Source organism: Marmota monax, unplaced genomic scaffold (genome assembly GCF_021218885.2).
Source record: "Marmota monax isolate L192 unplaced genomic scaffold, Marmota_monax_Labrador192_F-V1.1 WCK01_AAM20220418_F8-fsc00897, whole genome shotgun sequence".
NCBI classification, from domain to species: domain Eukaryota; kingdom Metazoa; phylum Chordata; class Mammalia; order Rodentia; family Sciuridae; genus Marmota; species Marmota monax.
The window spans coordinates 12,474-83,171 of NW_026693297.1; the positions used below are offsets into that span (position 1 = coordinate 12,474).

The 70,698-nt window shown below is 44.6% G+C and overlaps 3 protein-coding genes across 5 annotated transcripts; all 3 read right to left on the minus strand.

The window, feature by feature from the left end:
- Positions 1-8,653: 8,653 nt before the first annotated feature.
- On the minus strand, positions 8,654-22,456 carry Rapgefl1 (Rap guanine nucleotide exchange factor like 1). Of its 2 annotated transcripts, none has more exons than XM_046456563.1 (15): positions 21,574-22,456; positions 18,771-18,849; positions 17,788-17,923; positions 17,474-17,571; positions 15,048-15,160; positions 14,667-14,834; positions 13,723-13,820; positions 13,498-13,620; positions 12,797-12,975; positions 12,610-12,700; positions 12,004-12,054; positions 11,589-11,676; positions 11,288-11,352; positions 10,859-10,913; positions 8,654-10,621 (listed from the first exon to the last, which is right to left on the minus strand). In XM_046456563.1, exons 1-15 carry the CDS (start codon positions 22,091-22,093, stop codon positions 10,497-10,499), a joined length of 1,989 nt encoding a protein of 662 aa, XP_046312519.1. In that variant the 5' UTR covers positions 22,094-22,456; the 3' UTR covers positions 8,654-10,496. The 2 variants fall into 2 exon arrangements, with proteins under 2 accessions (XP_046312519.1, XP_046312518.1); XM_046456562.1 differs by having other exon boundaries at positions 10,859-10,937.
- Positions 22,457-25,595: 3,139 nt separating this feature from the next.
- Casc3 (CASC3 exon junction complex subunit) lies at positions 25,596-51,858 on the minus strand. Its single transcript, XM_046456556.2, has 14 exons — positions 51,586-51,858; positions 51,175-51,202; positions 50,746-50,783; positions 35,690-35,848; positions 35,452-35,603; positions 34,934-35,110; positions 34,081-34,766; positions 30,156-30,220; positions 29,733-29,847; positions 29,403-29,501; positions 28,953-29,167; positions 28,032-28,154; positions 27,822-27,885; positions 25,596-27,269 (listed from the first exon to the last, which is right to left on the minus strand). The coding sequence occupies exons 1-13, from the start codon at positions 51,814-51,816 to the stop codon at positions 27,862-27,864; spliced, it is 2,112 nt and encodes a 703-aa protein (XP_046312512.1). The 5' UTR covers positions 51,817-51,858; the 3' UTR covers positions 25,596-27,269; positions 27,822-27,861.
- Positions 51,859-54,304: 2,446 nt separating this feature from the next.
- Msl1 (MSL complex subunit 1) lies at positions 54,305-68,336 on the minus strand. Of its 2 annotated transcripts, XM_046456557.2 has the most exons (9): positions 67,262-68,336; positions 64,108-64,331; positions 62,050-62,432; positions 60,086-60,133; positions 59,561-59,625; positions 58,126-58,193; positions 57,590-57,714; positions 57,351-57,423; positions 54,305-56,840 (listed from the first exon to the last, which is right to left on the minus strand). In XM_046456557.2, exons 1-9 carry the CDS (start codon positions 68,027-68,029, stop codon positions 56,750-56,752), a joined length of 1,845 nt encoding a protein of 614 aa, XP_046312513.1. In that variant the 5' UTR covers positions 68,030-68,336; the 3' UTR covers positions 54,305-56,749. The 2 variants fall into 2 exon arrangements, with proteins under 2 accessions (XP_046312513.1, XP_046312514.1); XM_046456558.2 differs by lacking the exon at positions 60,086-60,133.
- Between the last annotated feature and the right edge of the window lie 2,362 nt (positions 68,337-70,698).

Genomic DNA, 70,698 nt, shown 5'->3' on the forward strand with positions numbered 1-70,698 from the left:
TGTGGGTGTGTATGTGTGAGGGGAGGAGGGTGTGAGTGTGTGTCTGTGTGGTAGTAGGAATTGAAACTAGGAGTACTCTACCACCATGCTACATCCCCAGCCCTTTTTGTTTTTCTTTTCTTTTTTTGTTTTTTGTTTTGTTTTAAGACAGGGTCTCACTCAGTTGCTTAGGGCCACACTTAAGTTGCTAAGGCTGACCTTGAAGTTGTGATCTTCCTGCCTCAGCCTCCTAAATTGCTAGGATTACAGGCATGTCCCCAATGCCTGGCAAGGTCTGACATTAACACCATGTGCCAGGTACTATTATAACTTCACATATCATAACTCACTTAATCCTCACAATAACTTTCTGAGGTACATAATACCACCCCCATTTTGCAGATGAAGAAACCAAGGAAACCAAGATTCAACAATGTTAACCACCTTTTCTTCTTTATTTTTTTTTTCTTTCTTTTGGTACAGGGATTAAACTCAGATGCACTCAGCCACTGAGCCACCCACCCAGCCTTATTTTGTATTTTATTTAGAGACAGGGTCTCACTGAGTTGCTTAGTGCCTTGCTAAGTTGTTGAGGCTGGCTTTGACTCGCAATCCTCCTGCTTCAGCCTCCTGAGCCGCTGGGATTACAGGTGTGAACAACTGAGGATGTTAACCATCTTTTCTGAGGTGTGTGGGGGTGAGGGATGAAGGGGCATGGGGCGGGGGATTGAACCCAGGGTCTTATACATGCTGAGCACAAGCATTACCACTGACCTACACCCCAATGCCAAAAAGTTAACCATTGTGCTCCAAGTCACATGCCTTCAAAATAGCAGAAATTCTCCAGATTTTGAACTCTAATGATCACATCAGTAAATCTGTCCCCTCCTAGTGTCCTCTTTTTATCTTTTTTTTTTTTTTTTTTTTTTTTGACAGAGTCTCACTATGTTGTTCAGGCTGGTCTCAAACTCATGGAAGTAGCTGGGACTACAGGTACACTGCTACACCTGGCTTCAATGCATCTTTTTAAAAACAAATATTTAACTCTACTACCCTGAAGTGAAATTAACAAGCAATATAAATTACCTGGATACACAATTTAAAAAGCAGATCAATATAATTTTCTAGCTATTAAAGAAAAATAAAGACAAGAAGAAGGCATTTCAATATGCAAATACTTGGGCACTATTCTACACTGGAAGTTAGAGGAAAATAGGAAACTCTACCCCCAGCCCTAGAATCACTAAGAATGTGATAGGGAAAAATACAGACTGACCGAGGAGAGTTGAATTAGGCAGAATTGCCATTGGTCTGACTTTCCAAAATGGTGAACAACTCTTGATAAAGTTCAGAACAATACAAAACAATTTACATAGTGGTTGCATTACTGGAAAAGACAGGTCATATTAAATATGTGCAAAAATATTGCATATTTGTGCTTTCCTTTTCAGGCTAAGAACCTAAAAGACCTAAAAACAACTAAAATCCTGGATAAAATTTTTTTTTTAAATCTTAAACGCTGCTGGGCATGGTGGTGCATGCCTGTAATCCCAGTGGCTTGGGAGGCTGAGGCAAGAGGATCACTAGTTCAAAGCCAGCCTTAGCAATTTAGTAAGGCCCTAAACAACTCAGTGAGACCCTGTCTCTAAATAAGATACAAAAAAAGGGCTGGGGATGTGGCTCAGTGATTAAGCGCCTCTGAATTCAATCCACAGTAGCAAAAAAATCTTAAATGCTGGGGCTCGGGTTGTGGCTCAGTGTAAAATGCTTGCCTGGCATGTGGGAGAGGCCGTGGGTTTGATTTTCAGCACTACATATTAATTAATTAATTAATTAATTAATTAAAGGTCCATGGACAACTAAAATATATTTAAAAAAAAATCTCAGAGGGCTGGGGCTATGGCTCAGCAGTAGCGCACTTGGCTGTCATGTGTGAGGCACTGAGTTTGATTCTCAGCACCACTATAAATAAATAAAATAAAGATCTATCAACAACTAAAAAAATGTTTAAAAAAAAAATCTCAGGCTGGGGTTGTGGCTCAGTGGCAGAGCGCTTGCCTAGCATGTGTGAGACATTGGGTTTGATTTTCAGTGCCACATCAAAAAATAAATAAAATGGGCTGGGGATATGGCTCAAGCGGTAGCGTGCTCGCCTGGCATGCGTGCGGCCCGGGTTCGATCCTCAGCACCACATACAAACAAAGATGTTGTGTCCGCCGAAAACTAAAATAAATAAATAAATATTAAAAAAAAAATAAATAAATAAATAAAATAAAATAAAGGTATTTGTCCATCTGTAACTAAAAATATTTTTTAATATTTATTTAGTTGTAGATTAACACACAGTATCTTTATTTATTTTTATGTGGTGCTGAGGATTGAACCCAGTGCCTCACACATGTGAGGCAAGTACTTTACCACCAAGCTACAGACTCAGCCCCTAAAAATATTTTTTAAATATCTCAAATGCTGGGCTGGGATTGTGGCTCAGCAGTGGAGCGCTTGGCTAGCACGGGCGGGACCCGGGTTCCATCCTCAGCACCACATAAAAATAAAGGCATTGTGTTGTGTCCATCTATACCTAAAAAATAAATATTTTAAAAAATATATCTCAAATGCTGAGCTGGGCATGGTGGTGCACACCTGCAATCCCAGCAGCTAGGGAGGCGGAGGCAGGAGGATTACAAATTCAAAGCCAGCCTCAGCAATTTAGCCAGGTGCTAAGCAACTCAGTGAGACTCTGAGACCCTGTCTCTAACAAAATACAAAATAGGGCTAGGGATGTGGCTCAGTGCTCAACTGTCCCTGAGTTCAATCCCTGGTACCCCCCCACACACACCAAAAAAAATAAAAAATAAAAATCTCAAATGCTTTGATGCACTGCTTAGAAAAATAAGGAATTTCAGGGCAAAACACAGTAAGTGAAGGCGGGGACACAGAGAGATGTAAGTGGAACACTGAAGCAGGCTTTTGTTCTGAAGGTGCTTGCCTAACTAGGTGAATTTGAGATTTTTGTGAATGTCTCATGGGAAAAGGGAACACCCCAGAACAACCTCAATAAGAGGAATTTAGCAGGAGTTTCTCCTTCCATAAAGGTGGGATTCAAAGGACTACATTCTCATGATAAGAGTAATCCAGATATCCAGAAATAAACTTGTCCCCTTCTCCCTTGAGTGTACGGTTAATGAAGATAGATCCTGGGATCAGCTAATTACAAAGACGTTTTTCACATAGTACATCCAGGAGGTCATCCAAAAGTCTTGTGAAACGCAAGAGAATTCTTGGTTATAAGGAATCATCCCTTGAATTGCAACACTCTAGAATTCCTGACCAAATTCCAGTAGCATGTCTTTTTAATTGAGAAAGACAAAAACTCAAATTTCCAAAATGTCCCCATGTAAACCATTGGCCCATTCTATACTGTCAAGTTGACAGGGACCAATTTCTGAAAGACTTTAATAGATTTTACCTCAAGGGCAGGAGGGAAAACATTGAAAACTATAAGCAGAGAAGTGCTATGACCATTTTGTACTCTAAAAAAATCCCTCTGACTGCATGAAGAATGGATTAGATGGAGCCAACATGGAGGAAGGAATGCTGGGTGTGAGGCAGCTGTGGAAGTCCAAAGGAGAGATGACAGTAATCTGTACTGACAAGGGGCACTAGGTTTTAGAGGCAGAGCTGCCTTTCGGCTGAGCTGGAGGAAACTTAGTTCTTTCCACTATTTAGTTTTCTCTTGCTGAGGTGAGACCTTGGGCAAGTTATTCCAATCTCTGCCAGCCTTAGGGTCCTCATCCACAAAATGAAGATAATACTAAACGGAATGTGTCCCAAGTATGTACACACATGGACAGTTTGCAGTTTTCTTAGCCATGATCAAGAGGTTATTAGCAGTAGAGATGGAGAGTTCTAGAGATATTTAAGAAATGGAATGTAGGGACTGAAGAGAGGGAGCTATCAGAGATGATGGCTAAGCTTCTGGCTCGAACTCCTATGTGGTGGTGAGGCTAACAGTTGGCTGGAGAGAACTGAAAGGAAGAGGGTTTGGGGTGGTCAAGGATCCTGAGCAGCCTGTGGGACGCCCAAGAAGAGATGTTTAGTAGACTAGTGGATATTTGGTTCTGTCACTGAAAAGAGCCATAGCAATTTGGGACTCAGAAACTAGTAGGTGGTCTCCAAAGGTGGCTTTCAGGGGCTGGGGTTGTAGCTCAGTGGTAAAGCACTAACCTAGCACATGTGAAGTGCTGGGTTCGATCCTCAGCACCACATAAAAATAAGTAAATAAATAAATAAATAAAGGTATCACTTTTTATTTAAAAAGTGGCTTTCAGTGAAGCAGGATTCCAGGTACTCTTTGACTTTGAGCTGACTAGAGACTCTCTTAAGCCAGTGAGATGGAGCAAAAGCGAGACCATCCTATGTCTGGAACTAAGCCTAAAGAAGACCTGGCAGCTTCCACTGTTGTGCTCTCAGGACCTCTAAGATCCCTTATGAGAAATCTGGAAGAAGAGACCTTGGCATGGAGAAAGAGAAAGGTCCAGCCATCCCAGCAACCCAGCTCTTCCTACCAGGGTGAGAGACATGGGAGCCAGCCATCCTAGACAATCTAGCTCCAGACAGCTTCTAACAGTGCCATGTGAGAGACCTAAAGCAAGACTAGCAGAATCATCCCCTGAGCCAAGTCCCAGGTCTAAGCCAAGACTACAGGTCCCAGCAATTCCAGGAGGCTGAGGCAAGAGGATTGCAAGTTTGAGGCCAGATTCATCAACTGTAGAGAGGCCCTAAGAAAGTTAGTGAGACCTGTCTCAAAATAAAAAATAAAAAGGACTGGGGATATAGCTCAGTTGTAAAGTGCCTCTGGGTTCAATCCCCAGTACAGAGAGAGAGAGAAAAGAACCACTCAGCTAAGCCCTCATGAGAAGTTATAAAATGGTTGTTGTCCGTTAGCCACTCAGTTTGGAATAGTTTGTTATGTATCAAGAGCTCCCCAAACAGAAATATAATAATAAAATCTCGGCTCAGAATTATAGAGAAAAGAGGAGAGGGCTTAAGTGACAACCAAGGAACTATACCTATAAGGAGCAGGCTGAGGCACACATATAACCCCAGCAACTCTGGTGGCTGAGACACGAGGATCATAAGTTTGAGGTCAGCCTCAGCAACTTAGCCAAGACCCTGTTTCAAAATAAAAATTTAAAAAGCTGGGGAAGGGGCTGGGGATGTGGCTCAAGCGGTAGCGCGCTCGCCTGGCATGTGTGCGGCCCGGGTTGGATCCTCAGCACCACACACAAACAAAGATGTTGTGTCCGCCGAAAACTAAAAAAAAAATAAATATTAAAATTCTCTATCTCTCTCTCTCTCTCTAAAAAAAAAAATAAATAAATAAGATCTAAAAAAATAAATAAATAAAAATAAAAAGCTGGGGATGTAGCTGTGTGGTACAGCACCACTGGGCTCAATCCCCAGGACCACCAAAATAAAATAAAATAGAAAATGGTAAAGGGCCCCTAGACTCAATCTCTAGTACCACCAATAAATAAATAAATAAATAAATGACCCCAGGAAATGTAAATTCCCTTTCTCTATGCTGTGGGCTAGTCCCCATCCCCAGGTACCTTGAGAAAGTAATTCTGGTGGTGACACCTAGTGGAAGACTAGGGCACTGCCTAAATTCCTTGCTCTCTTCTCTAAACCCCATCAAGGGTACCTTATTACATTGGTCTTCTGACTACTCCAGATCATTTTCATCCTTTTGTTCATTGCTGACCAGTCTAGGAGGTGCTAGGCTACTATATAAGCTCATATTCCCCCAGCCTCAGCCCACAGAGCCCTTTTGCTGCTACTTCTTGGTCTTGGGTGATTCTCTGAACACAGGTGGTATAAAGAAATGGATAGAAAAAGTTCTCCCCCCCCCCAAAAAAAAAAAAAAAGAAAAGAAAAAGTTCTGCCAGCCACAGCCACCTGCAACAAAGCAGATAATTCTCAACTATTCAGACTCCCAGGATTTATAGAGCGTGAGCTGTATAGGCTGTAAAGTCAGAAATGAATTGGCTTTGAATGCTTGCTAGTTGTGAAATCTGGGGACTTGGCCTCTGCCTATGCTTTAAAAAAAAAATCTCAAGACCTCAATTCTTCATCAGGAAAGTGGAAGTGGAGCGGATAAAACCAACCTCAAAGGTTGTTGGGAATATTAAATAAGAGAATGCACACAAAGCCAAGCACAAAGAATGGCAACTTTTGTTATCGCCTCTGAAAAATAGGTAACAGATGAGTCTGAAGGTGGCTGAGATGGGGTAAGAATAATCCACACCATTTGTCTGCCTTCCTGGGGAAGAGGGGCAACAAGGACTCCATCCTCACCTGCTCAAGGAGTCCGTCAGTGAGATGCCAGCACCCTTTGAGGAGAGCAGAACCTATTCAGCCTCCACACTTCTAGCTCCCCTAATGACCAGTCCTACAGGGCAGAAGTAGCTCTCCATGCTAAAAAGGCCCAGTTCCCAAGTGCTTTCCAGTGCTTCATCCCTAATTTCCCACTTCCATGCTTTCACTACCAAACCCGATCCCTCTTTTGAGGTCTGGGTCATCTCTTCCAAGAAAATGTCTCTTATTCTGTCCTCCCTCCCCATCCCCAGGCCAAGAGTGAACCCTCTTGGCTTAATCCCTAGAGCACTTATCATCTTGTGTCTTGTGCCTATCTTCTGGTTCCCATTTCAACCAATCTCATTATTTACTCAACAAATATGTATTGAACAGGGCTGCGGTTGTGGCTCAGTAGTAGAGCGCTTGCCTGGCATGTGTGAGGCACTGAGTTCGATTCTCAGCACCACATATAAATAAATAAATAAATAAAGGTTCATTAACAACTAAAAAAGAAATATGTATTGGGCTGGGGCTGTAGCTCAGTAGCAGAGTGCTTGCCTAGCATGAGTGAGGCCCTGGGTTCGATCCTCAGCACCACATAAAAAAAATAAATAAAGGCATTCTGTCCATCTACAACTAAAAAAATAATTTTTAAATATGTATTGAGGGCTGGGATTGTGGCTTGGCTCTGCAGTAGAGTGCTCACCTAGCATGTGCGAGGCCCTGGGTTCGATCCTCAGCACCACATAAAAATAAATAAAATAAAGGTATTGTGTCCAACTACAACTAAAAATATATATTTTTTTTAAAAAATATGTAATGAACATTTTCTGTAGACCAGATATGATTCTGGGTACTAGATCATGAACAAGACACACTCATGGAGATAAGGTGGGGCAGGTAAACACTAAGAAAATATACAAAGAAACATGTATGAGGAGTTCCTGGAAGGAAAAAAAGGAGGCTCTGGAGGGACAGTGAGGGAGGGGCTGGATCTTGATATCAAATGGTCAGACAAGCTGAGGAAACAGCAAATGTAAAAATGAGTGTTAGGTGATTCAGGAACAAGAAAGTGATCAGTGTAGTTAGAGCAGAGTGAGTGACTAAAGGGTAGGAGATGTGGACAGGGAGGGAGGATTTTGATTTTTAATCTAAGTATTATTGAAAATAGGTGACACTCTGAATTTAGGATTACAATCTGAATTGCTTTGAGCTATAACATAACTATGATAAAAGGTAGATTTTACCCTATGAACCCAATGAGTGCATACACACCCTGTGTAATGTTCATAGTATATTCATAATAATGTTCACAATATAAAAATATTTCTATCACACCAGAGGGCTTCTTCATGCCCCTGCCTGTTTGATCCTCCCACCCCATTGAGTAACCACTATTTTTACTTCTCATGTAAAGATTACTTCAACTTCTCTTAATGGGACTCAGGGCTGGGAATGTAGCTCCGTGGCAGAGTGCTTGCCTAGTATGTGTGAGGCAATACACACACACACACACACACACACACAAAGCATCTGGCTGCCCTATGGAGTCCTGACTGGTAGCAGATGGGATGGACTACAGAGAGGAAGCTGAGAGACAAGGTCAGAGGCTGTGTAGCCATCCAAGGAAGATATGAAGGTGGGATGGACTAGGGTGGTCACAAGGGAGACGTAGAGAAGTGGGTCAATCAGGATATGTTCTGGAATTATAGCTGGTGGGACTGGCCAATGAGATGAGTGAGGATGGGGAGGAAAAAGAGGCATCAAGGGTGATTCCTAGAATGTTGCCTTGAAAACCTGGGTGGATGAAAGCACCGTTTTCTGAGATGAAGATTGAACAGATGAGATTAAGGGCTCCCATGCAGCTGTTTGAGTGTGTGTTTCCTGGAGCTTAACCATCTCCCGAGACTAACACTAGGCTCCATGTGCCTTGGTGGAACTCATAGCCGTTGGCTGAATGAATAGTGCTTGCTACTTGCAACAGATAGGCCTGGGTTAGGGTTCAAGTTCTGTCCCATCTCTCACCCTATAACTTGGATCTTCTTCTGGGGCTGCTCAGTCTCCATCTTCTACCTTACAGAGTTAGCATTAAACATCACATACCTATACCATGTAAGAACAAAAATGTCCACTCTTCCAAGTTCTAGTCACTAGTGACAGGTCTTGTGAGGCTGGCTCCTTTTCCTCTCACCCACACTTTCCAAGTCACTCCAGACAGTCCTGCTGAGGGGCCTTGAGCCCTGAGAGGCCATTCCCTCTCCCATCCCTCAGTCTTTCCCCAGCCTCAGAGAAACAGAACGGAGAACAGCAGGCAGTTGATTCATAGACTTTATGGGCTTTCTCTCCACCCAGCAGATTCTTCAATGACAACTGAGCCTGTACAATACACACAGTTCACTCTGTTAAAGCTGTGGGAAGTGGGGTGTGGGCTGGCGAGCCCCTGGAAAGCAGCAGGGCAGTGTCAAGGCAAGGGGCAAGCAGCCAGGGGGTTACCACGTTCAAGGAGGGGTGGGGAACTGAAGCGAGAAGGCTGCTGAGAGGGTTCAGGAGGAAGGATGGAAAGTCCGGGGCTGCAGGGATAGAAGCAGGCATCAGCAGTTGCAGGGTGTAGGAGGGGCCATGGTCACTGTGAGGGTTGCAGTGGGTGGGTGGGGCATGGTGCCTGTGTATGTCCACAGATAGTTTTTGAAACAGGAACCAGACTGCTGTATAAAAGGGACTGTACAACATAACCTATGATACAATGTTTACATATTATACAAGGCTCTTTCCCTCTTTGAGTTTTAAAAAATAAATTTACAATTCCAGAGCTTTGGGTAAAAAATATATACACCCCAGAGCAGGAGCAGCAGCCACTTTTACTGCTGCCACTGCCACCACTGCCTATTCAAAAGGGAAAGAGTGGTGCCAGGAAGGCGGGTGAGGCTGTGCCAGGAAACCTCACCCAGTAGCTGCCAGGAGCCCCTGCACCCCGCAGCCCTGGAGCCCTATAATGGGAGAGGGAGCAGAGATAGAGGTAACAAAGGCTTTGTCAGAGTCCAGTTTCACCTCTACAGTCTCTGCCTGCTTCTTCTCTCCCCACTTTCAGGAATCTGCCCGTCCTGTTATTTTACAGAGATCCACCCCACCCAGCTCTATGGGGAGGACCAAGGGGTGTCAAGACTGGGAGAAAGGGACAGAGACTGTGTTGTTAGCATCAGATACAAGAGCCAGAAGGGGGATGACAATGCCCTTGTTAGCAAAGAGACACCCCAAAGAGCAGGAGTATGGAGAGCAGGCACCCCTAACTCCTGAGACTGCTGTGCCCCTCTGCAAGGCAGAGGAAGGGTCCTATAGGCAGCTTAGGCCTGTGTTTCCCTGAGCATCTTTTACTGTCTCATGAGAGCCCATCTAGGGATCTTGGGGAGGTCTGGGTGGGAGACTCACAGGGCTGATGGGTAACCCTCCCACCTGCTGCTGCTCTTTGCCCTTGGGAGCAGCTTGGCTCACAAGCCTGGGCATGCAGGGCAGCAGGAGGCACTAAGCGGGGGTGGGTGGGGGAGCACACCACGCTGTCCCAAGGGCAGAGCAGACAAGGGTAGCACCAAACAGAAGGAAAAATCCCCCCAGCACACATAACACCCTCCCTCCATCGCCAGATGCACTCCTGCTCCCCGAGAGGGGACACGGACACACACACACACACACACACACACACACACACACACACACACGATAATAATCCCAGGGATACATCCAGGGCTCCCAACCCTGACTAAGGGGAAGCCAGACAGGCAGTGGGGAAGAAAGCTGCCAGTGCCTCCCACAATGCCTGTCTTGTGAGTTGCTGCTTGGGAAGAAGAGGCTGGAAATGCCATCTCTGGAACAGACCTCACTGGGAGGTGACAGAGGAAGGAGCACTCTATCCCCTTTTCCTCAAAAAGGCAGGAACACACCTAGTGTAGTTGGGGCGTGAAAGAGCAAGGGTAAAGGGATTTCAGAAGGATGAATAAGCTTATGAGCTTATGAATCCAGGTAAGTCCATCTGACTCTTCCCCATGGGGCAGGAAGTTGCTCCAGGGGAAATATATTCCATGTGCATTTGCTGGGACATCGTGCAAAGTGCTTGAGTGCCAGGTGCCAAGGACTCTGGTGGGGGCAGCCCAGCCCCTCCATTTTCACTGACTATTAGCCTCCAGCTTGTAGGAGAGCTCGAAGAGGAGGTTCTGGTTGTCGATGACCTGGAACTGGCGCACATAGGCCTTTGTCTGCAGGTGGTGAGGGGAGGCCTCCATGTCCAGGCCTGGGGGGCAGGGAGGGAGAGGCAGTCAGGCTCCCAGCCTCCCTTCTTCCTCTCCATACACCAGGCAAAACATTAAGATTAGGATAGCTGTTTGGCAGGAGGCACAAGGAGAAAATGGAGGACGGACCCGACCCGTGTAAGTAAAAACATGTTTAAGGACAGAGGTCCCCTTAACCTTCCCACTCAGCCAGCGCTCCACCCAAAACCCTCTTAGAATCCTGGGTACTAGGCACTCACAGAGGGGCCGGCTCCGGTATTTACGGATTGTCCTCACTTTCTCGGCCACTGAATGCTGGGAGATGACAAGAAATAAGCCCTGAAAAGGGCACAGAAAGATGCTTCCCCCTTACACACCCCCCACCTCCATTCTCCAACTCTGTTGGTTTTACTCTCTCAAGTTCCCAGTTCTGAAGGGTTTTTGAAGGACCAAAGGAGAGGGTGTAGGTGGGTACCAGGTGGGTTGGCGGGTAGAGTTGCCCCCAAGCGGCCTGTCAGCTTTGCCACCCATGGGTGGGTTGCCACAGTGATGCCACCAGGGAGACAGTTGAGAGTCTGTTAGGCAAGCTGGGTACCATGGAGGAAGACTTCTATTTTAGGAAGGTGACAGGAGAGAGGGGGAGGACAAAGCCCCTCACTCATGGACAGAGAGTTGGCAGAACTACTCACCAGCTTCTCAATGTTCACCAAGCCATCTATGAGGGTCTTACTCCCCTCGTGTAGGAATGTCAGGTCTAGGGTAAGAAGAGAGTCAAATGTGAGGCACACAGAGGAGAGGAAGTCCAAAGGGCCATGGCATATAGGACCCTCCCCCTGGGGGAGGGTCCTTTATGCCAGTCTATACTTCAATCTGGAAGTCTCCTCAGTAGGACACATAGAGCTGAGCTGAGAGGGGACTGAGAGTCAGAACTGGGGCTTGGGAGAAGGAAATGTGGGGAGGAGAACCACAGTGTGGCAGTGACTCTCTCACCTTTGAGGATCAGAGGTACGAAGGGAATCACAGGGGGCTTCATTTTGGAGATCACTTCTCGATAGCTTTTGTGGTTCCTGCAAGGATCCTAGCATTCCACAGAAGAGGGATAAGAGACAGATGGGCTCAGTGTACCCCAAACATGTCTCCCACTCTCTCCCTCATCTCCCTGCCCAATCAGCTAGAGGGGTGTGTGGGTGTCTAGCTGGGTGTGTGACAGGGAGGGGCTTATTGCTCTCCTCCCCTCCTCCAGGGAAAACAGGGTAGCAATACTTCCACCCTTCCCCTTCCTGCATGGTGGGTAGAGGAGCAGTGTCCCAGGCACTAAAAACCTTGAAAAGGAAGCTAAAGGCAGAGGGTTTACGAGAACAGGGATGAAAGTCCAAGGGCAGTGGAAAGAGCCAAACCCACTCACTGTCAGGTTCTCAAATTTGCGGAACAAGTTCTTGAATTTCCCTGGCAGCTTCTGCAGAGTTTGAAGGAAGAAGAAGAGATGTCAGAGTGGAGCACCTGGGATATCACAGGAACATCTGACTAATTCCCAGCATTAGAAGGGGAAAGGGCTGGCATATCTCGCTCAGGGAAAGGGCTGGCATATCTTGCTCAGTGGTGGGAAGCCAGTGGGTGGGGAAGCAGTCAGTCCTTGGAAAAGTCCAGAAGTTGAAAGAACCCAGAGGACTGAATTTTTCTGGGGAAAGAGAGACTTCTGCTCATGCATGTACTATGACAAGGAGCATAGCAAAGCCACCTGGTTGCTGGCTGAAACTCAGCCCTACTCCTAAGGTCAGTTCCTCTCAGTCTGGGAATTTGGCTTTTTACCAATTTGCACCAAGAAGAGGTGACACAAGCTGTGACCTGGGGCTATAGTTGCCAGAAGAGGGCGCCTGCTTCCAACCAGCACAAAGACTATTTGTAATCACAGGAGACGGAACTGGGGTGAGCCCCCCAGAAGCCAAGATCCCTGAAATGGGATGACTGAGCTAACTCCGTGGCAAGAGAAGGAAGGAAGGTGGTTCCTCACCTCCCAGGTGAGCCGCAGGCGGCTCACGGCGGCGTTGTCCAGCCCCATGACCACAGCGTAGAAGGACAGCAGGTCCTGGTTCTGCTTGCAGCTGAGGAGTGCGGGGCAGGGTTAGGGGGGCATCTGGCAGCTTGCCGCTGCCGAGCCTCTGTGTGCCCCTCGCCCCGCCGCGGCTGGCCACACTCACATGGCTGCGATTTTGATGAACTTCTTGAGCAGCTGCGCGCGCTTGCCCGGGGCCTCACAGAGCAGCACCTCCGTAGCCACCCAGTGCGTGACCTCGCTGCAGCGCTGCAGCAGCAGCTCCAAGTTGGCGGTCTCCCGGCGACCGCGCTCCCCGTGGAACACGTAGTCCACGAACTCCAGCTACACCCGCAGTGACGGAGGGGCCACCGAGGTGTCAGGGCATGGGTGGGAAGATGGCAGCGTAGGGCGCGAGGAGATTCAGGAGGCAGGAGCCCAGAGCGTGAGCGGGGAGGGGGGGGGGGACAAGAAGCGAGAGAGAACCAAGGTTAATAGGATATTACCATCTATTGAGCATTTACTAGGTGCCAGGCACCTGCTAAAGGCTGACTTCTCCTCAAGACAACCACCCGAGAGATATTATTGTCGCTTACCTTTTTTAAAAATTCTTTTAACAGTGAATATTTTAAAATTACCCTGAGTCAGTTTCTGGGTAAGCTGTGCTTTGGCCCTAAATCACTCAGGTATGGAGTCTCTCTCTGCCATTTTTTGAGAAGACAAAGGCTTGAGGAGGTCCTGGCTGTGCATTGCCCAAGGGCATGCTGCAATTGAGCCATCTAACCAGGAGGGTCTGCTATGAACACTGACTCCCATTGGCTCATTTCTCCCTCCTGCCTCAGGCCCAGCACCAGCCTCAGTCCCCACCTCATGCACACATCGGAATAACTCCCAATGGAAGGCAGTAAGGTGGTTGGCAACGTCCTCTGGCTCCACTCGGTGGATCTCTGTGTCTCCAGGGGAGACCTGGATCTCTTCAGGGAGGGGCACCTGTGACAGGCAGGGACAGAGGGGCTGGGCTCCTGGTGGCAGGGTGAGGGACTGTTCACAGTGCCCCCTCAGCCCTTGCTCCCAGCCCAAACCTTGTCTTACCAGGGCCTCATAACTGTCCCGAGTACAGGCAAACAGGTGGCTGTTGATGCCCAGTGTGGTGAAAACACAGTCCTCAGTAGGCTGGAGAAGGACCTTCTCTGCAGGAGAACAGGCTGCTTAGCGCCCCCCACCCCTTCCCTCACACATCCCAGGCCCTGTCTCCTTTCGCATCCAGAACACCTAGCCCTGCACTGACACATTCTAGACCAGTGGGACTCATGCTGTCACCAGTTGATGCCACATTTATCTGCCATACTTATCATATTTATTATTTTTGCATTCGTAATCTTCCTTTTTTTTTAACCTCCAACATTCTTTCATAGCTTTTTTTTTCCTTCCCTCATTCTTTTGTCCCTTTGACATTGGAAAGGCAGAACTTTTTTTCTTAGAGGAAAATAAGATACACTGCAGGCCTTCTGTCTCCCCACAGAGATTAGAACCCCTGCATCTTTTTGTGTTGTTTTTGTGGTACTGGGGACTGAACCCAGGGCCTAGCATACGCTAGGCAAGTGCTCTACCACCGAGCTATATACCAGCCATTTATAGTTTTTGAGACAGGGTCTCGCTACATTTCCCAGGCTGGCCTTGACTTTGTGATCCTCCTGTTTCAGTCTCCTGTGCAGCTGGGATTACATGCATGTGCCGCCATGCCCTACCACCCTGTCTTTACCCTGAAAAAAGAACTAGAACCCAATCCCCAGGTGAGTGAGAGGCAGCACTCAAATCAGAATCCCAGGGTACTGGGCTATTGCTTCCCAAACTTTAATCCCCCAGAAGTCTTTTTTAGCCAAATGGAGATTCTGATCCAGAAAGTCTGGGGTAGGGTCTGAAATTTTTTAAAATGCTCCCAGGAGATGCACATGAGGCTTGTCTCAGGATCATACTTTGAGTAGCAAAGACCTAGAATTCAGTCTTTGTCTCAGCCCCAGGGCACTGACCCTTACCTCCTGAGGAAGCCACAGCTACCAGAATGAGGGAATCCTCACGCCCTGCGGGCTCCTCTGAATACTGCAGCTTCTCTGTCACAGAGCCCAGAATGTCCTGCACAGATGCTGAGAGACGGCTACGTATGGTCACGTAAGAGTGGTCAGGCATGTAGACTCGGCAGAAGACTGCACAGAGACAGGAAAGCAGCTTTTCAACACAGGTAGGTACCAGCCCCTCCAGGGCACCTCTGTTCTATACCACAGGCTGGCCTCTTAAGATAAGTGTACTATTTACTTCCACTACACAGGAGACTCCTCTGATGGTACCCAAGACCCAGATACCCCACAATCCTCCCGAGTCACTTGGGAAGCCTTGCCTTTTCTAATGGTGATACTCACTCTCATCTGAGCCCCGAAAAGCCACTCGGGTCTGGAGACAGGAATCTATCCGACGGAAATGGCGGAAGAGTGGCTTTACCTGCTTGCTGGGTGGCTGGCTCTCCTCTGGGATCCTGGTACAGACACAGTGGGGCATCAGCAAGCTCTGCTGGGCATTTGGAGTACTAAGCAGGCAACATTAAGCAAGGATATTAGAATTGGGTCAAGGACATACCAGCTCCACTTTCAGAAAGTGGTTAAAGGGATCAGAAGAGAAGACAATGACCAGCATGGGACAAGTGACCAAGTGACCCAAATCAAATGCCACTTTTTCCACCAGTTCTTCTCTGATCCACCCCCCACCAGGAAAGGTCACTTGCTTGCCTCAAATGCTGTAAATATTGGGACATTATTGCTTATGTTCATGTCTTATTTCCTCTATGAGACTGAGAACTTTTGAGGACTGGGATTTGTTCTTACTGAATTTTTTTTTTTTTTATCCTCCAGGGCCTAGCACACTGCTTGGCACATGGTAGGTAGTAGGCCATCAGATGTTTTCTGAATTTTGCCAACAAGGACTTCACAATCTGGGAGGGAGACAGACGTGCATACAGCTACTTCTAACACCAGGCAGGAGGTATTGGTGATGTGAAAAAGGCACAGGAGAGAGATGTTGAAAGCTATTCCTAAAAGGAGGATCTGTGTGACACTTTCATGGAGAAGATGGCATTTGACCTAGGCCTTGAAGGACAACAGGAAGTGAAAGAGGTGGGAGGAAGGCATTCTGGGTGTATGATATAAGCAACAGCAGGAATCTGGGAAAGCACAGGAGTTGAGAGAATGGTGGGCTATATAGGGAGTGTCAAGGGTAGAAAAAGATGTGGGATATGAGGTGGGAAGGATCAACAGAAGGCAGAAAGATAAGGGTGTTGAATGCTGTGTTCAGATGTTTAGCTTTGTCTTAGAGGTAGTGAGAGAGTGTGGATGCTTTTGGAACAGGAGTGTGATGGTATTGTTTATACAAGTTTGAAAGATCTCTCTGTTGTCAATGTAAAGAAAGGGATAAATATGCAAGGCCACAAGCTGAAGCCCTGAGTAGGAGGCTGCGGCAATAATCCAGGTAAGAGCTGGGTGTGGTGGCACACACCTGTAGTCCCAGCAGCTCAGGAGGCTGAGGCAGGAGGATTGTGAGTTCAAAGCCAGCCTCGTCAACTTAGCAAGACCCTTAGCAACTTAGTGAAACCCTGTCTCTAAATAAACTATAAAAAAGGGATAGGGAGGGCTGGGTTTGTGGCTCAGTGGTAGAGCACTTGCCTAGCATGTGTGAGGCACTGGGTTCAATTCTCAGCACCACATATAAATAAATAAAATAAAGGTCCATTGACAATTTAAAAAAATTAAAAAGAATAGGGCTGGGGACATGGCTCAATGATTAAAAGTACCTCTGGGTTTAATCCCCGGTATCAAAAAAAAAAAAAAAAGAAAAGAAAAGAAAATCCAAGTGAGAGTTAAAGAGGCCTATACAAGGGCCATGGTGGTGGGAATGGAAAAGAGAAAACTGAAAGGACAGAAGGGATGAAGAAATGCAGTGGTGTCCTGAAGGCAGCTCACGAGTTCAATTTTGAGGGATTTTGCCAACTTATGTTTAACACAGCCATTAAAATTTGCATGTATGTGTGTATAAACACACATTTTATAAACATGTGCTCAAATAAATTATTACATAAAAGGAAGTATGCTAATTGTTTTGGTACAGTTTATTATTATCTGTGCTTTTGAGATTTTTACCTCTAGTGTATCAGTACTGTGGAAATGCTATATAACATCTAGCTACCACACACATCTCTTCTCTATTCCATATTCAATGACATCATGTCAGTAGCTTAAAATCAAAAACGATGACAGAATTTATGCCATGGAATCAGCAAAAGCTAAGAATCAAGGCTCTTTCTCCTGAGCATTAGTTGTTAAATATTAACTAGTTCACCACTGGATTAACAGGCAAATGGATGGGTGAATGGACAATAAAAATGACTGGACACAGTGCTCTGTGTCACCCTTCAGTAAGAGAAAGGGGCTAAAATAAAACCATATTGAAGTCAGGTGCAGTGGTGCACAACTGTAATCCCAACAACTCAGGAGGCTGAGGCAGGAGGATTGCAAGTTCACAGCCAGCCTCAGCAACTTAGCAAGGCCCTAAGCAAGACTCTGTCTCAAAATAAAACATAAAAAGGGCTGAGGATATTGCTCAGTGGTTAAGCACCTCTGGTTTCAATCCCTGGTACAAAACACATATTCACACATACTCATACATACACACATACATACACACACACATATACACACACATTCACAGGACAACAACAACACTATGTTGAGCCAAAGAACCAGAGGTAGCCCCTGTAATAGAGGGGGGATGACCACTCCAGCAACCCATTTTCCCTCACTTCAGCTCCACTGTCTCCACAAGCTGGTGCAGCCTCAGTGTTTCCTCTCGGAGGTCTTGGTAAAGGGATTCATCCTTCATAATCAGCAGGTAGAGATCCTGAGAAGAGGAGGACAGGGGTTTCATTCCAGGTACCTCTTTCTGCAAGGGCCAGGGCAGGGACTCCATGCCTTTGAGCATAGAAGAACCATATAATCCAAGACCCAATAACATCTTTTGCTTCCAGATACCCAACTTGAGGAGTATGTTTCCTTCAAAAGGGCTTCCTTCCAGAGCTAATAGCTTGCTCACCCACCTTTTCTTCCCCAGGCCCACCTTGATGATGTGGCCGGCCCCCTCTTCCTCCTGCAGCAGCCCTTGGTAGGTGTCCAAGAAATGGAGTAGCATGGCTAGACAGGCCTGCTTCCGGCCTAGCCCCTCAGGGCCCTCCAGGACCCCTGCCCGAACAAAGCTGACCACTAAGTCAAGAAAAACCATGGACAGGCAAGCCTGAGGAAATTGGGAAGAGAAGCAATGGCAGGCTAAACTACCCCCAAATATTCTCTAGGAGCCAAGACCTTCTCCTGTGCCAGCCCAGGTTTTTGCATAGAATAGGTAGTGATGGCATCCACCTGATCACATCCATTTCCTGTTAGCTTTTCACTTACGAATACCCTGCCCAAGACCCATCCCATCCTCTGGCCAGCCCAGGGCCCAGAGCTTACAGTTGCACCCACAAACCTGACTTTATTGCTTTGTGAGGCCTGATGTTGCTAAGAGAATCTAAGACATTCTACTTACTCAGTGACCTGACATTAAGAATTAGGTTCTAAAATAACTCAGTGAAAGGCTATCTGCTTATATGAGATCTAATGAACAGGCTGGCCAGTGGCTCATCTGTACTGGCCAGGGTCTCCTACTGAAGCCCAGCCAAGACCTGATGTTGACAGCAGACTCTGTAATAATGCACTGGACAACCAGATGTTTAGAAGAATAATTCAGTGGGAAGAGAGGCACCCTTATTAGGATAATAACACCTTACATCTATACAGGTCTTTGCAGTTGCCAAAGAACTCTCACATCTACTATCAGATTGATCTTCGCAGCAGGTCATAGGTAGGCAGGGCAGGTATTATTTACCTCCATTTTACAGAAGAACTGGAAGCCCCTGGAGGTGAGGTGATCTACCTAAAGAGACACAGCTGGTGAACTGAAAAGCTGGGTATATTTTCTAGGGGAGAGCTTGAGCTCTGATGTCACATGTGGGATAGAGAAAATGGGCTGCCTCCTGGCCTTTTACAAATTCCACAAAAGGATATTACTGATGTAGTTCCTGTAGAAATTTCTCCGTTGGGAGGAAGAGGGAGTGGGTAAGGACGATGTCATCAAGCAAGATATCTGTGGAGATCAATGGGTGCCACGAATGTCAGAAGGGCACTTCTAGGACCAGACTGGAAATCCTACACTCCTTCTCTGGCCTCCAAGGGCAAGTTCTCTTTAGGCAGGCTGGAGCCCCAGCCACCTGCCTTGTCATGCTCTGCACACGTGCACACATATGTGTGAAGATCCTGGGCAGCTGTCGCGGGGGTGGGGCTGGCAGCTGCCAAGGCAGCTGGAGGGAAGGAGGTGTGCCTTTGGCAGCAACGCATACTTCTCTTTGGTATATGTGGAAAGTTGGTCAGATAGCACACCAAGCCTGAGAACTGCCTGAAAAATGAAGTAGCCCACAGAAGGGTCTCTAGACAAAGAGAACTTCCAAACAGAGAGGTTAGGGTCAGTGGTATGTGTATGTATCCCTCCTCCCCTCCTTGCTCCCTACCTCACTACTTTGAGTTCTACCCAGACAGGTGGGAACAAGACCCATTAAAATGGAGAGGGAGGGACTGCCATCTCTTTGATCTCAGAGGCTTTAAATAGAAAGCTTGTGTACTCTAGATGCCCAGAGATGCAAGGGTTAATGATGGAAGGGTAGAGGGGAGGGGCTCCTCTCACCACCCTTTTCCCTTCCACACCCCTGTCTGGGCCTGGCTCAGCCAGTCAGCCGGGTACAAGGTCGCCCTGACTCGCAGCCAGCCCTGGGGTGGGGCAAAGTCTCCTGGCACACACAGGCAGGGCACAGGGAGGGAGCCAGGTGTCTTCACCAGGACAGGTTAGGGCCAGGTCCCCAGGCACTGCTCCAGGACAAAACCAAGGCTTCTGACAGACCTTGGCTCACCATCTCAGGCCATCAATTCTAGCTATGAAGATGAAGAAGAACCAACACAAAATCATCTATTTCAACCATTTTCATTTCACAAATGAGAAACTGAGGCCCAGTGCTAGAAGGGACTTGCCTGGAGCTGGAAGAACCCCGATTCCTGCATCTTTGCTCTTTTCTCAATATGTTGGAAGAAGGGCAAAGTGTCAGGGTAGAACCTAGTGGTCAGATGGGGCTGCCCAGATGTTCGAGAGGCTCTGGCTAGGTGTGGAGGACCTTCTGTAAGCCCTTTCCTCCTACACGCCCTGGGAGGAAACCAAAATGGCTTGAGAACGCGGGTTATAATGGAAGTATCAGGGTGGCAGTTTAAGCTGATTCTCAATTCACTCTGGGACTGGTTTGGGCTTTCCCAAACCAGTTACTCTGGGGATCCAGCCTGCTTGGCCAGATAATATGGGTAATAATCAATTCAGGAGCCTCACCCCAGGGGAGAGAGCAGAGTCTGTAGCACCAGCCCCCTGTGGAAGGGCAAAGAGAGTTTCTCTCTTTTCCTCTTTACCTAGCTACACTGCTATATTCTGAAGTAAGTCAGAGATATCTCAGCCCTGACCCCCAGCTCCAGGAACAGTGACTAGGAATAAGGAGGTCTCTTTATCTCACAGGAAAGCAAAGACAGAGCAAAAGAGGAGCATGGGACAGAATGGGGGAGATGCTGATATGGGGGCTATAGTTTGGCATCTGTCTCTTCCAAAGCAGGCTCTGGTCCAATGCACAGCCTCCCCAGGGAATGTGTCATAGAGACACAGGGTGTGTGGTGTAGGCGGGAAGTTATGGTTAGGAGAGCTGTGTGTGTCTGATATTTTTCTAATTAAATCCAAAAGGTGTCAGCTCCCCAGGGCAACTGTAGCCTGAGCCAAAGGAGAGGACCCAGACCTTGAAAAAAATCTAGGGGAGGTGTCCCACTCCACACACCTAGGTTGGAGTTCCTTGCAGAGGGCTAAGAGCAAAGTGTAATCCCTCACCCATCTTTAGGGTCTCAACTTGGGCTTCAAACCTCAGACCCTCCTATGCTTAATGCCTGTCTAGAGTTGGACCTAAGAGTCCGAGGTCTTCTACCTCAGCACTAACCAGTAATTTGGGACTCAGTTTTCTTAAAGGCCCCTTAGTAAGGTGCTGATGGGGAGGGGTGAAATAGCATCATCATTTAGGGAATAAGCCTCTCAGGGTGTGGTTATTATTTTTTAAAGCAGCCAAGAGCAAAGGCCTGACACCGGAAGGGTGGGAGCCAGAAAAGCCCCAACTCCCCTGGATGTTGCAGGGCCCTGATGCACAGGCCCTGATGCTGAGGCCCCTTTCTTCACAAACACTGAGTCCATCCCCAAATAGAATGCTAGCCCCTACCAAGCTGCTAAGGAAGATGCCTTTGCCTAACCCCCAAAGGCAGCTTGGGCCTTGTCCACGCTGATTTATCAAGTGGGCTGGCCTGTGCTCTGGGGCTTTTACACAGTCAGGGACTCCTGTCAGGTTTTTCAGGCCTTGGGCACTATTCGAAGGCTGCACAGGTTGAGCTCAGAAGCTTCCATTTTAATATGTCAGGTCCCAATTTAAGGGCACAGGAGGAGGCAGTCAACAGCAGGGACCCATGGGAGATTGTGGCTAAAATGTCCAGAGGAGGGGAAGGGTAGCTGAAGGAGAGGAGGCTCAGCTTCTTCCCTGGTGGGTGAGACAGCTACGGGAATGAAGGTGGGCACTGCTGCTCCTCTTGTGCTTGAGACAGGGTCTGTGGCTTAGCTCAGTCCCTACCCGGTTTAGGGGGAGCCCTCAAATCCACACCCAGGCTCAGGGCCATTCCCACTCTCCAAGGGCAAGAAGAGGAACCAGGGGCACCCCCTGCTCTGGGATGGATGAGCCTGTGGACTTCTTACCTGAGGCGCCGCTGTCCCTGGTGGCCCCTCCAGCCAGCCGTTCCAGAACCCGGTTCAGAAGATGCTCCGGCAGCTCAGGAGCACCCAGGGGCGCCCAGGGCGGTGAAGTGAGGGGCTCGCCTGGGGACAGTTCATCTGAGGAGTACGAAGAAGGGGAGCGCAGGGGTCCCCCGCCCCCGAGCGACCCTGGCCCTGGCACCTCCTCTAGCTGTAGCCAACAGGGTCCCCCGCTGACCGGCTCCTCTGCGACCCCCGCGGGCTCTCCCCCTTCTTCCTCAGCGGGCGGTTCCAGCCCTGGCTCGGCTGGGGGCTCCCGGAGGAAAGCTGGGAGCAGCAGGCGAGACACACTCTGACGCCGCTGCAGCGGCCGCGGTCCCCCGGCTGGACCGCCGCCCCCGCCAGGTCCCCCACCCCCTCCAGGCCCGCCGCAGCTCCCCGGACCCCCGCCAGGACCTCCCGCCACCGTCCGTCCCGCCAGCTGCGACGTTTGCTTCTTCAAAAATTTCTCCAGCGGCTTCATACCCCCCCCCGCCCCTCTCCTAAGGGCCGCCGGGGGACCCAGGTGTCCCAGGCGCGGGCGGGGGCGGGGGGGGGCAGGAACGCGATGCTCAGAGCCGGAGGAGCAGAGCGGAGGGCCGTGCCAGGCGCCGGACTGGGGACTAGAGGTGGCCGAGGCTTGCTGGCCGAAGTCCAGTGGCCGGTGGCCAGGGGAGGTGCCAGAGGGAAGGAGTGCCCGCTCTCAGTGGCTGCCCATGCCGGCTGCAGCCGAAGGGTGGGCAGGCAACGGGGCCAGTGCCCCAGGTTCCGCGCCTGGGCCGGGCTGCGGCGGCAGAGGCAGCGTGCCCAGCGCAAGGCTGAGAGGACACGGCGGCGGCGGCGGCGGCTGCGCTCCTCGCCAGGGGGAAGGTGGCAGAACAGAGACCGCGCCCCCTTCTCTAGTCCCTGCCCAGTCCCCGCCCCTTTCCCGCCTCTACCATCCCTGGGTCCGTCCGTCCCCCCCCCCCCCCCCCCCCCCCCCCCCGGGCCGCGCGAGGCTTGAACTTGGGTGCTGGGGCTGACCATGAAGGAAACAGGGGCTTGGTTTCAGAGCAGACGCAGAATTTAAAGGCAAAGGCGAGGGAATGACTTAATAACGGAGAAGGATTCCTGGTTTATGGAATTACTGGGTCTCTTAGCATCACTGCAAATAGCCAGACATGGTCTGTAGCCTGCACTTGGACTCACCTACCTGTACAGAACAGGTGAGACCTACAAAGATTGCTGAACCCTGCACACCACACCTCTACCATACTCACAGGAATACCTGGTCTTTAACTCCAATAAGAAAGGCTAGGAAGCCCTCTTGGGTGGATTGGCTTTGGCACTGGGGGCGGTGCCCTTCTGCCCTCTCTAGTGGGGCATAGTAGGTGGTGCAGGGCTGGCCTGTGAGGCAGGTACTGGCAAGCAAGTAAGAGTCAAGTAGAGAGCAGCAGGTTGTGGCAGGTCTAGTTTGGGTGAAAAGAAATAGTAGGCAGAAGGGAGGAGACCAGGAATATGAGGGCACCTGAGCCCACTGGTAGAAGGAAGCAGGGCCACAGAAATGGGTGACAAACCCACCTGCCAACTAACATCATCAAGCACACCAAGCACAGTGTCACATAGCAATAGAATGGGAATAGTGTATTCAGACTGCATTCCAAATAATCCTTATTCCTAATGTTCATATCAAGAGCCTCCTGTCCCTAAGGGTACACCCCCCCTTAACCCCCCAGGAGGAGAGTGATAGAGACAGTGTGAACACATCCAGGTAAAGTTTTCAAGGTCAAGGGAGTGGCACCCTGTTCCAGCTGGGTTGAGGCTCCTTGGACAATGCTCCACCCGTGTACTGTGCACTAGCCAGGCAAGGATAGGAATGCTAATAGCTGGGAGTGGTGGTGGTGGAACTGACAGGGTGTATACTACACTCATGTCACTGTATGTGCATATCTAGTCCCATGTGTGCTATGGCATGTGTTCACAGAAATAAAGCTCTGCACACCCATCTGGGGATTTGGAGAGGGAACAATAAAAAGAACGAACCCAATCATGGCTAAGAAGCTAGGTTTGAGTATCAGTTTCCTGGGCTCCGTTTTTTTGGACATCCCAGTATCTCTCAGGTTGAAAGGGGAAACTGGCTGGAGTGGCTTGGAGCTCCCCAGGTAGCATTTTATGATCCAAACAGGAAGAGGAGAGGGCTTTTCTCCCAGCACATGCCACAGTTACCAGATTAAGCCGGTTGCCTTGGTAACCTTCTCTCTGGGCAGGATTTGGGATTGTCGGTTAGGGTGAATTGGGGAGTGTGAAGGGTGTGGGAGCTGTAAATAAAATGGACTGACTTTTGAAAACTAAAAGGTTGGGGGACAGGACTCCCCCCCACACCGACAATTACTCAAGGACACCAGGTAATGACTTAAGTTCAAGACCTTGAATCCAGGAAATGGTCCTCCTGGAGCAGTAATGCTTTCCACCTTTTATTGCACACTGAAATCACAGGAAACTATAGAAATACTGATGCCCAGGCCACACCCCAATCAATTAAATGAGGAAGGGCCAAGCTTGTATTTTTTAAAAGCTCTCCAGGTGATTAAAATAATCAGGGTTGAAAATCAGAGGTACAACCCAGTCTTAGTGAGCTGTAGATGCTGAGATGACTCTGGGATTCCAAATTTTTGCAGTTTTTGAGTCACCCACAAGGTAGCAGGCCTGTGTGCTAACCAACCGGGGGAGTGTTGGTAAGGCACCTGCTTTCATGGTTAAAATAAAGAGAAAAGTAGAGTGGTATGAATTACAACCGTGAGATGGGGGCCAAAAAGCTTTAACTGAGAGCTTAGCCTTTGGGTGTCTAGAAGGGGGTTGGGCAGGGCTATCTAAGGCTGATCTGTCTGCCCCTTGTACTCCACTTCTTTCTGTCCACCAAGAAGCAGGCTGGGAGGGCAGAGAGAACCTGGGGGCTTTGCTGAGCTTGAGTTTCTTCTTGCAGAGCTGGTTACCAGGGCAACAGAGAGCAATGGGATCTAACTGCAGGACCAGGGAAGCAGGAGGCAGGGGTGAGGGGGAAGCATCTCAACATTCTTGTTCCACCCCCAAGATTGGTTGGCATTCTTTGCATGACCCTGGAGACCAGGCCTACAGATATCATCATCATCATGTGGGGGAAAAGGGAAGCAAAATGACAATGGATGGGCTCGGAAAATTCATGGTTATCTAGCCGTAGCAGCAGCATTGGGGGAACTTCCATCTGTCGTTTTAAGAATATCCATGTCCCCAGTATAAGCCTTTCTGGAACTCCAGGACAAAAACTCCACATCAAATTCTCCCATACCAGCAAACTTCCATCCTATCCAGATCTGGAAGCAACAGTCAATTCAAAGCTGGGAATCATCCTGTGTGCACCAGGGGCCCAGGTAAAGGGCAGAATGATCCACAGTTGGTAGTGTTTGAGTTTCCCTTCCCCTTATCTGTATTAAGACTGATAGGAACCTCTCCCTTACATTGTGGTCCGAAATTCTTAAGTGCCAGTATCTTTATTTTTTTAGAAAGACACAAAAGAAGGCATAGATGTTCACATGAGCTAAGTTTTATTGTTCATGACACTTCCAAATAAGGGACTCCATGATATCCTGATACCTATGTGGTAATGTAAATGTGGTTTTCTTATCAGAAAAACAGAAGTGACGGGGAGCACAGACATACTTAGGGCCTCATAGAGGCTCCTCACCTTTCTGAGCTTCCATTTCACAAGTCTGAGCTGGCTTGGGTTGTCTCCATGGTAAGTGGTATGAGCCCAGTTTTCTATAACCACAGGAGCCACCACAACTTTTTTTTTTTTTTTTGGTGGTGCTAGGGATTGAACCCAGGGCTTTATCCATGCAAGACAAGCACTCTACCAACTGAGAAGCTACATCCCCAGCCCTTGGGTTGTGACTGTGAATCTGTGAGGGATTTAGCAAGTCCTCTTCATTTCCTCCCAAATCAATACTCACACAAAACACTGGCAAGGTAGCCAAGTTTATAGTCTAAATTTTATTATCTCCAAGTCATAATGTTGATCACAAATGTGCACCCTTTAAAACAGTAACAACAACAACAAAAAATAAAAAAAACAACAACACACATGGAGAAATCCTTGCAACTAAACATAGTGGACAGACAGAAAACTGTCACAGTGTCTTAAGGTCTGGGAATCTGGGCATGCTGCCCACAGGCTTGAGGAGACATCTTCAGGTTTAAGGCAAAATAAAGCCTACAAAAGGCACAACCGCCGGCTACCCCTGGAAGGAACCTCTTAGTTATTTCCTTCTTGGGGGTTACAGCTTAATTGCCTCTCCTCCTTCCTAATCCCACACCTTGACTCAGTGGCTAGGCCAGCTGCTGGAGGGAAGGAGTAAGAACAGACAGTGACATTACTAGGGGAACCTTCTCCCTCAGGTTCTGTAGAAGGACAGGGATAGTAGCCAAGTTTCCCCTGGCAGACACAGTGCTGCAATAACAGGAAGCTATCCCGCAGAGGCAGCAGGTTGGTGCCATGGACAGGGAGGACAGAAGGGAGAGCCCTTGCCCAGAAGGTGACTGACTGGCTTCCTTAGGCCTTAAGCCCAGGTGCCATATCTTCTGTTTGCAAGAACAGGACAACTTGGGGAAGTAACACCTAAAACACTTGTAGCAGGAAAATTATGGAGAAGAGCAACTGCAGAGGACAAGGTAGACTGCTTGCTGTATTTGCCTCTAGAGAGATGCATTGGTCCATAGCAACTGAGAAGGGAGTGGGGTAGGAATGGAAAGAAGAGAAGCAGGGTCCTCTAATTCCACTAACCTCAAAGTCTGAGTCCTGAGGACTGTGTGAATACATTCCCCTAAGGTGCAAAGACTCTCACTCGACCCTCTTTCCTTGAAAAAGTATCTGGTTTGCCATTTCTCCCCACAGTAGAGACTTTGCCCTCAGTAGAGGACTGAAGCCTACCAGAGCACAGGTACTGTTTGAAGCTCAGACTTGTAAAACCTAAATCAAAAAAGGGCTCCTACTCACCCACTCTGAGCTTTTCTCCACAAAGGGACACTGTGTGTAGACAGCTTTGTTTCCACAGGGTTAGAGGAGTTAAGAGAATTCAAGTATACAAGAGAATAACAAAGGCCCACCAAAAGTGAAAGGCCAGCTCTTTTTACACTTGGTTGATACATTCTCAATTATCTGGGATGTAGGAAAAGAGTCAAAAGGGAACCCAGAGGGGCTAGAAAACCAGAAGAATGAACTTGTTTCATTTAAAGGCAGAGAGAAAGAAACAGAAAAACTAAAAATATTAATTTAAAAATAGCAAGCCAGGCTTTAAAAACAAACATTTTAGGAAACAAAACAAACAGGCAGGAACTTCCCTGGGAGAAGACACTTAAATTTCCCAGGAGAAAATGAAGAAGAGCAAGACTTGGGCTTCTGAATCTATCCTCAGAAGCCTGGGCTGTCTGGGTCTCTGCTCCCCTGAGCACAGACAGCTCAAGTGAAGAGTGGAGGTGCGAGGAGGTCACCTGTTTCTCCTCTCTCCAGCAGAGCCTGTCCTCAGAGGAAGAGGGCTCCTCCTCCTTCAGATGCTTGCTGGTAGGGCCACCCTATACCTTTGAAGCCCTCAGGGTGATAGATAGCCAGTTGAATTTCTCTTCCCTCCTGAGATCTCATCTCCGCTGTTCTTGAGAAAGGGAAGAACCACCAAAATGTTAGTGAACCTCTGATCATTTACAAACTGTTCTCATGAAGCCACATTCTAAATAATGTGGTTTTGTTATGTTTTGTGGCACTAAGGATAAACCCCAAGGCCTTGCACATGCTAAGCAACGCTCTATCACCATGAGCTACACTCCCAGACCCTAAATGTTTTAATGATCTTAAAACACAGTAACCCTCATGTTCCTTCTCATTTATGATCTTCAAAACTGACTCCTTCTGCTATATTACCTTCAATTCTGATTTCCACTTTTCTTGGTCAATATACTGTATTCCTGTGTATTTTCCTTACAGATTCCCAAATGAAACTGTCAAGTTAACAATAGATTCTGCTTCAACTCTGCCTAATACATTTGCAAAACAAAGAAACTGGCAGATTCTGTGTGTCCTTCCTTTAAAGCTTCAGATATATCCCATGATTATAACATAAAACATTAATTAGGTGATTTTGGTTGTTAAGTAAGCAAGTACAATCATTAGTTTTAAGAACAAAAGTCATAATAAGTTGTTCACTTACTTCTCTATGATGTTAGAGTTAAAATATTCAGAAAGTCATGTTAACTGGAACCCCTGCTTACAATCTGAAATAAAGTTAAAATTTCCTATCAGGTCATACCAAAAAAGACTACATTCCACAGGAACACAACCTGAAGAGCAGAGAAATTCTCTGCAAAATGGAAAGCCACTAATGTAAGCATATGCCATAAATATGGGGAGAAGCTCATACCTCAGGTGGAGGGGGCTTAATGGTGACTGGCTGGGGAGTCCTCCGGGGTGGGGAGGGCTTTGGCTGCACCTGCTGCTGGGCAGGGTTATAGTAGGTCACTCCTCCATATACCTGTGATGGAGCCTGAGACCCCACAAGCCAAGAGAAGAAAAAGCTAAGAATTATTTCATCCAGCCTATAACAAAGAGGAAACATTATCTACCCACAAAAATTAAGAGTACTGGAGAATTTCTATAATTTTTAAGTTTTAAGCTGCCCCCTTTAAAATAATGTGACTTTTCATTTCTGCCTTAATATGTCACTATTATGTTCTGGTTACTTCCTCCAAAATACTGCCCAGCTTTCTTCAGTTTCTACCATCTGGTAACAAATGGCAAAGGCTGAGCTCAATGGTGACACTCCAGATACAGATGGTATCAAGGAAGTTAAGCAGGACAAAGTAGGGCAAGTTGTCGAGGAGAATTTCTCTCTCTCTCTCTGTGGTGTGTGTGTGTGTGTGTGTGTGTGTTTTACTGGGGATTGAATGCAGGGACTTGCATAGGGTTTTTGCTAATTAAGTTACCTAGGCTGTCCTCAAACTTTTGGTCCTCTGGTCTCAGTCTCCCTAATAGCTAGGGGGTTATAAGTGTTTACCACCATAACTGGCTAGAATACAGCTCCTTTGTGCTGCTGAGTAAACAGCAGATATGATATACCCTCAAAACACTCAATGAAATACCATTAAAGAAGCTGAAGTGAATAAACTGATAAGCATTACATAAGCTGCATTTCCAGCACCTGGCCACCAGGAGGCATCCTTGCCCCACATGAAATCAGCATCACTGAAAAGTTCTCAAATTCCTTTAGCATTCTCCTCACAGCACAGTCCTGTCTGATTTAAAAGATATGGACCTAGAAAAATCTGCTCATTAGCCATCTCACCTGTGTATTAGGATATAGATGAGGAGGTGGTGGGGGAGGCAGTGCTCCTGGAGCATAAGGGTAACTGGGATTACCAAAGTTCATGACTCCTGGAGCAGAAAAGTAAGTAGGAGCAAGCAACTGCTGGGGTGGTGGCTGTCCTGGAGACATGGACACTGGTGGTGGGTAGAGGCCTGGATTGGGCAGAGGTGCCGGTGTCTGGTGGGGATGTAAACCTGGACAAGAACAGGATGACAAAAACTGAAAAAGATACTTCCATTTTCACAGGATGGTCTGGGTGAACTGCAGCACAAAGCAGCTCAGAATGGAAATCCTCAGAATGGACTCAAACAGCTAGGATGGCCAGCCTCACAGGCTAGCAGCAAAGAACTCAAGTATGCTGGGGTTTATGGAGTACCCAAAACACATCCTTATATACTAGAAGCATACAGACAGAAGTACAAAACTTACCTGGGTGAGGAAGGTGCATTTCCGGCTGTACAATCATGCCCTGTGGGGGCAGTGGGGCAGGACTGTCACCATGGGTATAGATTGGTCCCTGGAACTGCACTGTAAGATATCATATTGTGACTCTCTTCATATCACAAGGAAATGTCTTCCTGTCTCCCAAACCCTTTAAAAGATGTCCTCAATTTTCCACGTGAAAAAAAAAAAAAAGCAACTAGGCAATGTTTGAGAATAGTTTGAGAGGTAAGAAGGGAAATTAAGAGATAAAAGGCTGGCCTCTTAATTCACTTCACCATGCCAAGAAAGGTACCCAAACAGTAACAAACAACTCACGTGGATCATAGTAATGTCCCTCCATGATACTGATATGCACAGGAGGGGCAGGAGGCTCTGGCACAGGTCTCTGCCGCTGGGATGAATAGCGTTTCGCTCGACCACCCTGGACACCCTGAGGTAAAGAGAGAGACCTGAACAAGACTTCTAATGGCTGACTCTCATATAAAGTTCTATCTTTTGCTAGATGCTGGAAAACACTTGGTACCTGGAAGGTGTTTAGTATTTGCAAAATAAATGAAAAATCAATGAAAAGAATCAATATCCCAATCTAAATCTTCTACTCTACATTTCTGAGACTTAAATTAAAAGAAACATGAGCAATCAATGGGGAAATTAACATCAAGACCTTATCTTGGTTTAAACAGTAAACAAGCTATAATATGCAGCCCTCCCCCAATTACTCCTCTTCCCTTTTTGTACCATTTCTTCCATCCGGTTAAACTGAGGTGGAGGTCCTGCTCCCATGTGTATGTGGTTCGGCACACCTGTAGTAGACAACAAAAAGTGACTGTTTTGAGTGGGACTCAAGGGTGTCACCAAGAAATGACAAGTTGAACATGGGGAAAAGCTTTCTTCTTTTATTTATGTAATAATAATAATAATTAGTAGTAGTAGTAACAGTACTGGGGATTGAACCAGCTGGATTTCTTTTCTTTTCTGGTACCAAGGATTGAACCCAGGGGCCTTAACCATTGGCCCCTTTTTAATTTCTAGACAGGATCTAAGTTGTTTAGAGCCTCACTAAATTGCTGAGGCTGGCCTCAAACTTGCAATCCTCCTGCCTCAGCTCCTGAGTCACTGGGATCACAGGCGTGTACCACCTGCTAGTTTTCTTTTTCTTTTTTTTTCAATATTTTTATTTTTTAGTTGTAGTAAGACACAATACCTTTATTTATTTATTTTTATGTGGTGCTGAGGATCAAACCCAGGGCCTCGCACGTTCTAGGTGAGTGCTCTACTGCTGAGCCACAACCCCAGTCCTAGTTTTCTCTTTTTAAACTATCTCCTTATGGGCAATAATAGCATTTGAAAATTTGCCCCTATTTCCAACCACCTTAACACAGTAATAAAGTACTTAAACATAAAAAAAAAAAATGACTTCAGTGAAGAAACTCATGTTCAACTGGGTGCAGCGGCACACACCTGTAATCCCATGTAGGAGGCAGAGGCAAGAGAATCACAAATTGAGGACAACCTGGACAACTTAATGAGATCATGTCTGAAAATTTTAAAAAACTCATGGTAGATGAGGTGGTACACACCTTTAATCCAGCAATTCAGGAGAGTGAAGCAGGAGGACTGAAAGCTCATGGCCAACCTCTGCAATTTAGTGAAACCTTGTCTCAAAATAAAAATGGACTGGAGCCGGGAGCAGTGGTGAATGCCTATAATCCCAGAGGCTCAGGAGGCTGAGGCAGGAAGATCACAAGTTCAAAGCCATCCTCAGCAATAGCAAGGTGCTAAGCAACTCAGTGAGTAAATAAAATACAAAATAGGGCTGGGGATGTGGCTCAGTGGTTGAGTGCCCCTGAGTTAAATCCCCAGTATTAAAAAAACAAAAACCAAAAAAACAAACAAACAAACAAAAAAACCCCCAAAGGACTAGGATGTGGTTGAGTGACAAAGAACCCTTGGGTACAATCTCCAGCACCAAAACCAAAACAAAACTCAACCAACCAATAAACAAAAACCCCTTATGCTCAAATTTTCCCTACCAAACACTTCCCTGAATAGAGGCCCTGGGAGGTTATAATTAGCACATTATCAAACATACTGTAAAATCTCAGCCCAGAAAATTCAGAGCAGCAACTGGAGAGCAGTTAATATTCTGTTAAATCTACTTGATTACATTATTGGCACAGGTATCGGTATTTGGGAAGATTCCACATTGGCTGAAAATTACTCAGGATAAAAAAGAATCAGAGACTGTCTTAGAATGATAATAAAGCACTAGTGGGAAGCTGGTCGTGGTGGGGCATGCCTGTAATCCCAGCAATTTGGGAGGCTGAGGCAGCAGGATCACAAATTCAAGGCCAATTTCAGCAACTGAGTGAGGCCCTACGCAATTTACAGAGATCCCTATTTCAAAATAAAACAAAAAGAGTTGGTTCAATCCCTAGTACCAGAAAAGCAGAAAAGTAGCTCAAAAAGTAGATCAATCCCCAGAATCCCCCTCAAAACCCCCCCAAATCAGCCAAGTGTATCTACTACTCTTAGAGATCAATTCTAGGTCCAATATAGGCTACACTGATTTGGGGTATTTAAAAATCACATGTACTAGAGGAGGGTGTTGCATTCCCAGTTCAGATGAGGACTTCCTATCTTTAAGTTTCCATTAGTCTTCAGAAACTAAGAAGACACCTCAGCCTATCTGGTTAGCAGACAAAGCAGAATGGGCAAAAGGGACATTAGGTCCTACTCTGTAGAACTATGTTGTTTAATATGATGACTCACTAGCCATATGTGACTATTTAAAAATTTTTTTTTAATATTTATTTTTTAGGTGTAGATTGACACAACACAATGCCTTTATTTTTATGTGAGGCTGAGAATCAAACCCGGGTCCTGCCCATACTAGGCAACTGGTCTACCGCTGAGCCACACAATCCTAGCCCCAATGTGGCTATTTAAATTTTAAATAAGTTCACTTCCTCCCTCTGGTCACATTTCAAGTATTCAAAAGCACCAGAATTACATAAAGTTCTACTGGGCACTCTGTCTCTAGAAGGCTAATGACATTTGACAGACATTCCTTCAAAAACAGAAGAGCCCAATCCAGACTCAAATGAGAAAGTTTCTGCCTTCAAATATTATCATTAGTGGGGCTGCTGAGTATATAGCTCAGTTGGTAGAGTGCTTGGCTCTAATGCACAAGGCCCTGGGTTCACCCAGCACCACACACACACACACACACACACACACACACACACACGCACACATATTAACCATTAGCTCAAACAGTGTGCAGTGTCAGGAGCAACAGCTGGTGTCTCAAACAATTAACAACACTGCCACCTTCTTCCACTTTGTTTTTCTTTCTTCCACATTTTTTTTTAAAGAGAGAGTGAGAGAGGAGAGAGAGAGAGAGAGAGAGAGAGAGAGAGAGAGAGAATTTTAATATTTATTTTTTAGTTATTGGCGGATACAACATCTTTGTTTTGTATGTGGTGCTGAGGATCGAACCCGGGCCGCACGCATGCCAGGCGAGCACGCTACCACTTGAGCCACATCCCCAGCCCCTCTTCCACATTTTTAAATATTTTTTTTACATTTACTTTTTTAGTTATAATTGGACACAATAAATTTTATTTATTTATTTTTATGTGGTGCTGAGGATCAAACCCAGGGCCTTGCAGCTTGTGCTAGGCGAGTGCTCTACCACTGAGCCACAACCCCAGCCCCTTTCTTCCACAATTTTTTTTTTTTAAGAGAGAGTGAGAGAGTGAGAGAGGAGAGAGAGAGGGAGGGAGGGAGAGAGAGAGAGAGAGAGAGAATTTTAATATTTATTTTTTAATTATCGGCGGATACAACATCTTTGTTTTGTATGTGGTGCTGAGGATCGAACCCGGGCCGCACACGTGCCAGGCGAGCGCGCTACCGCTTGAGCCACATCCCCAGCCCCCACGTTTTTTTTAATAAATGTTTTTTTAGTTGTTGATGAACCTTTATTTTATTTATTTATATATGGTGCTGAGTATCAAACCCAGTGCCTCACACATGCTAGGCAAGCACTCTACCACTGAGATACAACCCCAGCCCCTTTTTTCCACATTTAAAAAAATATGTTAAGTTGTAGATGAACACAATAACTTTATTTTATTTATTTATTTTTTTATGTGGTGCTGAGGATCGAACCCAGTGCCTAACAGGTATGAGGCAAGCCCTCTACCATTGAGCCACAATTCTAGCCCTTTTCTACATTTTTATATAGAGAACAGAAAAGGATTCTGACTCAGAGGCTCAACAATGATCAGTTAATAGTACCTAAAGTAGTGGGACACTTGGGAGGCTGAGGCAGGAGGATCACGATTTCCATGCCAGCCTGGGAACTTAGTGACGCCCTGTGTCAAAATAAAATAACAAGTGCTAGGGATGTACCCCAGTGGTAAAGCATTAGCCTACCATGTACAAGGCCCTGGTCCAATCCCCAGTACCAGAAAAGGAAAAAAAAATTAAAAAGTAGTGAGATAGCCTTGGGTAAAAGACACAAATGCTCTGAGAACTGGACAAATGAACCAATTAACCCATACTTTTACTCAGTTAATGAAAAGGTAAGATATAATTCCCAAATTCCTAAGCCCAATGATACAGAAAAACAGCTAGCCATCAACGCTATAATACCTACCTCGAAGCTCCCGTGGTTGTAAGAATGCAGGTTGTCCTGGACTCCAATTCTGTTCTGCTATACTTAGTTGTGCCACATCTTGTTCTAGTCCACCTGCAGCAGAATCTACTGGAGCTTCCCAGTTCCCTGTCTTAGTAGATGGAGGAGGGGTGGTTTCTGAGACTGGAGGTGCTGAGGTCAGCCCTTCAGGTGGAGGGGGAACCTCCTCAACAGCTTTGACTGCATCTCCAACTTTGGTTCGGGTTCTTCTTGCCCGGGAATAAGATTTCTTCTCAATAGGCCTGTCAGGGGCTGGTGGTGCTGTGTCAGGAGCAACAGCTGATGTCTCTGTGACTGCCTCTTCTTTCTCAGGACTGCCGAGCACTGGAGCATCTGCTTCTGGGGATGGATCCCTCACAGAAGTCTGCTCTAGGCGCCGTGACCGGTAATTAGTCTCATGCTTAACAGTCTCACCGGACCGGCCACCATGCTGCCCACCAGCCTCCACAGGCCTAAAACTAGTACGACCTTCCTTGAAGCCCCCAGATCGAGAGTAATTCCTGGGTGCAGACATGCGGCCAGTACCTGCTGCATTCCTGTTAATAAATGTCCTTGGTGGTAGGGTACCCCCAGGACCCTGATGGCGATGGGGCTTGTTTGGACGCTCACCAATCCAGTTTGGATCTCTTTGGGGAGGACTCCCAAATCTAAAAAAAGGGAAACGGAGAAACTGTTTAAGGGACCATGATAGATATAAAGTGATTCAGGGACACATTCCATTTCCTTATCCACTCACTTATTAGCTAGAAAGGCATTCAGAAAAGCAGAGGAGTTTGTTTTTTTTTTAAATATCAACAATCCAAAATTTCCTCACCGAGGTTTCCGGATTCTTCGGGGTTTGATGTCATCAGGATTGTGAGCTGAGCGAATATCATAGCCATAAAGAGCAATAAGCTCCTGTCGGGACTTTGGAGCCTGTTCATCTTCGCGGAACTTGTCATGCTCCCAACGACCCTCATCCTTCCATAGCTTTCGCTGACGCCCCTTGGGTCTAGACAAAATCAAGGAAAAGTGTCTTTATCCACTTGGTACTTTGAAACATCTCTTATCCTATGCAAGTACTTCATAGCTCAGAGGCCTCCTATTAAGGGAGGCAGAAATGTGATGGGTTTTGGAGACTGACTGGGTCTGGGTCTTAGCTCCCCTACCAAAAATTACCAAACATTCTATGCTTTATTTTCCTCATCTGTATAAGAGCATAGTAATTGTGATTCTTACCTTAAATTTTGAATAGTAAACAAGATAATACAGGTAAAGCACTTGATAAAGTGTCTTGACATACAGTAAGCTCAAAATACATGCTAGAATGCAGCAGCACCAAGTAGCCATTACCTGATTTCCTCCTCCTGAGTTTGCCCTCGAAGATCGTGCTCAAAAAAGAGCCCTTTCCGGGGTATGTATGCTGGATTCTTCCGATCTTCATCATCATCCAAATGCTTAGGGCCCTTTTTACCCACTTTGTTCTCCACAGGTTCTGTGCTCTCCTAAAAGAAAGATAAAGGGCTCCTTACTCTTCCAAGATTGCAATTCCTTATTCAAGCTCCCAAAGAGGACTATGCTGTGTACTGACCTGTCCATCCCCACTTTGCCTCTCTCCAGTCACGGTGCCTTTGGTGTCAGGCTTTTCTTCTCCCTTCTCTTCTTTTGCTGAAGAATTTGCAGCATCATTACCTTCTGATTTCAGTTCCACTTTGGAGTTTTCTTCTTCGCTGTATTCCCCTTCTTCAGCCTGAAAAAATGTTTCCCTGTCAGCTGGGAGATAGGATCTGAATGATACCACTTTTTTCCCCCTTTTTTTGATACTGGGGATTAAACCCAGAGATGCTTAATCACTGAGCCACATCCCACCCCTTTTTTAAATTTTATTTACAGACAGGGTCTCACCGAGCTGCTTAGAGCCTCATTAAGTTGCTGAGGCTGGCTCTAAACTCATGATCCTCCTGCCACAGCCTACTGAGCCACTGGGATTACAGACATGTGCCACTGCGCCCAGCCTTTCCTATATTATTTTACTGGTGCATTATAATTGTGTATATTAATGGGATTTGTTGTTACATATTTGTGTATAAACACAATGCACGATATAACAATATTCTCCATACTTTAGAAAAATATTTTCTAAGAAACATTTACTAGAGCATAAGAATTAAGCCAGGCACAGTGGTGCACACCTGTAATTCCAGCAACTCGGAGGCTGAGGCAAGAGGATTTCAAGTTTGAGGCTAGCCTCGGCAACTTATGAAGCCCTAAGCAACTTAGTGAGGCCCTGTCTCAAAAAATAAAAAGGGCCAGGGATATGGCTTAGTGGTAAGGCACCCAAGAGTTCAATCTCCAGTACCACTCCCCAATACAAAACAATTAAAAGCAAGCTAATAGGAGTTGGGGATAAAGCTCAATTGGTAGAGTGTTTGTCTGGTGAGATAAGACCCCGGATTCAATCTCTAGCATCACATACAGAAAGAGCAAGCATATCAACATTGTTACCCAAATTTCCAAATGGTAAGAGCACTCAGTACAAAATATGAATATATAGAGATGGTGGAATGAGATAGACACCATTACCCTAGGTACAGTTATGACTTCACATATGGTGTGATGCTACATTGTGTACAACCAGAGAAATGAAAAGTTGTGCTGCAATTGAATACAATGAATCAAAATGCATTCTGCTGTCATATATACCTAATTAAAATAAATATAAAATATGAATATATAGAAACATGTATCTGCATGCATGCACGCCTGTACATGGAATATATGCAAGGAATTGTTAGCAGTGGCAGCATGAAGAAGGGATCCAGGGGCTATAAATGGAAGGTAGAAGCCTGGGGTTGTGGCTCAGCAGTAGAGTACTTGCCTAGCATGTGCAAGGCCCTGGGTTCAATCCTCAAAACCACATAAAAATAAATAAATAAAATAAAAGTACTGTGTCCAACTACAACTAAAAAATAAATATAAATAAATAAATAGAAGATAGACTAAACTACCTTATATACTGAAGGAGCTATATCTTTGTTGACAACTTCATTCCCTTTCCATAAATTGTCTCTTTAAACACACAGTGCATAACTACACTCTCATTTAACCCATCTCAAATGACTTAGAGCAGAAATTTCTAATCTTTTATTATGCAGACCCCTGTCTAGTTTATGATCTAAAAATTTCAGGCTATATCTAGACTAAAATATATATATATATATGTTATAAACAACTGCTACACATTCAACACTTTTAAAAAACTCACATTTTATTAATTTATATATCTTCAAAAATAATAGTACAGCCAGATATAGTGGTAGACACCTAAAATCCCAGCAGCTCAGGAAGCTGAGACAGGAGGATAGCAAGTTCAAGGCCAGCCTTAGCAACTTAGTGAGGCCCTGAGCAACCTAGCAAGACCCTGTCTCAAAAAAAAAAAGGGCTGGGAATAGGACTCAGTGGTTAAGTGCCTCTGGGTTCAATTCCTAGTACCAAAATACTAGGAATTACAATAATTAATATATAAAGATAGGAGCTAGGGTTGTGGTTCAGTGGTAGCATGCTTGCCTAGCATGCATGAGGCACTGGGTTCAATTCTCAGCACCACATACAAATAAAATAAAGGTCTGTCAACAATTAAAAAAAAAAAAAAAAAAATATATATATATATATTATATATATGTAGGATATATATTTAATTCATAGCAACAGATTACTTAGTGAATTTGCAAACTTCTTGTAATGATTCTACGATTTCTGAAGTTACTATTTTCATCTTCCCACCCCACTCCCACAAAAGGATAGAACCCAGGACCTTTCATGGACTAGGCAAGCACTCTTCACTGAACTAAATCCCCAAACACTTCTCAAGGCATTGTTATCTCCAAATTGGGAAACAGTGATTATTTTTTTCTTTTTTTGATGCTGGAGAATGAACCCAGGACCCCACATGGATGCATTTTACCATTGAGCTACACCCTCAGCCCCATGACTTAACATTCTTCCTGTCTATAATATCGGTGCCAAGTTTATCTTTCTTTTTGGGGGGCGGGGTGAAGAAGGTTTCTAAGTTTTCTGCAGCATGAGATCTCTAGAGCCAAGAACTCTGTCCAGAATCACATTATAAAATTTTGACCTGGAAAAATCTCAGAACATCTTGTTTTCGATATTGGGCGGAAGTGGGGAGGTGACATGGCAACAACACACGAACAAACTTGTGATCTCTTTCCTATCCACTTTTCCCCTCTTACCACATCAAGACTGGATAATTCTGCTCCTAAGAAAAAGTGTTGAGTCTCTTCACACAAAGAGAGTCATTAGGCCATCTCTCTAAATAGGGGGCACTAGAATAGGTCAGAAAATGGAGGTAGGTATAGCTAGCCCTAGATAGGAAAAACAACAGCAGCTAAGACTCATGAGCAGGGGAATGGCTTTAGAACAAGGTTTCTCTTTTCTCCTTGTCCTCCTTGGACTTTAACCTAAGGAGGTAGAACCATAGGTTAGGGAAGTAGACTTAAATGGCTACAACACCCCAAAGAAATGCGTTAATGGAAAAGTGGTCTAGTACCCATTGGTGGTTTAGCTCTACCATCTGGCAAATATGTGTACATGGGATTTCTGTTCTACAGGGACTGACACTTGACCTGAACCACAATTTTCTCTCTAAGCCAGGTTGACCCCCACAATCTGGTCAAAGAAACTCAACCAAGAGTCCTTTTTAAGTGAGAAGCTCTCAAGATATACATTCTATCCACTTTCTCCAAATAGAGTTAGGTCTGTCTGATTGGCCCAGACAAGCTAATTAATCCCTCTTCCTCATTGTTCACTGCTCAACATCTGGGTATTTTGGCCTCCAAGTGTCTTAAGTTAGGATTCCCAGAAAAGTGACAAAGAACTAAGGGACATTGCCTGACTATATTTAGATATATATTTCGTACCAGGAATTGAACTGAACCAAGGAGCATATAACCACTGAGCCATATCACCACACCCCCCCCCTTTTTTTTTTTTTGGTACCAGAGATTGAACTCAGGGGCACTTTACCACTGAGTCACATCCTCAGCCCTATTTTGTATTTTTTTTTTTTAATATTTATTTTTTAGTTTTCGGTGGACACAACATCTTTATTTTATTTTTATGTGGTGTTGAGGATCGAACCCAGCGCCCCGCGCATGCCAGGCATGCGCGCTACCACTTGAGCCACATCCCCAGCCCCCCTATTTTGTATTTTATTTAGAGACAGGGTCTCCCTGAGTTGCTTGCACCTCGCTTTTGCTAAGGCTAGCTTTGAACTTGTGATTGTCCTGTCTCAGCCTCCCGAGTCACTGGGATTACAGGCACGCGCCACCACGCCCAGCTCTTTTTAAAAAAATTCTGAGATGGGGTCTAAGTTGCTTAGGAACTCATCAAGTTGCTGAGGCTGGCTTTGAACTTGTGATTCTCCTGCCTCAGCCTTCTAAATTGCTGGGATCATAGGCACTTGTCACTGCGCCCAACTTGACTCTACCTTTACTATGAGAATCAAGCCTTTATCTACAGCATTCCAACCCATCACCCTTGATTCTTCTCATTTTCTTCAATTACTTGAAATCTTCTCTCCTGTTTATATGGGGGCAGGTGGTGGTAATCATTCAATTCTTTCCTTGATAATTATTTCCCCACAGGTTTTGGAGTGAAAATTTCAATAACTTGCTTGATGTGCATATATGACTTTATTTTATTAAAGAAATTTTTGTGTGTGTGTTGATGGACCTTTATTTTATTCATTTATTTGTATGCAGTGCTGAGGATAGAGCCCTGTGCTTCACACATGCTAGGCAAGCACTCTACCACTGAGCCACAACCCCAGCCCCATAAATGACTTTATATGACCTTAAAATAGTATCAAGCATGATCAATTAAGGAACTCTTTATGCTCTGCCCCCTCTAATCTGTATGACAATGAGGCAATTCTTTTATTCCAAATGAGAAGTTAATTTTGATTCCAAGGAAGAATGGCAAGATAAACACATTGCTGAGACTCCAAAACAGAGTCAAAGCCTGGTCTAACTCAAGCCAAGGTACTACCCTATAGGGATGTCTTTGAAATCATTTGCTAGGGCTGGGGTTATAGCTCAGTGGTGAAGCACTTGCCTAGCACATATGAGGCACTGGGTTTGGTCCTCAGTACCACATAAAAATAATAAAAGTGTTGTGTCCATCTACAACTAAAAAAAGAAAAAAAAATTAAAAAGTCCTTTGCTAGGCTGGGGTTGTGGCTCAGAGGTAGATCACTCACCTAGCATGCGTGAGACCCTGGGTTCGATTCTCAGCACCACATAAAAAGTAAAATAAAGACATTGTGTCCACCTATAACTAAAAAAAAAAAAAAGGTCTTTGCTGGAAGAGACAAACTCCTCTACATTCTGCACTGACCTCTTTCCAACTCTCACTAATCCTGAAGCAACTGCTTCCAGTAAAAAATTACTATGCAGGGACTTGAGCTTTTTGTTCCACCCACTACCCCACATCTTTCAGATTTAAGAGGTAGGGTTGGTGTCCTCCCCATTCCCAACATCTCTTCCAGATTCAACTCCTTTTTCTCTTTTTATTTATGTGTATGTGTGTATAAATAGATAAAAATATGTATATAATATATACCTCACATTTTAGAGACAAAGTGTTGCTATGTTTCTTAGGCTCAAGTGATCCTCCTACCTCAGTCTTATGTGTAGCTATTGACTATACATGGCCAGCTTCTCATCCTCAATTTAAATCCCTGCTTGAGGCTTCTATCACTTATGCTTCTGCCTGGGCCCACCCTGCCATTTACTTAAAAGACTAGCTCAGAGGTCAATCTTTCTCTCCACTCTAGTCACTCATTTTCATGCCTATACTCCAAACTAGTCTTACCTGCAACTGCTACACACTTTTTTTTTTTTTTAAGAGAGAGAGAATTGTTAATATTTATTTTTTAGTTTTCGGCGGATACAACATCTTTGTTTGTATGTGGTGCTGAGGATTGAACCCGGGCCGCAGGCATGCCAGGCGAGTGCACTACTGCTTGAGCTGCATCCCCAGCCCCCTACACACTTTTTTAAAATAGTAAACCTGCTCAACTATTACAATGTTAAATCTAAATACCCTAGTGCTGTCATATGAAAAAGAACAAACTTAAACCCTTTCCCTACATACAAAAACTAACTCAAATGGATCAAAGACTTACACGAAGTAGGCTAAAACGATAAAGTCTTAAAGGAAAACACAGGAATAAATCCTTAGGGCTTTGGGATTGACAAGGATTCTTAAATATAGCACCAAAACATAAACAACAAAAGAAAAAAACCGATAAATTAGTCCTAGTCAAAATTAGAGGGGCTGGGGTTGTGGCTCAGTGGTAGAGCATTTGCCTTGCATGTGTGAAGCCCTGGGTTCGACCCTCAGCACCACCATAAAGAGGAAAAAAAATTAGAACCTTTGAGACCGGCACAGGGGTGCACACCTGTAATCCCAGTTATTCCAGAGGCTGAGGCAGGAAGATGGAAAACTTCAAGGGCAGTCTGGGCAACTTAGTGAGACCCTGTCTCAAAATTTAAAAAAGAATTTTTAAAAGGCTACAAATATAGCTTAGCAACCACTGACCAGTATAGAAATAAATAAATAAATCCCCAGTATAGAAATAAATAAATAAAATCTTTGCGCTTAAAAGAACACCATTAAAGAAAGGAAAAAAATATCCGCAGAATGAGGAGTAAAAAACTTGCAAATCACATACAATAAAGGACTTACAAAATAACTCAATAATTGTGGGGCTGGGGCTGTGACTCAGTGGTAGAGAGCTTACCTGGCATGTGCGAGGCACTGGGTTTGATTCTCAGCACCATATATAAATAAAACAAAGGTCCACCAACAACTAAAAAAATACTAAAAAACAAACAAACAAAAAAAAACCCTCAATAATTCAAAGACAAATAACCCAACTAAAAGATGGGCAAAATATATGAAGAGTCATCAGGAAAATGCAAATCAAACAGGTTTCACACTACTAGGATAGCTAGAATTAATACAAAAAAAAGCAGACAATAACAAGTGCTGTCAAGGGAGTAGAGAAACTGAAACTGAAACATATACATTGCTACTAGAAATGTAAAATGGTGCAAACACTTTGGAAAACAATCTGGCAGTTCCTCAAACAATTAAACAGAGTTATCATGACTCAGCAATTTCATTCCTAGGTACAAACTCAAGAAAAGTGAAACACCATTCTGTATAATTATAATCATAATGTACCAATAACAAATATGGAGGAAGGAATATATATATATATATTCACACAAAAATGTATATACTAGGGGCTGGGGATATAGCTCAGCTGATAGAGTGCTTGCCTATCATGCACAAGGCCCCAGTTCAATCCCCAGCACCACAAAAAAATAAATAAATAAATAAAAACTTGTACACTAATGTTTACAGCACCATTATTCAAAATAACCAAAAAGATGAAAGAAGCTACAGAAATAGTTAGGCATTGTGACATTTGCCTGTAATTCTAACAACTTGGGGGACTGAAGCAGAAAAATCAAGTTTGAGGGTCATCCTGGGCAACTTAGGGAGACCCTGTCTCAAAATAAAACTTAAAAAAGGACAGAGGGTGAAAAATAAATAAAAATATGTGCAAGGTACCTGGGTCAGTCCCCAGAATCATAAAGGAAGAGGAGGGAAAAAAAAAGAAAAGAAAAAAGGAAACAACCCAAGAGCCCAAGTGCCAACTGAAGGACAAAAGGATAAAGAAAATGTGGTACATACACATTAAATAAAGTATTGCTCATGCCTTAAAAAAAATAAAAGAGGAAATCTTGCCATTTTGAGACAACATGGATAAACCCAGAAGACATTATGCTAACTGACATAAACCAGACACAAAACATGGCAATGATCTCACTTTTAAGTGGAATTTGTAGAAAGTTGGTTGCCAGGAACTGGAGGGTAGGGGAAATGGGGGTTATTTGAGCCAAATGATATAAACCTTCAGTTATGGTAACTTTTTTCCTTTCTTTTTATACTGGGAAATGAACCCAGCAATGCTTAATCACTGAGCCACAACCCCAGCCCTGTTTGTTTTTTCTTTTTTTTTTTTAATTGGAGACACAATCTGGCTAAGTTGCTAAGGTTGGCTTTGAACCTGTAATTCCTCCTGCCTCAGTCTCCCAGGTCACAGGGATTACAGGGCATATGAACCACCACACCTGGCTAAAATGGTAATTACTGTTAATAATAACAATGTGGGGCTGGGGATGTGGCTCAAGCCGTAGGGCGCTCATCAGGCATGCGTGCGGCCCGGGTTCGATCCTCAGCACCACATACAAAGATGTTGTGTCCACTGAGAACTAAAAAATAAATAAAAATTAAAAAAAATAATAAATAAATAATAATAATAACAATGTTTTACATATGTGAAATTTGCTAAGGCAGATTTTAAGCTTTTTCATCATAAAATTAACTACATACCACAAAATAAATTAACTACATGAGGAGATATATATTGAAACAACACAATGTTTCCCCTGGTTGCAGGGGGGTTTAAAAAAAAAATACATTATAGACCTTTCATATAATACAATTTTTATTCATCAAATATACCACAATAAAGCTGGAGTAAAAACAGAAACAATCCAAATTTTCATCAATGGATGAATGAATTAAAAAACTATATTTCTATATAACTGATTATTTTTAAAAATTTTTTTAAGTTATTGGATGGACCTTTATTTTATATGTGGTACTGAGAACCAAACCCAGTGCCTCACACACGCTACAACCCAACCCGATTATTATTCAGTCATAAAATGTAATGAAGTACTGATATTTGCTAAACTTTGAAAATGTTTTGAAAACATTATTTTAAATAAAAGAAGCCAATCACAAAAGCCTACATATTACATGATTCCAATTATATAAAAGGCCAGAAAAGGAAAATCTACAGAAAGTACATTTGTGTTTACTTAGACCTGAGGGAAGAGGAGAGGGGGAAGAGGGATTCATAGCTAAAGGTTACATGTTTCTTTTTGAAGTGAGAAACATCTGAAACTGACACAGTAGTGGTTGTACCTTTCAAAATTAAACTGTACCCTTTAAATTAATAAAATTTACAGTAAGCAGACTGGGACTCCGTGGTAGAGTGCTTGCCTCCCATTGCCTCCCACGTGTGCAGTACTGGGTTTGATTCTCAGTATCACAATAAAATAATTTACAGTAAGTTTTATATATATATAAATTTACACTAAGCAAACTATCAATAACACTATTTGTTTTTAAACTACTTTTTTTGGGCACATGCCTCTAATACCAACTACTTGGAAAGCTAAGACAAGAACAGCAAGTTCAAGGCCAGCCTGGGCAACTTAGCAAGACCCTGTTTCAAAATAAAAAAAAGGCTGGGGATATACGTCAGTGCTGGATCAACTGCCTAGGATGTGTGAGGCCCTGGGTTCTATCCCCCCAGTATGAGGAAGGAATGGGCTGCTTTTTATTATTAATTATTCCTTTACTCTCTCATCTCCAAATTCTTAAAGACAGCTACTTCCTTGATTTTTTTAATATATATTTTTTAGTTGTTTATGGACCTTTCCCAGTGCCTCACACAAGTGAGGCAAGCACTCTACCACTGAACCACAACCCCAGCCCTGATCTTCAACTTTCTATCAATCCTTTTTCACATTTACTCTTTTTTTTCCATAATACCTTTATTTTGTTTAGTTTTTATGTGGTGTTAGGGATCGAACCCAGTGCCTCACACATGCTGGGCAAGCGCTCTACCACTAAGCCATGACCCCAGTCTCACATTTATTTTTCTTGGCTCTAGAATCCATGCTCATTCATTTCTATCACTACTAGGAACACCCTCTATTCCCTTGCCAGTCCCCAATGCCTGGGACTATATCAACTCAATTTTTTGCTTTCTCTAGCTCTACAATAAACTACCCCATCAATGAAGGAGGTTACACATATACACACAGAATGTCACCTCCAACTTCAACTCTCAAACCTCTTTCAGTCTCACAATTCCTACCATGCCCTACCACCAAACTCAACATCTTTTTTTTCCTCTTGGTAGTGCTGGGAATTGAACACAGGACTTGGCACATGGTAGACAAGTGTTCTACCACTGAGCTATACTCTACACTCTCAACTTTCTATTTATTTTTCAGTTGTAACCGGACCTTTATTTTATTTATTTATATGTGCTGCTGAGAATTGAACTCAGTGCCTTACACATGCTAGGCAGGCGCTCTACCACTGAGCCATCACCTCAGCCCCTCAACTTTTAAGTTGAGACAGGGTTCTCTAAGTTGCCCAGGCTGGCCTTGAATTTGTGATCCTTCTGCCTCAGTCTTTGTAGTAGTAGGGATTACAGGCCAGTGACACCATATCAGGCTCAACCTCACTTCTTGAAGCAGATGTCTTTCTTTCTGTTTCACAAAGAAAAAACAAAGGAACACCAGTTTCCTCCACAGATACCTTTCACCTCTCTATAATTACAAGTTCTCTTTTCTGGTTCCTACCTCTCACATATTCAGGCAAGGACACCAGCACACATATTATCCACTCCCTTTCTTTTCTTTCCTTCTGAACTTGTTCTTTCGATCTTTGACCAAACTTAAGACCCTTCCAACTTTGAAAACCACCATCAAACCACCTTTTGGCATCAAAGAGCTCTCTCCAGTTATCATCTCTCTAGGTTATCCTTCAGAGACGAATTTCTTTAAAAGTTTTCTCAAAGATTTTGGGAAAATGGAAACAACATAGTTTGATCTCTCTTCAAATCTCCACATGGAATGAAAGAGCCTCTGGATAGCAAAACTGAAACCCTTTGGACCATTTACAATAAAATTAGGTTATAAGGTATCCCCTATACTCAAAAACATAAGTGCATGGGGCTGAGGTAGTGGCTCAGTGGTAGAGCACTTGCCTAGCATGTGTGAGACACTGGGTTTGATTCTCAGCACTGCATATAAATAATAAATAAAATAAAGATATTGTGTCCATCTACAACTAAAATATAAATAAAAGTTTTTAAAAAGTTAAAAAAAAGAGTGCAAAGACAGCCTCAGCAAAAGGGAGGCGCTAAGCAACTCAGTAAGACCATGAGTTCAATCCCTGGTACCGGAAGAAAAAAAAGAAAAAAAAAAAGGCTGAGGCAGGAGAATCGCCACGTTCAATACCAACTTCAAAAACTTAGCAAGACCCTGCCTCAAAATAAAAAAAATAAATAAATAAGGGCTAGGGAAGTGGCCCCATCATAAAGTGCCCCTGAATTCAATATCCAGTACCAAAATAAAATAAAATAAATTAAAATAAAATAAAGACAGACTAAATAATAAAAACTCAGGATTAGGAAGGTATGATCAATCAGTTAAAAATCACATATTTGATGTTATGTTGTATGCATATATGAATATGTAACAACAAATCCCACCATCGTAAGTATAATGCATCAATAAAAAAAGTGTGGGGGGGATTTGAATAGTCACAGGAAGAGCACTGTGTGAAAATAAAAGCAGATATTGATTGGATGATGTATACACAAACCAAGGAATGGAAAGGATTGCCAGTAAACACAAGAAGTTAGGAGAAAGCCAGAGAAAAGACTTTCTTAGAGCCTCCAGAGACAGTCTGGCCAACACCTTGGTTTTAAACTTTCAGCTTCCAGAATTCTGAGATAAATTTCTGTTGTTTTAAGCAATATGCTTTATAGTGATTTGTTATAGCAGTCCTAGGAAAAGTAAGATATATTCCTTTTATATATTTAAAAAATTACTTTAATAGTAAAGTCTATTAGTCAGGCTTCTGGGTTGGAAACAGTAGAAACTGATATTGTCAATGTTATCTAGATATAGAATTTATTCAGATGAGGGGAAAAAAAGAACTGCACTCATGTATTAGCTAGGATGATAGTGCAAACCTATAATTCCAGCCATTTGGAAGGCTGAGGCAGGAGGATTGCTAGTTCAAGACCAGCCTTGACAACTTAGTGAGACCCTGTCTCAAAATTAAAAATAAAAAAGGCCAGGGATATAGCTCAATGGTAGAGCACTTGCTTAATATGCATGAGGCCAAGTTCAAAGTCCTACAAATTCTCAATCCCAAAACATCCAATACCTGGCTCAGTGAGTGTAACTCAGCGGCAGAACACTTATCTAGCACATACAAAGCCATGGGTTCAATTCATACCACTGCAAAACAAACAAAAGAAAACATCTAAAACCTAACCTATGGCTAGGCAGTGGTAGCCCATACCTGTTGTCCCAGCAACTCTGGAGGCTGAGGCAAGAGGATGGCAAATTCAAAGCCATCAGCAACTTAGTGAGAACCTCAGCAACTTAATGAAACATTGTATCAATCCCCAGTACCAAAACAACAAAAACCCTAACCCACCATGGTCCTTGTAAAATCTCTTCATCCTATAGTCCCTTTTTTTAGTAATTAATTAGCACTATTCATCAACTTGGGACATTCCTTTGACTCCTTAATTCATTTACTGAAAGGTAAGAGTAGTACCACCAAAATCTCTTAAATCTATCCATGTCTTACCAGTCACACTGGTGTTTTACCCTTCTTTAGAGCACCACTATCATGTTTCTTGGACTATCCTAACAAACTAACAGTTCTCTTGCCCTGCTCTTGATTCATGATCTACATGTAAATCCTCAGTTCCATTTTTTCCCTTGCCATCAGACAACATCCAAACTCCTTTATATATAGAATGGTGAGCCATTATAAATTCAGAATCACCAAACCTCACTAAACATTCCAAGTGCCAAGCAATCTTTCCAATGCTTCCAGTCTGTAATGGCTACTGCAAAATATTCCTCATCCCAAGCCTCTCACAACTTTCAATTCTGTCCACTTCTATTTTCACTGCCACTATTCTAATGCCACACTCACTGCTGGCCTATATTTCCCTAATAGCTTCCTTAACTAGCTCCTCTCTGTCCAATCTTATCGATCAATTCTCCCTGCTACAGATAAAAGAACTGTTATAATTACTTCTCAAATTTTACTGTGCATTAGCATCAACCTGGGATCTTACAAACATAAACATCTAAGTTTCCCAAGCCCTTCCAAGATTTTGTTTCAGTAGGTACTGGCCAACTGGATTTTCTCAAGGAAATATTCTCTGGATCTGGCAAACACTGCTTTAAAATTTAAATCTAACCATATGGGACTTTTATTTTAAAACACTTTAAAATTTTTTCACTTCCTTAGAATAGAACCCAAATACTTTTTTATTTTTATTTTGGTACCAGGGATTGAACCTAGGGACACTTAACCATTGAGCCACATCCCCAGTCCTTTTTTATATTTTATTTAGAGACAGGGTGTTGCTGAGGCCAGTTTTGAATTTAATCCGCCTGCCTCAGCCTCCTCATTTGCTGGGGTTACAGGCATGCATACTGTGTGCCCCATCATTTTTATTTTTGAGACAGGACCTTCCTAAATTGCTGAGACTCCTGCCTCAACATCTCGAGTTGCTAGGATTAGAGGCATTTGCCACCATATCCAGCCCTTGCCTTCCTATGTCTTAGTTATACTAAACATTTCATATTATACAATTCATCATGCAATCCAACCTTATAGGTCTTCTTTTCAATGTTCCTGCTATTCAGAAAACTCTGCCTAAGCCAGGGACAGTGGCACAGGCATGTAATCCCAGCAAATCCCAGACAGGACACTCGAAAGTTCAAGGTTAGCCTCAACAATTTAGTAAGACCCTAAGCTACTGAACAAGACCCTGTCTCAAAATAAAAAAAATAAATAAAAAGGGCTGGTGATGTAGTTCAGTGGTAAAGCACCCTTGGATTCAATCCCCAGTGCCAAAAAAAACACAAAAACCTCTCTGCCTGGCTAACTCCTATTTAAACATCCCATTCTGTTTCCAAATACCCTAAAAACAATCAGTTGCCCCTGCAATGTGCTCCCAACACATCTTATGCTTCCAATATCATGGCATTTATCAAACATTATAATAATTCTTGCTTAAATGTCTCTTTCCCCTCTTTGATCCAGAAAGTAAAACTCCACAAGGGAAGAACTACGTCTGTCTTTTACATAGTGCCTAATACAGTCCTAGCATAAAGCAGGTACTTAGTAAAGAAAAAGAACAAGTAATCCCCTTCATGATCCAGCCCCTGCTCATCAACTTACCTTTCTTTCTGTTACCCATCCTGTCCAACAATGCTCTAACCATATCAAACTATTTCAAGTCTCCAAATGCTCCACCTTCTCTCCTGTCTCTGGGCTTTCCTGCCTGTTTCCCCCTGTGCCTAGTACAAGTTTTGTTTTGCTAATTATAATATTCTTTCTTGAATGCCTGCGATAGATTCAGTGTTCAGTTATAACAACACTTTTCTTAACCCTATCCCAAGAGCTGTCATAAAGTGACAACTCTTTCATTTAGGTAAGACTGCCTAAATGTTTGTGGACTTCCTTAAGATCTTCCTTTGTAAGATCCGAAAGATAGTAGTTATGTTAGGTGTTCACTGCTGCATCTCCAGAGGTTTAACAGAATTCAAGATGTAATAACAGTTTCATAAAATTTACAGAACCTTTAATCCACAAGTCAATTCTTCCTGCATATACTCACATCATTAAATTCAGAACTCAGGATTATTCAACAACTCTAAGACAGCCATTCTGGGAGCATCTATAATTACTTAGTCAATCAAAACAAATAAGCTTTACTCTGGGAAACTTTTCCCTAGAGTCAGAAAGTCTTATCTACAACATGAAAGATGCTTGGGCTGGGGATGTGGCTCAAGCGGTAGCGCGCTCGCCTGGCATGCGTGCGGCCCGGGTTGATCCTCAGCACCACATACAAACAAAGATGTTGTGCCCGCCGAAAACTAAAAAATAAATATTAAAATTCTCTCTCAAAAAAAAAATAAATAAATAAATATGAAAGATGCTTTTGAATCTTTCAATATCCTGTCCTTTCAAAGTCTCCAGGTACATATGAAAAAAAAAAAGTAATAATCCAACTGTCTAGCTTCTCAACCCAGACAGCATAAAACTGTCAAACACCTTTTGAAGGACTTGAAAGTTCTCTTATTTTCAAACTGGGCATGTTGGTTCAGGCATCTATAGTCCCAGCTCCTCACGAGGCTAAGGTAGAAAGAAGTCCAGTCAACACATGGAAACCCCATCTCTAAAAATAAAAATAAAATCAAAAAAAGGCTGGGCGCAGTGGCAAACGCTTGTAATCCCAGCGGCTTGGGAGGCTGAGATAGGAGGATCTGGTTCAAAGCCAGTCTCAGCAACAGCAAGGTGCTAAATAACTCAGTGAGACCCTGTCTCTAAATAAAATACAAAATAGGCTAGGGATGTGGTTCAGTGGTCGAGTGCCCCTGAGTTCAATCCCTGGTACAAAAAACAAAAACATTACTTTTTTCAAATATAGAGAAGCCAACTACTAACAGTTCAACCAACACTTGTAGCTTCAAGAGGCTTGCCCCAAGTTTCTACCACTAACTAAACAATACTTCCATTAAGTTTTGAAGAAGCATAAATGAAGAATACAGAAGAGAAACAAGTAGGGTCATGGTATTTTTGCAGATATTTTCAAAATGCATTTTATGACTTACACCACAGGAAAAAATCTATTACACTCACTTCTGAGTCTTCTGCACTTTCATAGTCGGAGAGAACAGCTAAAAGAAAACAGAAATTTGTGAAGAAAAAGCAACAGAAATTATAATTGCATTCCTGACTTTTTATTGTGGGTCAGGCTAAAATTCTCAATTCTTACATCAACCTACCAAAGAGATAAAAGTAGGGGAATTTGACTGAGACTGATTTGCCCCAAGACCACACTCCCAGAACCTCTTCTTTTTTGGGGAGTGGGGGTGCTGAGGATTGATCCCCATGCACCACTGTGCCTAGCCAAAAACTATGCTCTTAACCACTATGTTCCAAAAAGCCACTCTGCAGCACCGTCCCTCAAATCCGTAACAGTCTGAGAGGATGTCTATTGTTGGAAATAGGTGACCTGAGTTTATGTACACAAATACTCTTTGTGATGAGGTAAAAAACAGTGCTCACCATCACCTTCCATGCCATCTTCACTCTCCTGAGGGGAAGGAGAAAACAGGGTTAGCTCTGTGATTTCCAGAAGTGAGAAGCCCAATGAAGAAATGTAGGTGGACTGTTGAAGACTCAACACAAAATGGTTGAACAGACATGGAGAAAGGTAAATCTTTAACAAGTAATATCTGAGGGAGGCCTGACTCTTCATCTCCAGTCCCAATTTCTGAATAAACATCTGCTTTTCATCTGCAGCGTCTCTTCCCCGCTCCCCAGAATTCCCCAACCTCTCCTTCCCTTGGGATTCCGGATGGCTGCAAACTCGCCCCGGGATAACTCTCCTCTTCTCTAACAAAATCTGCTCCCAGCATCTCGCCTCACCTACACCCCGCCCCCAGCCAGCTCGCCGCCCCGCCCGCGCGCACTCACACACTCGGACTCCTCAGCGCTCTTGGCGCCCCCGCTCTCCACCCGCCGCAGATGGAGGGCCCCGCCGCGGCCACCGCGCTGGGAAGGCAGAGAGCCGCTGCCGCCGCCTCCAGCGCTCCCGCTGCAGCTCCCGCCGCCCCGCGCTAGAGAGCCGCCACTGTCGGAGCCCGAAGCACCAGATTCTTCGTCTTCCGTATCCTGCGAAGCGCGCTGCCGCCGCCGGTCCGCCATCTTACGGAGAACGGCCACCGCCGGCCAGCTCCTTACGCACCACGCCCGCCGCAGAGGCTACTGGGAAGCTCCAGAGCTAATCCCGGCATGCTTCACGTCCTGCGCTTGATCGCCCCGCTCTTCGGGGCCGGAGCCTGCGCCCTGCGGCACGTTTTCGGGCAAACGGGATTACGTATTCGGTGACGTAAGGGAGAGTGATACTGTCCTTGGCTTCCCTTAGGCAGGCGCAGGGTGCCGGGAGCTGGACTTTGGCTGTCACTCGGGTCCCGCACCCGGCCATCTTGGGCTTTCCTAGTAGAAGGCGTAGATAGATTTGTCATGGCTCCATTGCAGCATTTGGACTGTTTCATGGTTTTCTGTCTCCATTTTTCGTTTTGCCTACGTTTGAGGCAGAGCATTTTACTGCATTCGTTTGGTCAAATCACGAATCAAATCAAGGTAAATCTTTAAAGCTGAAGTACTGGGTCATATTTGCCACATCAAATTTAAGCTAAGGGGTGAAGGAGAAACTAATTATCTGCAGTGGAGTCAGAGAACTTAATGTTGCAGTGTGTTCTGTTGTCCTCCTTTCCTCTCCTTTTCATGCGACTTCACATCCCAGCTGCCACCTCTCCCAAAGTGATGCTAGTTTCATCAAGATTTTAGGCCCGATTTAAACAGATAAATAGAAACTAGTATTGGTTCAAAATCCTGATCTGATTTCCTTCTAGTTCAGGGTTACCAAACGGGAATGCTTTGATTTTAGCAAGGCGTTTGTCAGCAATGAAAAAAATTATATTTTCTTAGACCATAATAAGGATATACAAGGTGCAGGAGCCAAGTTATTTATTGTACCTAGGGGAGTTGACATTAAGATTATATAACGAACAAATAAAGTCACTGATATAGCACAAATTCTTTGCTAATATTTTTGTAAATCATAGTTAAGGATCCTTATGCGTATCAAATTTATAGACAGTATGAAACTAGAAGGAATTACGAATGCCTTCTTTTTTGGGGGGATGGGGGATATTAGAAATTGAATTCAGGGGTACTCGACCACTAAGCCACACACCCAGCCCTGTTTTGTATTTTATTTAGAGATAGGGTCTCACTGAGTTGCTTAGCACCTCGCTGTTGCTGAGGCTGGCTTTGAACCTGGGATCCTCAGGTCTCAGCCTCCGGAGCTGCTGGGATTACAGGCATGCGCCCCCGCCCCCGCCACGAAGGACTTCTGAAACAGAATTAGGATCCAAACAATCTTAACTGGTGGCCAAAAACCATCTGTCTAGGTGGCCAAATGTAACAATTTGTAAATCCAGCTCCAAAAATCCAACTGCCTGCGTTCAAAATGGAGGATGTACGATTTAATAAGTTACAGAAAAAGACCTGGAGAATTTATTGATCATAAGCTAAATTAATGCAAATAAGGATATGAACTTTAATGTCTAATAAGGAAAGGGAAGTCTGTCATTTTGTCCTTTCAGTTATTTGGTCCAAATTCAGTTTTCAAATGGGCATGGCAGGGTGCTGGGGTTGTGGCTCAGTGGTACAGTGCTCGCCTAGCTTGCATGAGACACTGGGTTCTATCCTCAGCACCACCTAAAAATAAAAAAGATATTGTGTCTACCTAAAACTAAAAAATAAATTTCAAAAAATGGACATGGGTAAACTGTTCACTCATCCAGAAGGAACTGAAAATTCTGAATTTCTTTCTTTTGAGAAACAATTGTAAGATTTCTAAATGTTTACCATGAAGAGAAGACTTAGGATAGCCATAGCCATCTTAACTATTAGATGGACTCTAAGGAAAAGAAGGGATTAACTTTTTTTCATCACCCTCAAAGGCAAAGCAAGAACCAGTGGGTTCAAGCAACAGGAAGTTAGGTGTTATTTTTGTTTTCAGCAAATTACAGTAGGATTTTCTCAAGTGAGAAGAGAATTCCTGCAGGAATAGAGAGGACCCAATAGGGGTTGCCTAGGAAAGATATTGGGTTGAAGCAGAGCTGGATTCATTTGTATGGAATGTTGTCCAAGAGAAATCATGTATTAAGGGTCAGACTAGGGGCTGGGGATGTGGCTCAAGCGGTAGTGCGCTCGCCCGGCATGCGTGCGGCCCGGGTTCGATCCTCAGCACCACATACCAACAAAGATGTTGTGTCCGCCGAGAATTGAAAAATAAATATTAAAAAAATTCTTTAAAAAAAAAAAAAGGGTCAGACTAGATGACCTATAAAATATTTCCAGTTGTGAGATTTTATTATTGTAGACATTGGGCATCAAGTATCCTACAATCTCGTTTTTAAAATTGCCAGTTATGTATAAGGAAGCACTCAACAGAGGGATGAAACAAACATTGCACTCTACACAAATGGAAAGGAGTACATTATATAAAAGGGAAAATTATGTTATTCTATTTTGTTGTGGAAATGGATTCTTTTTCCCATCTTTTAAATATACAAGCAGAATTTTTCAACAAACCTAATAAATTGAAGCAGAAGTTCAAAAATTAACAGCCACAATAGTTTATTTACAATTGAACTCTTTATAAGATATTTACAAGACAACCAATTTTACACATCAGAAATGGTATCAAAAGTATGAATTACAACACAGACAACAATATGAAATGGGCATAAAACAAAGCTGAAGTGGACAGACAAGCAATTTCTCTTTTTAATTTATTAACGCTAGCTTAAACCTCGTTAAAGAAGGAAACAAAAAACTATGTTTTAGGAGAATTGCAGGGCCTTCAGTTGAAGATTGAATTTCACAGTGTTGTATCCCATGTAGGGAAAAATAAGACAAATTTTCCCCTCACTCTTAACACACTGTAATTTCACCCTTGGAACTTTGCTCCAACCTCCTTGTCAAGGAACCTCAAAGTACTCAAATCAAAGGAGAATTATCTAGAAGAGGGGACAATAAAATAAGAGGCCCTCAGAGAAAGGGAGAACCAAGGAAATAGAATCCACTTAAGTCTGGCCAGATAGCACCTCATGGATTCCTCTCAGTCAAGCAAAAGTTCAATATCTGAGGAGTCCCCTGTGTAGGGCAGAAATATTAAGGTTAAATTTCCTAACTCACCCCTAAAATTAGGAATCTGACAAGTGCTGAAATCAAGAAGAAACTGAGAGGGATCAGGGAACAAAGTAAAGAGACACTGATTGGGGTATTTTTTCCTTTGGGGCACATTATAAAGGAACATAACAGGTCAGAAAAGGACTACTAAACAGCTTGCCACATTAAAATAATGGAGAACAAAGAAAATCTGGCCCAATTTTTCTAGAAATCTCCTTTTCCTTAAGGTGTGATGTGAGATGAGAGCCCCTAGTGGAGTAAGTCCTATTTCTCTCTACATCCTTACTGCAATGAAGTTTGCAGCAGGTTCCCGTATAGAGAGCCCACTCTCCTAAGCAGATGGAGTTACAAATGAAAACCCATAGACACACACACACACACACACACACATACACACACACACAGAGAAATAAGAGCAGCAAGATCATCCAAGAATACTACATGTGCTGCCGGAATAATTCTTTCAAAGTCAAACCCAGGGAGCACAGATCAACATTTCACAAAAAGCTTTAGCAGTGGGAGGCCCCTGAGGAACTTTTCTTCTCTTCCCACAATGGTGTCCCGTTCTCTCTCATGCTCCACTGATGGGCCGGCCACACACCCTACATACCTTGGCTTCTCCTCTAAAAGTGCTAATAATCTGGGGACATATTCTCTTCATGGATAAAAGCCCCTACCTTCTAGGAGATTAGACCCCTACTTGTTTTCACACAATAGTCCTGAAGACTAAGGAAAGGCAATTCCTATATATTTAAGACCAGAAGTCTTGTCTCTATTTTTCTTCCAGATAGTTAACAGGGATCGTACACTGAGACCAAAGTGGCCTGGGAGTGCTGTCCTGAAATTTTTCTAACAAAACAGAGGCAGGGGAAGGGACCAAGATGGTACACATACAAATGCATTTTTACAAAGTGAATGGAGAAGCTCATTAGGTACATCTGTTTGTTTCAAGATTTAGACATTTGCCAGCCAAAGGAAGCACATATTTCCACCCCCTCCCCCCACCCTCCCTAAATCTCTACCCCACCATCAAGAGCTCAGCTAAAAGGATAAAGCCCAACTAAGGAATACTTGAGAAGTGATGTGACACAAGGACATCTATACAGGTTCTGGCATGCCATCCCCAAATGACAAATGCTTCTTTTTAGCACCGCAACTTGTCTGAAACTAACATTCCCATTCACTTTTCCAAAGATTTTATTTTTTGAGGGGTGGGGGAAGAACTTTAGTTACCCATTAATTAAGAAAATAATCAGTCACATATCCCTTCCCACATGGCTATATCACAGAATAGTTTTAAGAGAACAACTATCTTTTCCAGATATTCATCTACCAAATCTCCAATCTTTTTCCTACTCTGTGAAGATGACTTGCTTCATCACTTCACTTGTTATTCCTCATCTGGTCCTAATGCTCATGGTGAGGTTTTTTGTTTTATTTTAGGGTAAAAACCACTACACCCAAGCTATACAGAGAGTATGCGAGGGCAAGAAGAGTGCCAGGCAGACAGCTCCTAAAGGCAGGGATTGCTTCATCTTACACATGTCTAATGAAGAGAGCCCTTGTACCCCTTTAACATAGGCAAATGTGTAGAAGCAGACCCATCCTATAGGTTTAGCTTGAGAACTCATTTCCCCAAAAAGGGAAAGAAAATCCCAATCACCCTCCATAATTGACAATTAGCCCAATGAAAGAGAGTTTTTAGGAAATCAGAGTGATGAAAACAAAACTAAAATTGAGGGAGTATGGAAGGGTATTATCAAAGAATGATGATAACATACATGAGGACATAGGTCACATATACAGGTCTCTGCCACTCTCTGGGAATGGCATGCTACAACTATCTGAAGACAGAGGGTTCTTGTCAGCACAGCTATTTCCTACACGTCCGGTGAGGCGTTTGCTTCTTCTGGATCTCCAACCTGCATCGGCTACGCTCATCCAACCAGGGCAGCTCAAAATTCCTGGCAAAAAGGGATAAGGAACAACTTGCAAGACCAGAAAGGATTCAGTGTGGACACCATATTAATTCCAAAAACATCATGTCTCTCAAGACTTTTAGCCCTGAATTCTGAGTCCCAAGTCTGGAGTGTCTTTCTTGCCTCAAAGCCACAGCAACAGTCAGTATACCATTAAAGTGACAGAATAGGGCTGGGGATATAGCTCAGTTGGTAGAGTGCTTGCCTCACATGCACAAGGCCCTGGGTTCAATCCCCAGCATCACACACACACACACACACACACACACACACAAAGACAGAATACTCTATTTCTAACTCAAAAAGCAATCCTCCTATTCCTGGCTTGGGAATTTTATCCCTGCAAAAGCTATTTGTCCAAGTAGCCTTATTTCTATCAAAGAATCATGGCTATCCCTAAGCCACCTGGTTCTACCTTCTATCTAGGCTTCCATGCATCTGAAAAGGAGATACAGGCCACCTAAGAGGGGAGGGAGAAAAGATCTTCATACTTACTGTGGAGTTAATTTTGGTAATGGTCGTCCAAATGCTACAACAGGCAAGAAGGGGGTAATCATCAAACTTTCAACTATGGAAAAAAGTCAAATGGGACCTCATTAGTGACAAAGATGCCAAGTGTCTAGCAACTATACTCAGCTCCAAAATATAGTACAGAACATGACAATGTGGAGCCTTGCACCCTTTTTTTTCTCCTTTGAAAAACCTACTTTTTTAGATAGGCAGAACTTACTTACCATCATCTGGTTCAGGGAAAAATGAGGTAACCTCAGGCTCAGATTCCTGAATTCCTTTCTTTTTATACATTCTGAGCTGCAGTCGCTGTAAAATTCTTTGTTCCCTGATCCTCTGAATATCCCATCTGTAGAAAACCAGACAAACAAAAGAAACAAACAAACCCAATATTACTACTTTCCCAAAATTTTCTCTAAAAAAGCAACTCACACAATCCAGATGCTAGGAAGATCCTTGCTGACTCCTTTAGGTGAGGTAAAGAGAACTGACTGCCTGTTTAGGGAAGAGCTGTTTAGGTTTAGGAGTCTAGGCCACGTGTTGGTGTTCCACACAAAGCAGAACAGAATAAGGGCATAAATGAAGAAAAAGAAGCCAAACTTGTTTACCCTACAACTACCACTTCCAACTAAAATACTCAACCATCTGGGAAGCTAGTAATGTAATAGTGTTAAGAGCTCCAGGACTCTCCACAGCATGGAAGTGGAAGGTCAGTGTCCTAGAGTGGAACTGTTCACAGAATGCGTGTTTCTGGCCTTACCTTTTCCTTCTCTTTTCATCCAGCTCCAGTTTTGCATGCCGCTTAGAAAACACACTGTCATCCAGATTCTGTGTAAGAAACAACAGTGATAAACTATTTATCACCATGTCACCCTTATATACTAACTAAGTAACATCCAGCTTCCAGGAATGTAAAATATTTTACCTGAGTCTGTGAGTTCTAGGGATATCATGTGAATCTCTTGGTAACAGATCAATTAAACATGTACTCCTCTCCCTACCCTCACCTTTTCAGAATCTCTGAACTTCAAGATCATTCCCATAATTTTCCAAGGTAAAAGTTAGGTCAAACTGAAACACCCCTGATATTGCCATAAACTCTCCCTCCACCATTCTTTATAAGAGTCTAAGTTTAAAATACTAAAATTTTAAGAGTCAAATGAGCTTGTAATTAACATACATGTGTGTGTGTATGATATATATATATATATTTTTAATTTTTATTATTATTATTATTATTTTTTGGTTATCAGGGATTGAACTCAAGGACACTCAGACCACTGAGCCACATCCCCAGCCTTATTTTGTATTTTATTTAGAGACAGGGTCTCACTGAGTTGCTTAGTGCCTTGCTTTTATTGAAGCTTGCTTTGAACTCACGATCCTCCTACCTCAGCTTCCCAAACTGCTGGGATTACAGGTGTCCACCATGCCCAGTCAGAATATATAAGTTTGTTGCTAAATTGAATATGCTCACTTTCCTCTTTAGCATGAAATCTAACTTTGTTTTGGACACTACCTAGCTACTTATATAGTTGTTGATAGGACTTTATTTTTATTTATTCCTATGTGGTGCCGAGAATAGAACCCAGAGCCTCACACATGCTAGGCAAGCATTCTCCCACTGAGCTACAACCCCAGCCCCTAGCTACTTATTTTTTAATAATCACTTAACTACTCTGGATTTCAGTTTTCTCATGTATAAAACGAAGAAATTAGACTTTCTGGCCTTAAAGTTCTATTAAATCTATTCCATAGTACTATGACATATTCAAGTTACACTTCCTGTGTGTGTGTGTGTGTGTGTGTGTGTGTAGGGAGCCACCTGCAAATTTAACACAGTACTACTCTACCACTGACCTACATTTCTACCTCTTTTTATTTTTTATTTTGAGATAGGGTCTTGTTAACTTGCTGTGGTGAGCCTTGAACTTGTGATCCTCCAGCCTCAGCCTCTGAGTCACTGGGATTACAGGCATGCTACGTGCTGCCCAGCTTTTTTTTTTTTTTTTAAAGACAGGGTCTTCCTATGTTGCCCATGCGAGCCTCAAACTCTGGGATTCAAGCAATCCTCCTGCCTCAGTTTCAAGAGTAGCTGGGATGACAGTTACATGCCACCACGCCCAGCTAAATATTCCTATATTCTCTTGAGTTTCTTACTCCCTTCCATTGATCACTGTTAGGTAGGTACTTACCTCTAGAAGGTCTGAAGGATTTGGGTCCCTTAGAGGCTCTACAGAATGGTCCCTCCAAGAAGGAACTGAAAAAAAAAGAAAAAGAAAAAGAAAGAGAGGAGGGGTGGAACCACCCTTAAATCCAGAGTCATACAACCCTCCAACTATTCACTAGGACAAGAGGTCTCTCCCCAGATAAGACAAGGTTACCAAGTGATAGGAATCCATTCTATGGCCTCACCTGAAGCCATATTCAGTGTCCTCGCTATGGTATAAAAGAACCTAAAATGCCATTGCAGTCTGCCAAACTCAGGATCACAAAAAACCCTAAGCCAATACCTGACAATTCATATAATGGATGCTATTGCAGTTCCTGAAAAACAACTGAAATTTGTTGTCATTTTGAAGTCTATGGTAGCGAATCAATCAAACACCAAGGAATCTCACTCTCCCACATCCAAATGATGGGGAATGCAGCTCCCAACCATCCACCATCCCACCAACCCCCACCCCAGGCCCAGCCATCACAATTCCTATTCTACTCACCAGCCAAGACTGAAGTTTCTCCTGCAACACTTGATGGCATCAGACACCCTAAATAATGCAGGAAAGAAGAATCATCTCAGTGTAAAAAGAAAAAAAGCCCATACCCAAAATGGAGGAAAGGATCATCACTGAAGTTCTCACTAGGAAGCCATTTTGTTTTTTGAGTTGCTCTTTTGAGAATTTCTCTCTGGGGGAGGGGAAGAGGGAACAACAGACAAAAGAAAAGAAAATAAGCCCACCACTTTTTTTTTTACACTGAGACGACTTCTTTTCTTCATTATTTAGGGTGGTTTCCCTGCAACAGTTGATGGCCAAGGATATCAAACCTTAAACTCAGAACATGGCAGGTGAGTAAAAGTTGACCCTATTTTTCAAATAAAAGATCAGTGTTCTCAAAACTTACATATGTAGTCTTCTTCAACAGCTCCCTCCTCCCTCCAAACAAACTACCTTGCTGGTCCAGCCTCAACAACATGTACAAAGACTTTAGCTTCCTTAGAACAAGCCATTGAGACTTCCTCTTGAGATAGGGGCATCAAGAGTAAAGATTCACACATTTACTCATAACTCAGGCTCCTCAAGGAACTGGGATCTCTCCAATCATACTCCTTCATATTGTTAATGCCCACAATCTCAGAGGTGTTTGGAAATTGCTGTACTAGGGCAGACAAAGTTTTCAAAAACAGCCAGCCACACAGAATAGCTCTGGACCAAGCCATTTCCCAATTCCGGATGGGAAGTTGCTTCATGGTTTCTCTTAAGTTGTTACACAGCATTGCCATGGCAGCAAAAAGGTTAGCATTAAGGATAAACCTGTTCAACTGACTGAACCAACAAAAAAAAAATCTGAATCTAGATCAGGATCCTACTCTATCTCATGTACTCAAGTGTGAGACCTAATGAATATTAGGTAATTAATCTACCTTCCCCACTTAATTTTGTCACCAGAGCAGCCAAACAAAGCCTGGAGAATGCTCTCAACTTATTGGAATGGATTCCCATCCCCATCTCTGCTAGGGAAAGGCACAGTGGTAGAAACTCAGGGCTGAGGCTCTATCCAAGAAGGCTTTCCCCACCATTACCCCAGAGCACCCACAGCGACTGTCATAGACTAATGTCACATGATTGAAGACACATTTCAGTTACTGGTTGATGTAGGAGATAGGGGAGCATCTCTGTGTGGAAGCCATAAAGAAAACAAAACAAAACAAAAAAAGGGGAATGAAGACCAAAGTCCCACACCCCACACCCTCCCCAAGCAGCTCAGATATCCCAAGATAGTCCTTATTGTTTGAAAAATAGTTTGTAGACCATTTTATTTAAATATATGAACAACCAATGGGCTACTGCAATCCAAGTAAACTCTTCACATTTTAGAACCTTTGTGAAGTATAGTAAGATAAAGTAAGACTGTTGGTCTTTGGCAGATTCCTCCTGCCCCCCAGACCGGGACATAGAGATACAGATAAATGCTTATATAGTTAGAGCGGAGGCCCAGGTGAAATTCCCCACCCCAAGCTGGCTCCCCAACCATAAATTACCATTGGCCCCTGAGAACACCCAAAGACCACCCTCCCAGGTTTCACACAATATCAATTGCAGGAACAGTCGTGCATGGCAAAGTATAAGTTCTATGCATTTCACAGCACAGAAAACCCTTCTTTCAGAGGGCATGCAAGTTGCCGGAGATTACACCCCCAAGTCTGGTGCTCTTGTGATGAGCAACTTACTGGCAAACACATCTCCCAGTGTTGTAAGCAGGCAAATACATTGAGCACATTTTGCTGTAATTCCATCTATTTGCAATGCCTGCACAGTGTCTGTCTCTGGCTGTTAACTTACTCATTCTTGACAGAACTCTGCTTTATTGATTGCACTTTTTAAAAAATGCCAAAGGCATTTTCACACTTGTTAGCTTGACCGCCACCACTAGGGTATAAGAGCAAGTGTTCTCTATGCCTTACTTGCTACAGTCTCCTCCTTCTTTGGAGAGGATTCCCGTAATGGTAACGGTGATGGGGGAGGCTGGTGCCAACGACACAAATACATTTCTGTGGTAGAAAGGTACGGCAAATCTTCTATCTCACTTGAGAAGGCTTTCTCCTTAGGGTGAGCGCTGGATCCCTTTTGGGGAGTGGAGAGTCTTGGTGGGGTGTCCACTGAAGACCGGGGCTTTTCTGGGGTTTCTTGGCTCCTCAATTCACGTTTACAAACAGTTTCAGATAGGGAACCACAGGGTTCCTCTTTAATGGGAGAGTGCTTAGGAGTTTTTGTTTTGACTTTTGAAAATTCAGGAGCCAGCTTTTTAACAGGAGTCTTTCTTTCTGTACTTCCAAATGGGGTTTTCCTAATAGATAGGGAAGAAAATGTGATAAAATTTATTGACTCTTGAATAAAATCTGACCTAATTTACATTTTGGAACAAGACAACGAGTTTCTTCTCTTGACCCAGAATGAGTACCATCATGTACCTAAATATCTGGTGCTCATTTGGAAGTCATGAGCAGAAATGGCCTCATACCTAAACAGTATGTTGAATAGGCCCTTAATAAGTGCTTGTTGAACAAGTTAGTTTCCATACTTAAGAATCTAATAGTACTTATTTTCTGCTAATTTTCACCCTTAGGAACTAGGGAATTAAACACAGGGATACTCTACTACTTAGCTACATCCTCAACCCTTTCCTTTTTTTATTTTGAGACAGGGACTTACTAAGTTGCTTAGGCTACTTTGTGATCCTCCTGTCTCAACCCCCAAGTTGCTGGGATTACAGGCAAGTATCACTGCACCTGGAATTGCTTACTATATTAAAAAACATTTTTATTTTATTCAAAGTTCTATAGCCAAAGTTTGGTGCCATTACTCTGTGCCAACTATTTCATTACTTCCAACTACAGATTAATATAAGTCTCTATTTTAACCCCCAGCTGGATATGGTGGCACATGCCTATAATCCCAGTAATTCAGGAGGCCTTTAAGGCAGGATGGCAAGTCTGAGGCCAGTCTGGACAGCTACATGAGAAATAAATAAAGAGAATTAGGGATGTAATTCAGTAGTAAAGTGCTCCTGGGTTCAATCCCTGTACAAAAAATAAAATAATTACTTTATCCCCCAATCATATACCATGTTGATTACAATCTCTTATTTTTTCTTTGCTGTCTGCTGGCTCTCTTTCTCCTACCTCTCTCTCCCTCCCTGAACATCTCCAGAACGCCATCTCTTTTTCCTCTTTGCCAATCTAAATTCCTTACTTCTTTTTTAAGATCCATCTGCTCCTTACGAAGTTTCAGAATTCTAAGAATAATCTTTAATATTCCTGAATCTTAAAAAAATTAGTTTGTATCAGTTTTGTAAATCTGCATATTTTAACAAATTTGAATTCTGAGTTTTCAAAATTTTTTTGCCTATCCTTACAGTCTGATTAATTTAAGTCCAAAGGCAATTATGTGTGTTTTTGTTTTGTTTTTGTTTTTTTGGTGTTGGGGATTAAACTCAGGGGCACTCAATCACTGAGCCATATCTCCAGCCTTATTTTGTGCTTTTTTTAGAGACAGGGTCTCACTGAGTTGCTTAGTGCCTCGCTGTTGCTGAGGCTGGCTTTGAACTCGCGATCCTCCTGCCTCAGCCTCCTGGGCCACTGGGATTACAGGCATGCGCCACTGTACCTACCCTGCTATGCACTATATTTTGTGTCTACTAGCACCTAACACAATAGAAGTATTAATACTTCTTAACTTGAACTACTACAGTTTTCTTTAAGAAACTCAGCTGTCATATTTGTTGCACATTCTCTTTATGATGTACTCTGCATTCTGTAATTACTACTGCGACCAAAGTGTTCCTAACAGACTTTTATAGCCTACATAAAAAAGTTTCAAGACAATTTCTCAGTATAGAAGACTTCATAATTCAGGCTATGGCTCCTATAAAACCAATTCATAAATCCCAATCCCCTACTCTCAGTCACTGGTAACAAGTGTTCTCATCAGGTCCAAACAGTAGAAAAAAGTTATCAGCACACCTTTTGTGTCCCTTTCCACTCCGCCCACATGAGAAAGGCTTGGGAGGCAGAGTCTGGGATGTCTCGGAAAGCTCCGGCTGGCACTCCAGTTTAATTTTCTCAGATAGCTCTGTTTCCTCTCTCTCTTCAGTTTCATAGCCCTGAAACAGCTTGTGCCTTTCTTTCTCGTTATCCTTCTTTACCAGCTGCATCCGCCTTTCCATACGTTCAATCCGAGCAAGGAGCTAAAAGAGAGTGGCAAAATGGAGATTTAGCACACACACAAAAAATAACACAGGCACTTTGGCCCATTTAGGAATCAGCATAGTCTTCTGCCTTTCTCTGGACCCTATGGATTCAACCAGGTCTTTTTTGGCAATGCTGGGGATAGAACCCAGGCCTTGGGCATACTAGGCAAGTACTCTACTACTAAGCTACATCCCAGTCCTATTCAACTTATTTTTAATTGGCAGACATTAATCCGAATAGTTTTCCTTAAACACAGTAAAAAAGACAAGTTATACTGTTTAATTTTAGGGGTTTATCTAGATGGGAAGAAGTATGGGGAAGTCTGAAAGAAGATCCTCTCCATTGGGAGGGGCCACAGCAGGACTTTTAATGGCACAGTCTTTGTACTGCTATCCTTGTGGCTCCTAGTCGGTTTTAGAGTTTCCAGAATTACTTTATATATGTTCTCTTTTTTTTTTTTAAACATGGAGGGAGGGAGAGAGGGAGATAATTTTAATATTTATTATTATTATTTTTTTTTAGTTTTCGGAGGACACAACATCTTTGTATGTGGTGCTGAGGATCGAACCCCGGCCACACGCATGCCTGGCGAGCGTGCTACCGCTTGAGCCACATCCCCAGCCCCTTTATATATGTTCTCTACCTTTTCCCCCTATGGTGCTGGGGACTGAATTCATGGTCTTGCACACATTAAGTAAGTACTCTACCACTAATCTACACCCTCAGTCCTATGTTCTTTTAAGAGGTCCCAAGATGTCTAAACCCTATTCTCTCTACTTCCACTCCAGAACTCTGTACACAATGGTGATGTCCAAATAGTGCATTGAGAAGGAATTAAGAGCTCCCACAGTGACACTAGGGATGGCAGTGCTATTTGTAAGTGGTGTATTTATGCATTGGGGGTATACTTCTAAAATTATGAACACTCCATTCAATAATTCAAACACAACATATACATATTGCTTTGCATTTTAAGTAACAGAAAACAGATTATACCTACTTATCTAAATACTTATTAAAATCAGAGCCCTTTAATTCTAAGTAAAAGGAAGGATCACATACACAGAAAATGGAAGTCTATTGTCATCCAAAACTTCACATAAACTCAGTTTTAAGAAAGGTGCCCATTGTGCTACTTACACCCTATTACAAGAATTGTGTCTGGGTTGAACAGTGATATTAATGCTGCCTTCATTACATCAGTTACATAGATTTCAACAGAGGCCAAACAACTAAAATAAGAGAAAAAAAGCTTAAACAATGCTCAGACTGCAATACACAACAGAAACCTCCAATGCCAAGTTCAGACTGACACTATCCTTAACTCACCCCACTTTCCCGGCTTAGGAAAGCCTCCAAAGGAGCTATTACCTCAGGAACTGAGCAGAAACCCCAACAATCAGCAGAGAGACCCCTTGTCAGCCACACTCTCATTTCTTCTCCTTATATCTGTTTTGATTCACAGCCTTAGCATTACTTAACCACAGTCTGTGGGTGACATTTCCTTGATTTCTTCTTCACTGGCCCTTCTCTTTCCACCCCCTCCCCATGTAAGGATATGATGTGTTGTAATTACAGTACCATCACACCCCTGGACTGCAGTACAGTAGCTGAGCATTGCCACCTCCATGTTGAGTAACTTCCACAAATCAACATCATGAGATATTTTAATGAGACCTGCCCCAGCTCTCATTCTACCTTGCAGAATGCATTCTCCAATAAAACAGCTGCCTGATGCGATTCATTTGAAAAGCAAACAAAATGAATAGCCCTTTCCTCCCGTGCTCAGCCCTTGGCGCACACAACGCCACAGAGAGAGAGGAGAGAGAAAACTGCTGCAGCCTGAACACAATTGTAGAAACCATGTTTATTTTTAGACAGCTAAAGGTATGTTAACACAGTAATACCCCATCACCCAAGCTCCCCTGATATCTGAAGGAATATGTTTATTGCCTAGGTGTCCTTAACTAACTGCAGCAGTAAAAAACAAGCCTATGGAGTCACACTCCTTAGAAGCACAAAGAAATAATAAACGACTTCCAACTACGTTAAGATTCTAAAACAGGGATTTTATGCACAAAGGGGGTGTCTACTTAATATACTGAACAAGCTTACTTTCCCCTGATGTCGTAAAATCTTCCAGCTTCAAACACCATGCTTATACAAGGGATCTGGTCAATGGGTCATGTTTTATAACTCAGATTCCTATTAAAAACTGTCTGGGGGCTGGGGTTGTGGCTCAGTGGTAGAAAGCTCGCCTAGCACACATGAGACACTGGGTTGGATCCTCAGCACCACATTAAAAAAAAGTGAAATAAAGATATTGTGTCCACCTACAACTAAAAAAATAAATATAAAAAAAAACTCTCTGAAATCAAGGGCAGGGATTCTCATAACATCATTTAAGAATGCTAAAATAAGATTCCAGGTAAATCACCTCTATCCCTCTGCTTGCTAAAAGGCCATTGACCCTCCTGTCTAAAGATGCTGCAGCAGTGGTTAGAGCAACAGCTGCTAAGTCCCTCTCCTCCACAATTTCTAACGCAATAGCTCTTTAATTTAACCCCTTCCATACAGACATCACATTTGCACCCCACCCTTTCATTTTTAACCCCTCACAATTCAGGTGTTTTCCCACTCTAAATGCCTTTCCCACAAGTTTGGAGTTGTCATTTTAAATTAACCCTTTGACACCCAAATCCTTCCCTCCCCCTCCCCCTGGGAGGTTGCCCTTTAACCCTTCTCTCTGACCCAACGTGTCTGTGAGCCTGGCTCCCAAGGACCCGGCACCTAAGATACTCCCTTGCTGGTGGCCAACCTCCTCTACCCCCTAACCCAGGGGACCTTAGCCTTCTACAGCACCCCTTCCCCTGAGCATGCGCATAACTTGCTCCTCGTCCCGAACGCAGGTTAACCCCTCCCGTACCGTGTCTCTCTCTGACTTCAGCTCCTCGATCTCCTTTTCCTTGGCCTGCAGCTGCTGCTGCTGCTGTTCGATGAGGTCCAATTGCAGCAGAAGGATCTGTTTGAGGCAGGCGGCCTGACTGGAGGCTCCCGAGCCGCCGCCACCCCCGAGAGGGCTCTTCCTCATACTCTTCCATCTGCCCTCGCTGGCCGCCAGGGTCCCGGCGGTGGCGGTGGGCGCGAGGGGTGGCGGCCCGGGCAGAGGTAGTGGTGGGGGTCCCGCCGGGTCCGAAGCGGTGGCAGCTGGGGGAGCCGCCCCACCCTTGTCCCCAGCCCAGGGCGTAGGCTCTTTGGCCGCCGCCACGAGAGAGCCCGTCTGAATGGGCAGCACCGCCTGATACTTGGGCCGGGGGCTGCAGCCAGCGCCGGCTGCGGCTGGCTCCCCCCCGGTGCCGGCTTGTTTGGTGGCCGGGGGCGGACAGGGCAAGGGCACCGAACCGCCCCAGCTCTCTTCCTGCTGCCCGGGGGCCGCCCCGGCCGGGAGTAACAAGCCCCGGCCCTTGCCGCCGCAGCCGGCCGGGGAAGGCGCGGGGCTCCCGCCCTGGGAGGAGGCCAGCGGGGGTCCCGGCTCCTTGAGCTTACGGTGCCGGGGGAGGAAGTGGGCTTCGGCCGCCCCGGGCTCGTCCTCCGGCCCGCCCAGCGCCGCAGCCCGCTCGTAGTCCAGTCGCTGCTCAGGGTTGCCGCCGGCAGGGGCCGCGGCCGCCTTGAACACTGCGGATCTCATGGTCATAGTGGTCCGGAGCAGCGCCGGGGACCAAGACGGAGGAGGGGGTGGGGAAGGGGCGAGGTGCGGGGGGTCGAGGACGGAGGAGGGGGAGGGGAGTTTGGCGGGCTCGCCTCAGCAGCGCGGCAGCAGGCCCCTGCTAGCGCGGCTCCGCCGAGGCCCGGGCGCCATCCCGCCGGCGTGCGGAGAAGTGGAGGCCGCAGCTGAGGCCCGCCGCCGGCCCATAGGGGCCTTGCCGCCGCCTCTGCTGCCGCCGCCGCCTTCGCCTCAGAGGCAGGAGCTCGCACCCAGCCGCCCCCGAGCTCATCCCCGGAGCTCGCTTCGGCCCCCCCTGGCCCGGCCGGGCCCGCCTCGTCTCCCCACCCCACACCCCCCTTCCCCGCCCCGGCCCCCCGCCCCGGAGCTCGCCTCAGCCGCCCCGAGCCTCCATTTTCCCCCCCCTCCTCCTCAGGAGGGGGTGGGAGGGATGGGTCCGCCCAAAGCCCTCCTACTCCTGGAGGGGGTCTGCTGCCTCCCCCGGGGGTCTCCGCAGCTCCGAGTCCCCCTCCCCCACAGTCACCCCCGGCGCCTCAACGTTTCCCTTTAAAAAAACGGAGCCGCTCGTAGCCGCCGCAGCCGCAGCCGCCGCCGACCGGAGGGCGCATGCGCGGGGAGGGCAGCGGGCGGGAGCGAACCGGGAGCCCAGAGGAGGGAGGCTGGCAGCGCTATTGTGAAAGGGACCGCCGTCGCCTCGAGGGGGGTGGGGAGGGTGCCCCCGGCGAGGGGAGGCCGGGAATGAGGGGCGAGGACCCAGGAGCGTGCGGAGGAGCGGGCGAAGGTGGGCTGTCGAGGGAGGGGCGGGCCGGGGGAGGGTCAGGAGGAGGAAAAAAGGGCGAGCGCTGCCTCGGGTAGCTGAGCAATGCCGAGGCTCCCCGGGAAAATGAGTTGAGAGGAAGGAAGGAGGTTCGGGAGGCAGATCGCCCGCCCTTCGTGGCAGCGTACCGAGCGCTCCGCGGAGCCGGCTGGCGCTGGGTGGCCCTTCCCCGCGCACCTTGGCAACGCTCCTGGCCCACGCCGGAGCGACCCCGCGCCCCTCCTGGACCGGTCAGGATCCAGGCCCCTCTTGCAACCTGTGGGTCTTTCATGGGGTAGAATTCTAAATCCTCTACTTCGTACGCTCCCCAGCAGTCCCACACTGGCATGGGAGAGAATGAAGTTCTTTGTCTCTAAGGGATGCAGACCAGAGACGAAGGAACCACTGGGTCTCAGAGGCAGGAAAATCCATGTTGTCTGCTGCCCGAGGGAGTTGTTGCCATAACCTCTTTGGGATGAAGTACTGCCAACTACCAACAGTTGTTTCCCAGCGGCCATCTCCCGGCCTTCTTAAGCCACTCCTAACATCTGGTAGAGGAGGCTCAGGAAGGAAATCTCTGAAGGGATTTGTACCTGTATGGGGAATAGGGGTGCTTTAGGGTCTTCCTGTGTGAGCACTTCTTCCTATACAGATCGATTTTGTATGTGTGTGCGTCTTCATTTCCAAATAACTAATGCTAACACGTCCTCATAAGAGTTTCCTTGCGGAAATATTTAAATAGTTTTAACCAGTTGATTTTCGTTTCTGTCCAAGGTGTGCTTTTTAAAATCTGTAAGGAGATGGAGAAGACAAACATTCTCTGGTCTAATTGTGAAAGCCTCTAATTAAAACTGTTTTTGCCTTGAGGACCCAAGGCATCAAGCACTGGAAATTTTAAACAAATAGGTATGAATGTGTTAAGAAGCCAAGAGAGCCTCAGTCCTCTTCCAACAGACAGAACGGCCTCAAATGTGCAAGGGAAGTATTGTCCTTAAGGATACCAAGGATTGGAGGGTCTGGAGGGTGGGCTGCTTGCAGAACACGATCTCTTTCAGTGTCAGGACATTCCATAACATCTCTACACGGACAACTCTCAAATTTATTTCTTCCTGAACTCATTTCCTTACTACAAAATCATGTTTTTATGTCCAGCAGACTCGCGTGCGCACGTGTGTGTGTGTGTGTGTGTGTGTGTTGCTGGGGCTCAAACCCAGGGCCTAGTGTGTGTGTGTGTGTGTGTGTGTGTTGCTGGGGCTCAAACCCAGGGCCTAGTGTGCGTGTGTGTGTGTGTGTGTGTGTGTGTGTTGCTGGGGCTCAAACGCAGGGCCTAGTGCATGCTAGGCAAATGTTCTACCACTGAACTGTATACCCCCAGACCCCTGTTAGGTATATCTAATAGGCATTCTAAATTTACATTAAAATCAAGCTTCTGATTCTCTTACACTCTTCCTGTCTTTCTCTGCCACCCCATATTTGATAAGTCAGTAAATCTTCTTGCCACTCAGGACATATATCCAAAGTCCTACACCTTCTCAGCACATCCACAACTTCCACCTTGGTCTAAGTCATGCCCTCCCCCTTCTCTATCTCTTCCCCCCTCTATTGTAGTAACTTTATAATTGGTCTCTCTTTGCCTTCCTCCAATTAGGTATGCTCTCAACAGCCATAATGATCCTGAAAAGATATTATTTAGATCATGTTCTACTCTACTCAAAATTTTCATAGCATTCCATCTCACTTGGAATAAAAGCAAAATCATCATAATGCCCTGTAGGGTCTGACACCTTAGTACTACTCTCTGACTTCAACTCTTGCTCTCCCCCTTATTTATGTCCCTCCTGCC

Coding starts and splice junctions, on each gene's coding strand:
- Rapgefl1 (XM_046456562.1), bottom strand. CDS start 22,093: ATGAAGCCGCTGGAGAAATTTTTGAAGAAGCAAACGTCGCAGCTGGCG. Junction 13,821..14,666: donor AGCTGTGGCTTCCTCAGGAG/GTAAGGGTCAGT, acceptor GTTCTCCTGCAG/AGAAGGTCCTTCTCCAGCCT. Junction 13,621..13,722: donor GGGACAGTTATGAGGCCCTG/GTAAGACAAGGT, acceptor TGCCTGTCACAG/GTGCCCCTCCCTGAAGAGAT.
- Casc3 (XM_046456556.2), bottom strand. CDS start 51,816: ATGGCGGACCGGCGGCGGCAGCGCGCTTCGCAGGATACGGAAGACGAA. Junction 35,849..50,745: donor AAAGTGCAGAAGACTCAGAA/GTGAGTGTAATA, acceptor ACATTTTTTCAG/GCTGAAGAAGGGGAATACAG. Junction 35,604..35,689: donor GGCAAAGTGGGGATGGACAG/GTCAGTACACAG, acceptor TCTTTCTTTTAG/GAGAGCACAGAACCTGTGGA.
- Msl1 (XM_046456557.2), bottom strand. CDS start 68,029: ATGACCATGAGATCCGCAGTGTTCAAGGCGGCCGCGGCCCCTGCCGGC. Junction 64,332..67,261: donor TGAAGTCAGAGAGAGACACG/GTACGGGAGGGG, acceptor ACTCTCTTTTAG/CTCCTTGCTCGGATTGAACG. Junction 62,433..64,107: donor AGTGGAAAGGGACACAAAAG/GTGTGCTGATAA, acceptor CCTATCTATTAG/GAAAACCCCATTTGGAAGTA.